Raw genomic sequence first — 72,089 nt, 5'->3', positions numbered from 1 at the left:
TGGAGATTCCGCCCATCTCTTACAGAGCTCTCGTTTCTAGCATTTTTTTGTCCCGAAAAACGCTTTTCTGGATGCTCCCTGTGCCGTTGCACCATGTCCTCGAATTCTGGATGAGTGCTAAACACCCTATTTGGTCGCCTGGCCTTTTTAAAAGATATTTTATGCCCTGCGGTTAGAGAGACATCTTCTTCAATACCTAGAGTCTGATTGACAGCCTCAATGAGACTGTCTACCGTCTCCCGACACCCGGGGGTATCCAGGTCCAAGGATTCCTGCATATCCTCATCCGAACTCTGCTCGCTCCCAGACAATGGTGACGGTGAGCGAGACGCCGCACTCATGGAGACGCCATATGGGATCTTTCCCTGTACGTCTGCCTGGAGAGAGTGCGGCCCCTGCAGGCCGGCGGCTCCTGTGAGGTGGATGAACCTTCCCCAACCGGTGAGCCGTTGTCTCTACCCCTATCTGGGGCCTGAAGGGTCTCTATCGCCTTCGTAAGTGAAGCCATAGACCGAGAAAGTGATAACGCCCATTCCGGGGGATCCGACCCTCTGGGCTCCGTTGGAGGGGAGGGCTCCTGGGCGCGTTCGGAACTGCAGGCTTCACATAACTTAATAGTCTGCGCTCGCGTGAACACAGCCCCACAGGAAATGCATATGGTATAAAGGAACGTGTGCTTTTTCCCTTTTCCAGACATACTGCAGAAACAGCCAATTTTCTCTCCCTCTCTTTTTTTTTTTAAAGCATACAGGGGTATGAGGAGGAGGACAACTGCCCTAGTGTGGCCGAGACGGGGTTGCACTTACCCAGCTCCTGCTGTCTCCCCGTGCTCGTGCTCCTGCTCTCTCTGGGTAGGCTGCGATGCTTTCCTGACTGCGGCCTACCCCGTTCTGAAGCCGGGGCCTCAATTTTATCCAGCGCCCACCCTGGACATGGGGGCGGGGCCGGATCTGACGTCACGCCGGGGGCGGGCCTTCTCCCCGTGGCCTAGGCCGAAGCCGCGGGCTAAATTTCCGCCGCAGCCGGGCGCGCTACCCTGGCGCTTCTCCCTACCCCCCTGAGGTGCGCTCCTTCCCGGTCTGGGTGGCCACAGGTATGGGCGCGCTGCCCGGAAGGAGGGAGGAAGAGAAAACTGAAGCTGCTGCTGATACCGCAGGCAGGAGAGGGGAAGCCGGGTCCAGCACCTGGAGCGTTCCCCTAGCCTGGATCCTCACGCCGCCTAGGGGCTCTCCCAGCCCAACCATACCTCCTTCTACTCTGCTGTCTTCTGCCCAGAGGCCATGAGGTAATCAGTCTTCGGACAGTGCAGGCACCCTAGCTCCAGCCGCCTCTTCTGGGCGAGGAGAGGGACCGTCCGCCGCCATGCAGCACCGCCGTCATACGTTGGTGGAGCAGTGGGGGCGCACAGACTAGTCTTGTGCCTCTGTGCAAGCCCATGGTTTCACTACCTAGGGGTGGACAGGGCTAAGTCTGGCATAATGTCCCACTTCGCGGGAGAGGAAACGTGGAGGGACACTCGCACGTGGTCGCCCGTTGATGGTTTGGGGAAATCAGATCCTTTCAATAGGATGCGTTGCCCCTGTCATATCTTCTCAAAATAAAAAAGAAAAAATAGATGTCTGGGGAAAAGTCCCAGAGATGTCCCTCGGCGCGGGAAAGGATACGCGGAGGCGATACTCGCGCGTGATCGCCCTTTGATGTTTGGGGAGATCAGACCCTTTCAATAGGGTCCATCGCCCCTGTCTCCTCTTCATAGCGAGAAATAAAAATAGTCTGGGGAGACCCAGACTGTGTGTGCCTCCATCAGACACTAAGCAAAAACTGGTTTCTGCCCGCTATCGGGGCGAGGGTGTATACGGCGGAGGAGGAGCTAACTTGTTTTTTGTATACTTAGTGTCGGCCTCCAGACGGCAGTAGCACACACCCACAGTCTCTGTGTCCCCCAATGAGACGAAGGAGAAATACCCAAGATGGTGCACATTACAGTCTCACCCTTCCGCTGGCTCGCCGGGCTAATAGCAGCTGTGACTTCAGATCTTCTAGGGTCGCTACCCCACCTGTGGCACACAGAGAGAAAGTAACGACAAGCATAGGAAGATGACAGTCCATTGAGTCCATACATGGTACAAGGCCAGTTGATCCAAGGATCACAACCTGGCTTCATCTTCCAGGGTTGACTACATCACCTGTGACACGCACACAGAGAGGAGGTGATAGCAAATGTAGGAAGACTACAGTTCATTGAGCCCATATAAGGTACAAGGCCAGTTGATCTGAGGATTACAACCTGGCATCTCCAAACGTATCCATGGTTCAGCAATAGTCAATGGAACAGATCTGTATTTTTCCAACTGAGGCTGAAAACCTCTAGGTTGTTTCCTGTAGAATGATAGATCCGTGTCCCTCGTGATGGAGCCATGATGGAAAATGGCTGCTGTCCTGTCTCTGGTCCTTTTGGGACGTATGGATGAATCTCTCTGGCTGTTTCTCCCTCAGTCTCATTATAGAGGCAGTATTTCAGCTGATGTTATTTGTGGATTTTTCTTTGCATCCCAATTTTCCTGGCATTTATTACAAATCACAGGTGAGGATCTTACCTTTAGTAGCCATTCAAACCCAGTTGTGTCAACTTCTGTGCATGTTATCAGGCCAAAATCACCAGGGTATGTAAACTTTTGATCAGGGTCATTTGAAAGTTTTTGGTTGTCTTTATGATTTAAAAAGAGAAAACACAGTAGTTTGACAATAAATGACTTCACCCAACCACTAACCATGAGTAGAGAAAAAGTTTTGGTGTTATCATTCATATTCTCTGAAAAAAAACAAGAAACCAAAAATTCTGCCAGGGTATGTAAACTTTTGAGCTTAACTGTTTATTCAAGCTAGACTAGACAAAGAAAACCCTAAAATCATGTATCATGTTATCCGAAACAGTCAGAAAACTAGCCACATATTGTCAGATCCCAGACCTCAGACTATTTACTGTGTAAGTTTATAAGCCCCTCCAGTGTCAGGAATAGATAGTATGTGAAAATACAGTATATACCGCTCAGGGAACACTTACCTTTCAGAGATAATTTCCATATTCATACTAAATAATGGCACAGATCTCCCAGACATTATGACTGCACATATCCCTAGTCTTTATAACGATATTGCACTCATTCCCTGACAGACCGCAGCATGGCCATTAGTTAGGAGCTGCTAATGATCTTTGGAGCAGGTAAGTTTTCCCTGAGTGGTACATATTGGGCCGTCTGAAGACTGAGTTTAGTCTAGGACAATTTGTCTGCACTACTAATTATCAGCAGTTACATTACCAAACTAGGGCAGTCCCTATAGGAGAAAATCACAAGAATTATACTGTATTGTCACATACTATCTATTCCTGACACATCAGTGGCTTATAAACTTACGAAGTATATAGTTTGAGGTCTGGGGTCTTCCAATATGCGGCTAGTTTCCTGACTGTTTTGGATAACATGATACAGGATTTTTGTTTTTTTTTGTCTAGTCTCGCTTGAATATAGGTCAATATTAAATAAAGTCTCCTTCTGAGTCGCCTTTGGTGAGGACGATGAAACCCATAGAAATATGAGGCTTGGAGAGTGAGTGTGTATACATCACCTCACCCTATATACTGAGATGTGGGGTACATGTTTTTTCTATTAGTCACCTATTGACTAACCTTCAGGGTGTGAATTATGGGTACAGTTTTACATTTGGAAGTAATAAAGTTTAATTTTATCTTTTTGTCAGCAAACAAGAGGAATGACAAGAGACAACCCCTTTAAGAAGATGCAATTTTGGTTAAAATGATTCCAACATTCTGAACAAAAAAAGGGTTCTTCCCTATGTGACGTCTCTAATGTTTATTAACAGTTGATTTCCGAGTAAAATATTTCCCACATTAAAATGAAAAAGGTTTCTCCTCTGTGTGACTGCTCTGATGTCTTACAAAATGCTCTTTCCAGTTAAAATATTTCCCACATTCTGAACAAGAAAAAGGCTTCTCCACTGTGTGTGTTCTCTGGTGGCCATCAAGATGCGCTTTCCGGATAAAACATTCCCCACATTCTGAACATGAAAAAGGCTTCTCCCCTGTGTTTGCTCTCTGGTGACCATCAAGATGCGTTTTCCGGATAAAACATTTCCCACATTCTGAACATGAAAAAGGCTTCTCCCCTGTGTGGGTTCTCTGGTGCTTAACTAAATCTTTTTTCTGGATAAAAAATTTCAAACATTCTGAACAGGAAAAAGGCTTCTCCCCTGTGTGAGTCATCTGGTGCTTAACTAAATCTGATTTCTGGATAAAACATTTCAAACATTCTGAACAGGAAAAAGGCTTCTCCCCTGTGTGGGTTCTCTGGTGATTAACTAAATCTGATTTCTGGATAAAACATTTCCCACATTCTGAACAGGAAAAGGCTTCTCCCCTGTGTGAGTCCTCTGGTGCTTAACCAATTTTGAGTTATGATTAAAACATTTCTCACATTCTGAACATGAAAAAGGCTTCTCCCCTGTGTGAATTCTCTGGTGAGCATCAAGGTCTGATTTCTGAATAAAATATTTCTCACATTCTGAACAAGAAAAAGGCTTCTCCCCTGTGTGAGTCCTCTGGTGCATAGCCAATTTTGAGTTAAGATTAAAACATTTCCCACATTCTGAACATGAAAAAGGCTTCTCTCCTGTGTGAGTTCTCTGGTGAACAACAAGGTCTGATTTCTGATTAAAACATTTCTTACATTCTGAGCAGAAAAAAGGCTTCTCCCCTGTGTGAATTCTCTGGTGAGTAACAAGCTGATTTCTGTTTAAAACATTTCCTACATTCTGAACATGAAAAAGGCTTCTCTCCTGTGTGAATTCTCTGGTGAACAACAAGGTCTGATTTCTGATTAAAACATTTCTCACATTCTGAACAAGAAAAAGGCTTCTCCCCTGTGTGAGCTCTCTGGTGCCTAACCAATTTTGAGTTAAGATTAAAACATTTCCCACATTCTGAACATGAAAAAGGTTTCTCCCCTGTGTGAGTTATTTGGTGTCTAACAAGATTCCATTTCTGGTTAAAACATTTCCCACATTCTGAACAGGAAAAAGGCTTCTCCCCTGTGTGAGTTCTCTGGTGAGTAACAAAACATGATTTCCGTTTAAAATATTTCCCACATTCTGAACATGAAAATGACTTCTTTGCTTTAGAAGCAGTTTGTTTTTTAATGCCTGTTTTGTGACTTTGATTTTCCTTTATAATCGGTAATGAGTCAGAGGATGGGACCTGTTTCATAGGATCAGATGACAGATCTTTGCTGTGAATGGATGATGATATATCTGGAGTAATAGCAATCACTTCAGTTGTATCTTGTAGGATCTCAAGATCATCAGATTTAAAAATTGAAGATGTCAGCTGTCCCTCTGATCTCCTGGTACACTCATCTGCTAAGATAAAAAAATATTACTTTTTAATAAAATATCCTTGAGTTTTATATTTTTGAACATGTCTGCTTAGCTTGCCATTTTTGTGGACAGTTTATGTAAAAAAACTTTAATTATTTACCAAGACAATGACAGTTCACAGTCTAATAGAAAACCTTGTTGGATGAACCAGTAGTGTGTGGTGTTCAACTGTTTGTTCATTCTGCCTCCCAAATATCAAATAAAAAGAAACCAATCAATGTTATAAAGGCGAAAACAATACCACTTCTCATCTCACAAAAAACAAGTCCCCACTCAGGTCCATCATCTGTCAATGGAAAAACAGAGGTTCCCACACTATTAGTGGCTCAAAGGCTGTTGAAAACCAACAAGGTTTCTATAAACCAATCCGGCAAAATCCGCTCTCACTTCGGAGTCTTGCAGTGTGTGCAAACAACATTTAGGATCCCTGTATTTAGCAATATTATAGTGAGGAGAACCCGCTTAATTTGCGGTGTCTCCTGGAGCACAATCTGGGCACTATGTGCTGGGTAAGAAAATGGCAAATGTGTAATTTTCACTCTCCAACATCCACTGCGTTTTAATTTCCAGAAAGTGGCTGTGGAGTCACAATCTTCACTCCTCCTAAGGATTATAACCCTCAGTGAATTAATTAATAACATGGAATCACTTTATGGGGATTTCTACTATTCTGGTTTTCTGTCATTTAGTTATATTAAGGCTTCTGCATATGGTGTGTCCAATCTCATCTGGGATCTGTTCCTGCTGTCCAGCTGGAGTAATCTGCTCCACACTTCAGCCAATTGGAAAGTACCACACCCTGCTAAAGCGCAAAGCACATGGCCGGAATCTGCCAGATACAGCGCTGTTCTCCTCTGGTTCAGTCCTCTGTGCTCAGCTTGTGGCTTGTGTATTTGTTTCCTGCTGTGACCGTGGCCCGTTTACTGACTACTCTTTTGTCTTCTGATTCTGTATTCTGTCCTTCTAGTTCTGACCCAGCTACCTGACTATTCTTCTTGCCATCTAACACCACAGAATTGCAGGTAACACCATGGTCCAAGCCTAGGGGTCCCAGTGTAAGTCCAGATTCCATGTGAGGATGTTAAAGGGCGATAAGCAAGGCAATCCTTGGGATATGGAAAGCAGAAAAGATAGAGCCAAGAATGTTCATGGCGGACATCTTTTGAGCTGCCAGGTGACCACGAACAGTGCTCCCAATACATTGTGTCTGCAAACTATTCCAGCTCGATCTGCATTCAAATAGCTAAATGGCGCTCCTTCCCTTCTGAACACTGCCATGTGCCCAGACAGTAGAGTACAACCGTATATAGAGTATAGTGCGAAGCTGGAAAATAATTTGTAAGATCCATTTGTTTCCTATTTGGCAACCAGCCTCGCTAAAGCTGAAAACTGGCGGTTGGTATTCTCAGACTTGTAAGGGGCCATAGATATTGACACCCCCAGGCTAAAAATAGCAGCCTGCAGCTTCCCAGAAAAGGCACATCTATTAGATGTGCCAATTCTGGTGCTTTGCCCGGCTCTTCCCACTTGCCCTATAGTGATGGCAAGTGTGGTTCATATTTGTGGGGTTGATATCACCCTTGTATTGACAGGTGACATCAAGCCCACGGCTTAGTAATGGAGAGGTGTCTAGAAGACACCTCTCCATTACTAATCCTATAGTTATATGGTAAATAAAGACACAGTCAGAATAAAGTCTTTTATTATAAATAAAACAAAACACAGTTTTTGTTTTTTACTAAAAAATAACAAACAGAGAATTCTCACGGTGATCTGCTGTGAAGTGACTTAGCTTGAACTGTGCTGACCTCATCACTAACTTTTTCCCACGGTCCTGAGGTCACTGCAGTTCAGCCTGGCTGGAAACCTCGATGATGTCACTGCTGGTCAATGATGCTGCGCTTGCAGCAGCTCATTCACCAGTGGTTCTCTGCCTGCACGGTCGCATCTTGGCACCGTCCAGGTTGAAAACTAATTATCCCCCAGACATGGATTACGGCGTGGGACAGAGCGACAGACAGGTATATTGTTGTTGTATTTTATTTTTATTGCAGAACGAGGTCTTCGGTGGAAATAGGCGTTAGGTGAGTGTAACTGTGTTTGTTATTTTTAAATAAAAAAGGAAAACTGTTTAGTTTTATTTCTAATAAAAGACTTTATTCTGGCTGTGTCTTTATTTTCCATGTAACCAGGGCCGGACTGGGAGTGAAATTCAGCCCTGGCATTTGTAAGACCACAGGCCCACGTCTTGTACCCTCTGTAATCTTGCTCTCTAGATCGTCTAATACAGGTCCGCGGCCTACAATCACAACGTTGAGTGTTGTGACCTGCAGAGCTGACAGCCACTGAATTATGGCCACTTTAGATGAGCCGATAATCATGAAATGTGGGATTGTAAGAGCGCGGCTTCCTGATTATCGGCTCATTTCAATAGGTCAGTAATCACCTGATGGAAGGAAAAATGATTATTAGTCACGGCTTAACAATCCAGGTTCTTGGTGGCACATTGCTCGGGGTAAACAGGACATGCGCTCCTGAGAACAGGACAGTCTACGTGCACAGAACATATTACCAGTCGCTGTGTGCACAGAGAAGTGCGTCCTCCTGTGTGAACAGGCCGTAGAGGACACTGACTGACGTGTATATGGCTGGTCGGTGGTCGTGGACATGCTGGAGCACAGGAATGACAGGAAAGTCTCAGTCAGACGGCCGTTTCTCACGTCCATGTTCTCTCTGTGGTTTTCATTAGTTCTCTTCTATTATAGTCTATGGTGCTGCTCACAGGCTCATGTTTTTGCAGACTGTGTCTCCGCAAATAAAAATCAGAGACATTTTCGTTTTTTATCGTTGTCACAGACACAATCCCCTCCACAAGTCTCTGAACCTGCGCCGATCACAGACCCCACATAGATCGCCCCAGTGCACATTCTGCGCGGATTAACACTGTAATGTATAGGAGAAGATTTTCATTCATTTAGTTTTTTCAAACGTGGAAATCACTAAAGTTCCCGTCTGGGGGCCGCACCCATCACCGGCCCATGTGTAGTGACTCATTAACCAGTTTATCGCTGCCTTGCCTTCCTTATAGAAGCAGCAGAGACTGGACAGATGGCTTTCATGCTGGGATGCCTGTATTTTGTGGCTGCAGAACCAAGGTAAGGGGATGTGCACACATCTTTGTCAGGCGGATTGAAGAAGCGCCACAAACCTGCCGCTAAACATGAACTTAGTGCACGGCAATGGAAAACCACATTGCTGTACCCGCTCCGTCTGATACGTCTTTTATCTGCTTCAGTGCTTGGAAACTGAGGCCATTAATACAAGTAGCACATTCTGTCACCTGCAACTATAATAGAAACTATCGAGAAAAGACGCCGGTGGCACAAAAGACATGGCGCCTTCAGGTAAAAGACCGGAGACACTTTCCTGAAGCAGCTCTGCCCCTGAAATAAAACTGTGTGCACATACCCTAGTTCTCCACAAGGAGAAATGATACTTCTTGGATATCGGTCAGACGCCTCTCACACAGACAAACCAGATCTCACACTTTGCACTGACGAGGGGCAGTACCCCGAAACACAGTGTCTGCAAATTGAGATTCTGGCTTGGCTTTTATCCTAAGTCATGTAACAAGGCTCATTAAAGAGTCAACATTGACTTCTAGGATTGCTACCTCCAATAGGTGGCACTAGAGTTCTAGTCATCTTCCTCTCTGAAGAGACAATTTGCATAATTAGCATACCCTAGTTACAAACACTAGGCTACAGCACCCGGCAAACGCTGAGTACAAGAATCATTCTAAGGCCGGGGTCACACTAGGGTGTGTAATGCGAGAAACAACACCCGGCACTGACACCGGCACTCGGAGCGGAGCGTGCGGCTACATGGATTTCTAAGGACCAATGCAGACGGCCATATATATCCTCTGATCTGAGACAATCGGCCAATTATACTGTACAGCTGACACTTGGATCAGGATCTGACCCGAGTGTCAGCACAGTGTGGTCCGATTGTCTAGGATGAGAAAATCAGAGAACACTGAGGAAAAGATGGAGAGCAAATGCTTCTCCATTGTGTCATCGGAGTGCAGTCCAGTGTTTTCCATGCACTCATTGTATTGCATTACTGAGCGTGATCGGAATATCATACGTTAACAATATATAATATATAACGTATGTACCAACCCCATGTATAGAGACAAACACCTCGGTCGCCTCAGAAAGTCCTTTTTGAGTCAGGGCTACCATCCAAGAACAATTGAAAACCAAATTACAAGAGCCACCAGAATATCAAGGAATCACCTGCTACACTACAAAGCTGAAGAAGAGAATAACCGGGAGCCTCTAGTGGTCACCTACAACCCAAATCTGGAGGAGCTAAGGGGAGCGGCACGGAAATTACAACCTTTACTTTAACTTCATTTTTCCAGACCCCCCACTGCTGTGTTTTAGGCAGCCCCCAAATCTAAGAAGCATCATTGTCAGAAGCTCCCTGTCCTCTCCAACAGCTAACAGGAACCTTTCCTTGCAACCAGAAAAAAATGTAAAACCTGTCCATTTATAATGACCACGGACAAGATAAAGATCCCCACCTCACATCAGGACTACAAGATCCCAGGTACTCTCAGCTGCATCACATCTAATGGGGTGTACTTAATTATCTGTACTAAATGTCCAGCTGGGGGTCTGTATGTGGGAGAGACCAGGCAAACACTGAGAACAAGGATGAATTCTCATCGCCACACAATAAGAGAAAAAAGAAGGGATCTACCTGTGGCAAAACATTTTTGTATCCCCGGTCATAGCATGATGGACATTAAATTACTTGTATTAAATGGTAACTTCAACTCTCAGAGAGACAGGAGGGTCTGGGAGTATAAATTTATGACAACTTTTGACACACTCAGTGCAGGAATGAATGTGTCACATGGATTTATGTCTTTTTACATCAATTAAGGAATTTGCTCTTCAGAACTTCTGGGGTCATCACACAACACAGAACTAGACCCCAATCAGAGGGCAATAAAACCTTCACACTCCTAATCTATATACTGTTCCAATATTTATGTTTATCCCTCTCCCATAATGACAATTCTGCTAAATGTCACTTGTCTTATCTATTGTTATTTTTGTGCTGTTTTGTGTATAAATATGTGATTTTTCAGATGTTGTATTAGTCTAGCCTGATGAGGAGACCTGAGGAGTCTCGAAAGCTTGCAATGTGCTACCACCTTTTCAGTTAGCCATTAAAAGGTATCAACCACTGAGGACTCTCAATTCTAAATATTCTTTTATATACTGGCTAACAAGGTACAAAGATATATATCTTTCCTGTATCAAAGTCATTTGAACAGTTTTGGGTGGAGGAGAATGTTGTGGTCTAGAGGCAATATGGTGATCATGATTATACGGCCGGACTACACCACCGATAAAGCAGCCACAGCCGGTGACTGAGAGGAATCTGTGACTTCTCTGCATTCAGATCTCAGCTCTGAGTCACACACAGAAGTTTGAGGCTTTTCTGGAAGAACAGGACAGGAGAGATCTGAGGCCGATGTCTCCATGTACAGGGTTTCCTCTCGGGATAAGAGGCTTTTCTATCCCTTTCCCCCAATTAGAGGGGACACCTGAGGATATCGGGGTCTTTACCGGCTGCAGTCCTGGGGGGATTTACTCGGTAACGTGGACGTTGGACAAACGTCACCATCAATTCCCATCAGAGTGAAGGAACATCGCTCCTCTATTCAGCTCTATGGATCCAGGATGAAATCCACTGCGGCCCCTGCAAGAAAAGAGCGAAGTCTGGTGAGACCCCCTGCAAGAAAAGAGCGAAGTCTGGTGAGACCCCCGAGGCCGGAGATTTCTACAGCTGCTCTGTGCGCACAGGACCTGTGATGAGGTCACAGGGGGGGAGGAGTCAGGGGTCACATGACCAGGGGCCTCAGTGTGTGCAGGACTCTGCTGTGCTGGTTGTCATGGTGCTGGATGAGGGGAAGTTTCTGTGTGGGGTCAGGAGGGGTTTACAGGGTGGATGTAGCAGAGCAGCGTGTGTACAAGGTGTACGGAGCGGAGCCGTGTGTGTACGAGGTGTACGGAGCGGAGCCGTGTGTGTACGAGGTGTACGGAGCGGAGCCGCGTGTGTACGAGGTGTACGGAGCGGAGCCGCGTGTGTACGAGGTGTACGGAGCGGAGCCGCGTGTGTACGAGGTGTACGGAGCGGAGCCCTGTGTGTACGAGGTGTACGGAGCGGAGCCGCGTGTGTACGAAGTGTACGGAGCGGAGCCGTGTGTGTAAAACATGACAGGTCGTGTGAAGGGGCCGTACAGTCACATAATAGAAAACATTAGCAGAATTGCCGTCTTTTTGTACATCCTACCTCACAAACAGCAGAATAAAAAGTGGTTAATAACAAGTCCTACATGTCCCCCAAACTACTCTGCTAAATCCCCTCTGGCTCCGTGGCCGATGGTTCGGGGGCCCTGATGGTTATTATTCACTTTGCATCTATAATATAAGGTGAAGCCACAAGACCCCTGCAGCCTAGTGCTAAGACTGTCAGAGACCCCCAGAGCCACAAGACCCCAGCAGCCCAGTGCTGAGATTGGCAGAGACCCCCAGAGCCACAAGACCACTGCAGCCCAGTGCTGAGACTGGCAGAGACCCCTGGAGCCACAAGATCACTGGAGCCCAGTGCTGAGACTAGCAGAGACCCCAGAGCCAAGACCCCTGCAGCCCAGTGCTGAGACTGATGGAGACTCCCGGAGCCACAAGACCACTGCAGCCCAGTGCAGAGACTGACGGAGACCCCCGGAGCCACAAGACCACTGCAGCTCAGTATAGATACTGACGGAGACCCCCGGAGCCACAAGACCCCTGCAGCCTAGTATAGATACTGACAGAGACCCCCGGAGCCACAAGACCCCTGCAGCCTAGTGCTAAGACTGGCAGAGACCACCAGAGCCACAAGACCCCTGCAGTCCAGTGCTGAGACTGGCAGAGACCCCCCCCCGAAGCCACAAGACCACTGCAGCCCAGTACAGAGACTGACGGAGACCCCCGGAGCCACAAGACCCCTGCAGCCTAGTGCTAAGACTGCCTGAGACCCCCAGAGCCACAAGACCCCTGCAGCCCTGTACTGAGACTGGCAGAGACCCCCAGAGCCACAAGACCACTGCAGCCCAGTGCTGAGACTGACGGAGACCCCCGGAGCCACAAGACCACTGCAGCCCAGTGTAGAGATTGAAGGAGACCCCTGGAGCCACAAGACCCCTGCAGCCTAGTCCTAAGACTGGCAGAGACCCCAGAGCCACAAGACCCCTGCAGCCCAGTGCTGAGACTGGCAGAGACCCCCAGAGCCACAAGACCACTGCAGCCCAGTGCTGAGACTGGCAGAGACCCCCCGGAGTCACTAGACCCCTGCAGCCTAGTGCTAAGACTGACGGAGACCCCCGGAGCCACAAGACCTCTGCAGCCCAGTGCTAAGACTGATGGAAATCCCCGGAGCCACAAGACCCCTGCAGCCCAGCGCTGAGACTCGCAGAGACCCCCAGAGCCACAAGACCACTGTACCCAGTGCTAAGACTGGCAGAGACCCCTGGAGCCACAAGATCACTGGAGCCCAGTGCTGAGACTCGCCGAGACCCCCAGAGCCACAAGACCACTGTACCCAGTGCTAAGACTGGCAGAGACCTCTGGAGCCACAAGATCACTGCAGCCCAGTGCTGAGACTGATGGAGACTCCCGGAGCCACAAGACCACTGCAGCCCAGTGCTACGACTGGCAGAGACCTCCAGAGCCACAAGACCCCTGCAGCCCAGTGCAGAGACTGAAGGAGACCCCCGGAGCCACAAGAACACTGCAGCCCAGTATAGATACTGACGGAGACCCCCAGAGCCACAAGACCCCTGCAGCCTAGTATAGATACTGACGGAGACCCCCGGAGCCACAAGACCCCTGCAGCCTAGTGCGAAGACTGGCAGAGACCACCAGAGCCACAAGACTCCTGCAGTCCAGTGCTGAGACTGTGTGTTCCTTGCACATACATGCAGGCTGGCCATGGATTCAGTGCTGAGACTGGCAGAGACCCCCCCCCCGAAGCCACAAGACCACTGCAGCCCTGTGCTGAGACTGACGGAGACCTCCGGAGCCACAAGACCACTGCAGCCCAGTATAGAGACTGACGTAGACCCCCGGAGCCACAAGACCCCTGCAGCCTAGTGCTAAGACTGCCAGAGACCTCCAGAGCCACAAGACCCCTGCAGCCCTGTACTGAGACTGGCAGAGACCCCCAGAGCCACAAGACCACTGCAGCCCAGTGCTGAGATTGGCAGAGACCCCCCCGAGCCACAAGACCACTGCAGCCCAGTGCTGAGACTGACAGAGACCCCCGGAGCCACAAGACCACTGCAGCCCAGTGCAGAGACTGAAGGAGACCCCTGGTGTCACAAGACCCCTGCAGCCTAGTGCTAAGACTGATGGAAATCCCCGGAGCCACAAGACCCCTGCAGCCCAGTGCTGAGACTCGCAGAGACCCCCAGATCCACAAGACCACTGCAGCCCAGCACTGAGACTGGCAGAGAAGCCCGGAGCCACATGACCACTGTACCCAGTGCCAAGACTGGCAGAGACCCCTGGAGCCACAAGATCACTGGAGCCCAGTGCTGAGACTAGCAGAGACCCCAGAGCCAAGACACCTGCAGCCCAGTGCTGAGACTGATGGAGATTCCCGGAGCCACAAGACCACTGTACCCAGTGCTAAGACTGGCAGAGACCCCTGGAGCCACAAGATCACTGGAGCCCAGTGCTGAGACTAGCAGAGACCCCAGAGCCAAGACACCTGCAGCCCAGTGCTGAGACTGATGGAGATCCCCGGAGCCACAAGACCCCTGCAGCCCAGTGCTGATACTCGCAGAGAACCCCGGAGCCACAAGACCACTGGAGCCAAGTGCTGAAACTGACAGAGACCCCCGGAGAAACAAGAACATTGCTGCCCAGTGCTAAGACTGACGGAGACCCACGGAACCACAAGACCCCTGCAGCCTAGTGCTAAGACTGGCAGAGACCCCAGAGCCACAAGACCCCTGCAGCCCAGTGCTGAGACTGGCAGAGACCCCCAGAGCCAGAAGACCACTGCAGCCCAGTGCTGAGATTGGCAGAGACCCCCGGAGCCACTAGACCCCTGCAGCCTAGTGCTAAGACTGACAGAGACCCCCGGAGCCACAAGACCTCTGCAGCCCAGTGCTAAGACTGATGGAAATCCCCGGAGCCACAAGACCCCTGTAGCCCAGTGCTGAAACTCGCAGAGACCCCCAGAGCCACAAGACCACTGCAGCCCAGCACTGAGACTGGCAGAGAAGCCTGGAGCCACAAGACCACTATACCCAGTTCTAAGACTGGCAGAGACTCCTGGAGCCACATGATCAGTGGAGCCCAGTGTTGAGACTAGCAGAGACCCGAGAGCCAAGACCCCTGCAGCCCAGTGCTGAGACTGATGGAGACTCCCGGAGCCACAAGACCACTGCAGCCCAGTGCTACGACTGGCAGAGACCTCTAGAGCCACAAGACCCCTGCAGCCTAGTATAGATACTGACAGAGACCCTCGGAGCCACACGACCCCTGCAGCCTAGTGCTAAGACGTGGCTCTGGGGTCTCTGCCAGTCTTAGCACTGGGCTGCAGGGGTCTTGTGGCTCTGGGGTCTCTGTCAGTATCTATACTAGGCTGCAGGGGTCTTGTGGCCCCCAGAGCCACAAGACCACTGCAGCCCAGTGCTGAGACTGGCAGAGACCCCCCGGAGCCACTAGACCCCTGCAGCCTAGTGCTAAGACTGACAGAGACCCCCGGAGCCACAAGACCTCTGCAGCCCAGTGCTAAGACTGATGGAAATCCCCGGAGCCACAAGACCCCTGCAGCCCAGCGCTGAGACTCGCAGAGACCCCCGGAGCCACTAGACCACTGCAGCCCAGTGCTAAGACTGGCAGAGACCCCTGGAGCCACAAGATCACTGGAGCCCAGTGCTGAGACTAGCAGAGACCCCAGAGCCAAGACCCCTGCAGCCCAGTGCTGAGACTGATGGAGACTCCCGGAGCCACAAGACCACTGCAGCACAGTGCTACGACTGGCAGAGACCTCCAGAGCCACAAGACCACTGCAGCCCAGTGCTGAGACTGATGGAGACCCCCGGAGCCACAAGACCACTGCAGCCCAGTGCTGAGACTGATGGAGACCCCCGGAGCCACAAGACCACTGCAGCCCAGTGCTGAGACTGATGGAGACCCCCGGAGCCACAAGACCACTGCAGCCCAGTGCTGAGACTGATGGAGACCCCCGGAGCCACAAGACCACTGCAGCCCAGTGCTGAGACTGATGGAGACCCCCGGAGCCACAAGACCACTGCAGCCCAGTGCTGAGACTGATGGAGACCCCCGGAGCCACAAGACCACTGCAGCCCAGTGCTGAGACTGATGGAGACCCCCGGAGCCACAAGACCACTGCAGCCCAGTGCTGAGACTGATGGAGACCCCCGGAGCCACAAGACCACTGCAGCCCAGTGCCAAGACTGTCGGAGACCCACGGAGCCACAAGAACACTGCAGCCCAGTGCTGAGACTGGCGGAGACCCCCGGAGCCACAAGACCACTGCAGCCCAGTGCAGAGACTGAAGGAGACCCCTGGAGCCACAAGACCCCTGCAGCCTAGTGCTAAGACTGGCAGAAACCCCAGAGCCACAAGACCCCTGCATCCCAGTGCTGAGATTGATGGAGACCCCCGGAGCCACAAGACCCCTGCAGCCCAGTGCTGAGACTCTCAGAGAACCCCGGCGCCACAAGACCTTTGGAGCCAAGTGCTGAAACTGACAGAGACCCCAGGAGACACAAGAACATTGCAGCCTAGTGCTAAGACTGACGGACACCCACGGAGCCACAAGAACATTGCAGCCCAGTGCTGAGACTGGCGGAGACCCCCGAAGCCAGTCAAAGTGCTCACCACACATCTAGATAAGTTGGTCAATTTTTAACCCTTATAACTTCCTAATAAAAAAAAATTTGGTTCCAAAATTGTGCTGATGTAAAGTAAACATGTGTGAAATGTTACTTATTAAGTTTTTTGTGTGCCGTATCTCTGTGATTTAAGGGCATAAAAATTCAAAGGTGGAAAATTGCAAAATTTTCGCCAAATTTCCATTTTTTTCACAAATAAACGCAAGTTATTTGAATGAAATTTTACCACTAACATGAAGTACAATATGTCACGAGAAAACAATGTCAGAATCACCGGGATCCTTGGAAGTGTTTCAGAGTTATTACCTCATAAAGGGACAGTGGTCAGAATTGCAAAAATTGGCCCGGTCATGAACGTGCAAACCACCCTTGGGGCTTAAGGGGTTAAATAGTCTCCTGATCAGTCGCCTTTGGTGAGGACGATGAAGCCCGTAGAAATAAGAGGCTTGGAGAGTGAGTGTGTAAACATCACCTCACCCTATATACTGAGATGTGGTGTAAATGTTTTTTCTATTAGTCACCTACTGACTAACCTTCAGGGGATGAATTATAGGTATAGTTTTACATTTGGAATTAATAAAGTTTAGTTTTATCCTTTTGTCAGCAAACATGAGGAATGACAAGAGACAACTCATTTAAGAAGATTCTATTTTGGTTAAAACTATTCCAACATTATGAATATAAAAAAGTCTTCTCCCCTATGTGACATCTCTGATGTTTATTAACACTTGATTTCCAAGTAAAATATTTCCCACATTAAGAAAATGAAAAAGGTTTCTCCTCTGTGTGACTGCTCTGATATCTAAGAAGAATCTGGTTAAAATATTTCCCACATTCTGAACAGGAAAAAGGTTTCTCCCCTGTGCATGTTCTCTGGTGAGGTGGCTCAGTGGTTCGCACTGCAGCCTTGCAGTGCTGAAGTCCTGGGTTCAACTCCCACCAAGGACAACATCTGCAAGGAGTTTGAATGTTCTCCCCGTGTTTGCGTGGGTTTCCTCCCACATTCCAAAGACATACTGATAGGGAATTTACATTGTGAGCCCCATTGGGGACAGCGATGATAATGTGTGCAAACTGTAAAGGGCTGCGAAATATGTCAGCGCTATATAAAAAAGAAAGATTATTATTATTAGTAAGATTCCATTTCTGGTTAAAACATTTCCCACATTATGAACAGGAAAAATGGCTTCTCTGATGTGATCAAGATTTATTTTCCATTTAACATGAAAAAAGTTTCTCCCCTGTGTGAGTTCTCTGGTGCCTAACACAATCTGATTTAGTGCAAAAACATTTCCCACATTCTGAACAGGAAAAAGGCTTGTCCCCTGTGTGAGTTCTCTGGTGTCTAGCAAAATATGATTTATGTGAAAAACATTTCCCACATTCTGAACAGGAAAAAGCCTTCTCCCCTGTGTGAGTTCTATGGTGATTAACCAAATCTGATTTCTGGTTAAAACATTTCCCACATTCTGAACAGGAAAAAGGCTTCTCCCCTGTGTGAGTTCTATGGTGAGTAACTGATTGTGATTTCCAGTTAAAACATTTCCCACATTCTGAACATGAATAAGGCTTCTCCCCTGTGTGAGTTCTACGGTGCTTAACCAAATATGATTTCAGTGTAAAACATTTCCCACATTCTGAACAGGAAAAAGGCTTCTCCCCTGTGTGAGTTCTATGGTGATTAACCAAATCTGATCTCTGGTTAAAACATTTCCCACATTCTGAACAGGAAAAAGGCTTCTCCCCTGTGTGAGTTCTATGGTGATTAACCAAATCTGATCTCTGATTAAAACATTTCCTACATTCTAAACAGGAGAAAAGCTTCTCCCCTGTGTGAGTTCTTTGGTGTGCAAGAAAACGTGATTTCCATATAAAACATTTCCCACATTCTGAACATGAAAATGACTTCTTTGCCTTAGGCGCAGTTTGTTTTTTATTGCCTCTTTTGTGACTTTGATTTTCCTTAGTAGTCGGTAATGAATCAGAAGATGGGACCTGTTCCATAGGATCAGATGACAGATCTTTGCTGTGAATGGATGATGATATATCTGGAGTAATAGTAATCACTTCAGTTGTATCTTGTAGGATCTCAAGATCATCAGATTTCAAAATTGAAGATGTCAGCTGTCCCTCTGATCTCCTGGTACAGTCATCTGCTAAGATACAAAAAACAATTATTATTTATTAATAAAATATCCTTGAGTTTTATATTTTTGAACATTTCTATTTAAACTGTCCATAAAAATGGCAAGCTACGTGAAAGCTTTAATTATTTACCAAGACAATGACAGTTCACAGTCTAATAGAAAACCTTGTTGGATGAACCAGTAGTGTGCGGTGTTCAACTGTTTGTTCATTCTGCCTCCCAAATATCGAATATAAAGAAGCCAATCAATGTTATGTAGGTGAAAATAATACCAATTCTCATCTCACAAAAAACAAGTCCCCACTCAGGTCCATCATCTGTCAATGGAAAACAGAGGTTCCCGCACTATTAGTGGCTCAAAGGTTCTTGAAAAGGAACAAGGTTTCTATAAACCAATCCAGCAAAATCCGCTCTCACTTCGGAGTCTTGCAGTGTGCGCAAACAACATGTAGGATCCCTGTATTTAGCAATATTATAGTGAGAAGAATCCACTTAAATTGCGGTGTCTCCTGGAGCACAATCTGGGCACTATGTGCTGGGTAAGAAAATGGCAAATGTGTAATTTTCACTCTACAACATCCACTGTGTGTTAATTTCCGGAAAGTGGCCGTGGAGTCAAAACATTCAGTCCTCCTACACACGTGGTCAAAGTTGTTGATACCCCTCGTTTAATGACAGAAAAACCCACAATGGTCACAGAAATAACTTGAATCTGACAAAAGTAATAAATAAAAAATCTATGAAAATTAACAAATGAAAGTCAGACATTGCTTTCCAACCAGGCGTCCACAGAATTTAAAAAAGTAAAACTCATGAAATCAGCGTGGACAGAAATGATGGTTCCCTTAACTAAAATATTTTGTTGCACAACCTTTTGAGGCAATCACTGCAATCAAATGATTCCTGTAACTGTCAAGGAGACTTCTGCTCCTCTCGACTGGTATTTTGGCCCACTCTTCAAGAGCAACTGCTCCAGTTGTCTCGTGTTTGAAGGTTGCCTTTTCCAGACTCCATGTTCCAGCTCTTTCCAAAGATGCTCATTAGGATTTAGGTCAGGGCTCATAGAAGGCCACTTCAGAATAGTCCAATATTTTCCTCTTAGCCATTCTTGCCTGTTTTTAGCTGTGTGTTGGGTCATTATCCTGTTGCAAGACCCATGACCTGCGACTGAGACCAAGCTTTCTGACATTGGGGAGCACATTTCTCTCTAGAGTCCCTTCATAGTCTTGAGATTTCATTGTACCCTGCACAGATTCTAGACACCCTGTGCCCAAAGCAGCATGGAAGCATGGCTGAGAAGCAATGTCTGACTTTCATTTGTTCATTTTCATAGATTTTTTATTTATTGCTACTTTTGTCAGATTAAAGTTATTTCTGTGACCATTGTGGGATTTTCTGTCATTAAACGAGGGGTACCAACAATTTTGACCACATGTGTATAGATTATAACCATCAGTGAATTAATTAATAACATGGAATCACTTTATGGGGATTTCTACTATTCTGGTTTTCTGTCATTTAGTTATATTAGGGCTTCTGCATATGGTGTGTCCAATCTCATCCGGGATCTGTTCCTGCTGTCCAGCTGGAGTAATCTGCTCCCTACTTCAGCCAATTGTAAAGTAAAGCCCCCGTTACACACTGCGATATCGCTAGCAATATCGCTGTAAAGTCACCGATTTTGTGACGTTACAGCGATATTGCTAGCGATATCGCTGTATGTGATACTTACCTCCGACCGGCTCCCCCGCTGGTTATCGCTGATCGCGCGAGAAGCTGCTGGACCATTTCTCGTCGGTCACTTCCTGCGGCGCTTCCTGCTGTGACGACGAGCGACGCGTGGAGCCGGGCGGGAGGACACAGGATCACCGCGTCTGACAGGTAAGTAGCGATCCCCGTCCCTAGCGATGTCGCTGGTGAGATCTGCCTGAGTGGCAGCTCACTAGCGACCACCCAGCGATTCACCAGCGATCCTGACCGCGTCATATCGCTGGTCGGGATCGCTGGTGAGTCGCTAGGTGTAACGGTACCCTAACACACCCTACTAAAGCGCAAAGCACATGGCCGGAATCTGCCAGATACAGCGCTGTTCTCCTCTGGTTCAGTCCTCAGTGCTCAGCTTGCGGCTTGTGTATTTGTTTCCTGCTGTGACCGTGGCCCGTTTACTGACTACTCTTGTGTCTTCTGATTCTGTATTCTGCCCTTCTGGTTCTGACCCAGGTACCTGACTATTCTTCTTGCCATCTAACTCCACAGAATAGCAGGTAACACCATGGTCCAAGCCTAGGGGTCCCAGTGTAAGTCCAGATTCCATGTAAGGGTGTTATAGGGCGATGAGCAAGGCAATCCTTGGGATATGGAAAGCAGAGAAGATAGCGCCAAGCATGTTCATGGTGGACATCTTTTGAGCTGCCAGGTGACCATGAACAGTGCTCCCAATACAATGTGTCTAGTGATGAGCGAGTATACTTGTTGCTCGGGTTTTCCCGAGCATGCTCAGGTATCCTCCAAGTATTTTGGCGTGCTTGGAGATTTAATTTTTGTCGTCTCAGCTGCATGATTTGCGACTTGCAGACAGGCTAATACATGTGGGAATTCCCTAACAAACAGGCATTCCACAAATGTATTCAAGCTGTCCAGCAGTCGCCAATCATGCAGCTGAGACGACGAAAACTAAATCTCCGAGCACATCCAAAATACTCGGAGAACCCCCGAGCAATGAGTTTACTCGCTCATCAATAATTGTCTCTGCGAATTATTCCAGCTCGATCTGCATTCAAATAGCTAAATGGCGTTCCTTCCCTTCTGAACACTGCCATGTGCCCAGGGAGTAGTGTACAACCGTATGTAGGGTAAAGTGAGAAGTTTAACAATCAGAGGATTTTGGACACTACTGTAATCAAACACTGTGACTATAGACAATAACATCTACTGAGATGATCAAACTCCACAGTCTCCATCAGTAATAAATGAGCAGCTAGTGGTGAAACCTCTCTGGGGAAATTAGAGTATGGGGCTCGGTGACCTCACAATCTAAACTATCGTAAGCTCCAATATTTTCTGTCAGATGAGTTTCATGGAGAAATATTACACATTTAAAGAGAACTGTGTATAATAGTGCAGAGCGGAGATGTCTGAAAGGGAACCTGTCAGCAGGATTGTGCTCAGTAACCTACAGACACTGTCACGTCAGCGCCGTTATACTGATTACAGTGATACCTGGTGATGAAATCCGTCTTGTGGTTATTGTGTAATCTGTATTTGTAGTTTTCAGTTAATGAGATTCTCGTGCTCTGGGGCGGGGCTGTGGGAGGAGCTGTGGGCGGGGCTTTATGTGGTGCTCTGATTACATATTCATCTGTATTAGCTTATGACAGGTCGCTGACCCCTCACTGACCTGCCCCCCATTATTACATAATGCATATAATAGCATTGATATTATTGGTGATAATGCCTATAATATTGTGGCTATTGTGAGGCTTAGAAAAAAAATTACATCCAGCAAAATGTCACCGGTGATAGCGGCGCCTGCACAGTAGCATCTATAAGTAAGAGATAGAGGCTACTGGACAGGGGCCGCTGGTGACATTTTGTTGGATGTAATTTTTTTCTAAGCCTCACAATAGCCACAATATTATAGGCATTATCACCAATAATATCAACACTATTATATGCATTATGTAATAATGGGGGCAGGTCAGTGAGGGGTCAGCGACCTGACATAAGCCAATACAGAGGAATATGTAATCAGAGCACCACATAAAGCCCCGCCCACAGCCCCGCCCACAGCCCCGCCCCAGAGCATCACATTCTACGTACGCTGTCATTTGGCTTTATAGTTTACAGATCTGAGCAGGTTACAGTCAGCGTCTCCTAATCCCAGGGGGTAGGTGGATCCTCCAGGTTGTAAGTTCTATAGAAAAGGGCTCTCAATGCCCAAAGTCATTTGAACAGTTTTGGGTGGAGGAGAATGTTGTGGTCTAGACGCAAAATGGTGATCATGGTAATACGGCCGGACTACACCACCGATAAAGCAGCCACAGCCGGTGACTGAGAGGAATCTGTGACTTCTCTGCATTCAGTGGTTACTACTCACCTGGGTAGTCATATGTGGGAATCTCCTCTTTACGCCGCTCATCATCCCTCACAAATGTCTCTGTAGTATTAATATGGGTCAGATCTTCACCCTGAAACAAATATTGTAAAAGTCACCGACAGATGGAGAAGTCCCATCTATGATCAGCTCTAATCCTGCCATCTCCACCGTTCTCATTACACAAGTATAAAACATATAATACAGGTGGATAAAACAAGACTGAGCACAAGACCTTCACAGCCGTCTACACATCATAGGGGAGATCTCCTGACACCTTCTCTCCATCTACCTGATGATCCTGAGGAGCACTGGGATCTTCTTGGTTACAGTCCTGTGGAAGAAGAGGACGGGGACATCTCTCTGGTGTTGTCCTCTTACTGGATAGATCTGGAGGAAACACATACAGGGACTGAATTCATTCTCTACATACAGATAATTATAGGCCGTGTGTATTTAGTCCTGTCTATTACCTGGAGATGTGAGGGGCTGGGGAACCTCCATTATGACGTTCTTGTACAGATCTCTGTGTCCTTCTAAATACTCCCACTCCTCCATGGAGAAATAGACAGCGACATCCTGACACCTTATAGGAACCTGACACATACAATGATACCGTCATCCCCCCCGATCCCTTCATAGTGTTACTGTATAATGTCCCAGCATTCCCAGCAGTGTCACCTCTCCAGTCAGCAGCTTAATCATCTTGTAGATGAGTTCTAGGATCTTCTGGTCATTGATGTCCTCATGGATCAGGGGGTGAGGTGGAGGCCCCGTGATTGGGCTCAGGGGTCTTCCCCATCCCTCACACACAGGGTCCTGACAGCGATCACTAGAGGTCTTCTTCACCACTGTGTAATCCTGGTTATGGAGAGACACATTAATAAATCTCACTACAGACATTTCCAGAGTCCTCACCTCTCCAGTTCTGTCCATCTGTTATTCCCATAGATAAGAATGATGTAATGTGACGTCATCAGAATCTCTCACCTCTCCAGTGAGACGGAAGAGGATCTCTAGGGTGAGGTGTAACATCCTCTCCGCCATCTTGTCTCTGTCCATATCCATCCTTGATGGGTAAATCAGGAAAATTATGTAGAAGATCTTCACTGAGAGGATCCGATATTGTAGAGACCTGAATGAGAAGAAGATGAGCCGGTGTAACATCATAAGAATCCACTTGCTGCTGTGAAAAGCAAACATGGCATCTAAGAAGGTGTGACAGAGTTTGGCTGAATGCCCCCCCGCCTCCAAGTACTCGATAGTATGGGGCGGCCGAGTTAATACGATACTTACATGCCTAATAATGGTGTCTGGGCCGCAATGTATGAAGGTCTATTAGGCCGGGCCAAAGGTAGCGTCCAATAAGTTACCTTATAACGCCCCCATACACATTAGACTAAAGTTCCATGAAAGCACTGATTTCGGGGGGTTTGGCCGACCATATAATGTATTTGGGGGCCTCCCGACAGATGATGTCAGGGCAGAGAAGGATCTGGCATCCTGAATTTCAGAGGATAATCCGTCTGTTCTTCCTGTAGATAATCCTCCTCTAGAGGAGTCTGGAGGCGACTCTCTCATACAGACCACAGGAAAGCTGGAATATTTGTGTGTATGGGGGAGTCGGGAGAGATAGCCGTCTGCCAAATGACCGCTCAGCCAACTCTGATCTCATGTGTATGGGGCCGTTAGTATTACACTGACAGGCAGTGATGATACACGGCACTACAGTAGTACAGGGCATCACCGGAGCCATCAGAGGCTTGTATGTTGTGTGATCGCACTGATCAGAGGGGTTTAAAAAAAGTTTAAAGTGGTAAAAAATATCACAGTTTCAGCAACAAGAAACATCCATCACTATATGGAAAGCAGAGTCACTGAACAATGTTAGTTACGTCACGTCCATAACTACTTTATTATACTCTATTATCCTGTACACAGTGGAGTAGATAGAAATCACAGATCACACAGCAATAGCTGGAATTGGACCCTCCAACGTAAAGAAAAAAAAAATCTCTCTCTCTATCTTTATATCTATATATATATTTGGCAGAGTCACATCTCCCGACTCTGCAGATTGCCAGGGAGTATAAATTGATGGTGTGGATTTTATTCTTCCCATTGAGCTGGCTCTTCAGGACCTGTCTTATCCTTTGATGGTATTTGGATGTTGCTGCTTTCCTTGCCTCTTTATCATGGTTACCGTATCCCTGTGGGATGCCAAGGTACTTGTAGCATGTCTGTACATCTGCTATATGACCTGCTGGTAATTTCACTCTATCAGTCTTGACAACCTTACCTCTCTTTCTTACCATCGGCCACACTTCTCCAGTCTGAAGGACATCCCGATGTCTTCACTGCAGATCCTTGTCAGGTGGATTAATGAATTGATGTCTCATTCATTTTTCGCATAGAGCTTGATGTCATCCATGTAGAGGAGGTGGCTGGTGGTGCTTCCACTCTTGAACTTGTATTCATAGACAAACTTTGTAATTAACTAACTGAGGGGCTTCAAGCCTATGCAGAACAGCAATGGGGACAGTGCATCACCTTGGCATGTGCCATATTGGAAGGTCACTTGTGCTAGTTGTCTTGAATTGACTTCTAATGTTGTTCGCCATAGCCCCATTGAGTGTCTAAGGAAGGTTCTTAATTTGCTGTTGACATTGTAGAGAGCCAAGCATTCACAGATCCATGTGTGTGGCATTGAGTCATAGGCTTTCCTGTAGTCAATCCAGGCTGTGCTGAGATTGGTCTGTCTGGATCTTGAGCGACTGCTCTATCTACAAGGAGCTGGTGCTTAGAGCCTCTGGTGTCAGTCACAATGCCTTTCTGAGCTGGATTTATGTACTGGTTCATATGGTTCTGTAGCTTGGTGGCTATGATCTCTGAGAGTTTACTTGTTGTTGTAAGGCAGATTATTGCGCAGTAGTTGGATGGAACTGTTCCTTTGTTAGGATCCTTCATGATCACCACTGTTCTTCCTTGTGTTAGCCAAGCTAGGTGGTGGCCTGCTTCTAGCTGTTGGTTCATCTGCTTTGCCATGCGTTCATGTACCGCTGTGAATTTCTTTAGCCAGTAGGTGTGAATCATATCTTGGTCAGGTGATGTCCAGCTCTTCATGTTCTTGACCCGCTGTTGGATGTCTGCTTCTGTAATGGTGACTGGTTCTTGCTCTAGGTGGTTGCTGTGTTTCATTCTCAGATCTTGCAGACACATTGCACTGGTGTTGTGCATTTTTTCCTTTTCCCATATGTTTCTCCAGTATTGTTCAGTCTCCGCTATTGGTGGAGTTGCTGCCTTTGTGCCGTTCCTCTGTAGTTGGAAGTACACTTTGGATGGTTCTTTGGAGAATAGGGCATTTATCTTCTTGGCCTCAGCTTCTCTAGTGTATCTCTATCAGGATCCTGTCAGCGCTGGCGGACCGCCGCGGCTGAGCAGGGTAGCTCACCCAGACTACGGGGGCCCTGGGGTCCGAAAGTACAGGGAAAGTTCAGACAACAGGACCTGCGATACTGAAGATAGAAAGAGGTACAAGGACCTACGATCATGTGACCACAGGGGGCGTGGCTTAGCGTCCTGTTGCAGGAGATGGCTGTAGGATTCTATTACAGGAATCCTGAAGTACCGGCTAGGGAAACTCAGGTCAGACAAACGAGGGGTCAAACACTGAGAGGGCAGCGCGGTACCAGACGAACAGACAGAGAATAGTCAGAACGTAAGCAAAGAATCATATGGGTCGCCCTCCCAGGGCCGTGGGGTACTCGGTGCCGGGCCGGTGTCAGTGGGATGTGTCACAGCAGCGGTGACCCGGACCGTGGCCCTGGGCGCCCACGTCAATGGTGAGGAATGTTGTAATGGTGGAATGTAGTCAAATGAAAAGTTCGTGACGCCACCTGTGGTGTTCGACAAGGGAGGTGTTAAGCCGACGCTGCAGACAGGTCCTCTGGGACAGATGGTGTGGTGCAGCAATGATGGTATAGCCCTCCACAGGCAGGGCTGTTGTCCCAGGGCAGTGTAGATGTGGAGACACTTAGATGGTGTAGTTTCCGGCGCAGGGGATGTAGCAGTGCTAGGCGGATGCAAGAAGGAATGGAGGACACCAGGGCATGTAGTTCCAATGCTTTACTCTCAGTTTGTTGTGCCCGCTTCTGTACCGTGTCCTCCAGGTCAGAGACTCAGTCAACCTCCATGCAAGATGGAAAGCTCCCTCCAACACTGCGCCGACTTATGTGCCTTTCCTGAACGTCTCCTCTATAGCGCCTTTTAGTGTGACGATCTCCAGTACCGTGGTACTCTGGAGTTCCTCCTGACAGAAGTTCCTAAGAATTCTACTTGTACGGCAGACAGCTGTAGCCTGCTTCGGGGACTCCCTTCTCCTGAGTCCCGGCTCTCTATCCAATTGCTGTTGTGCCCCAAGTCTTAGATGGGAGTAGTGCATTTACAGCCAACTACTCCACCGGTGTCTGCTGCAGAACCATAAGTGTCCATACAACCTCGGGGACCGGGCCCCGGCCTTGCGCTGAGAACCTATAGGCTGGGTTCTCTCTCTCTATCCCACGTCCTCTCTGTTCTCTCTACTCCTTCGTTCCGTACTTGTCTTTCTTATGGAAGCTTAGGTTTCAGTTCTACGTCTTTCTCCTTCTTTTCTTTTCCCGTGCCAGCTGGCTCAGATCACTAAGGCAGCTGCAGCACTCCTTCCTCCATCCCTTCTTCCAGGGAGCCTCACTCCTGTCTCAGTGACTTCCTACCCGACTGACCTTCTGTCAGACTCACCCTGACTGACCTGAACTCTCATCCTACACTTTCCCACTCTTTAATGTATCTTAACTCCACCCACCTACCAGCACATCCAGTGTTCCAAGCAGGGAACCACCAAAGGTGCTATGCTACCCTCTGAGCAAGGAGCCACAATGTGGTTGTGCAGAACTACCCTGTTGTGTGGGGTGCGAGTGTTGGAGCGTGGAAAGGAGTTCCCACCTTAACCGGATGGTGCGGTACGACACCTTTAAAGAGAGAGGAAGGTGCAGTACCTCTGTGGCGACTGAGCCTCAGGGGCACCACACATACACCGAGATAGCAATGCAGTACAAGAGGGGAAATCAGAGCATAATCAGGTCCAAGGCAACAGAGTCATACACAGAGATAGCAAAGCAGTACGAAGGGGACAGGCAGAACTCGTAACAGGGACAGAACCGGATCAAAACCAAACAAGCATAAAGTATCACAGTCACAAAGCACACCAGGGTCACACACTTGGCCAAGGTCTGAGTATAAGCGACAAAGAGTGAGCCCACAATGAGGCTATAAAAAGCCTCCCAGAATCTCAGAGTGAGGCTGTCCAGATTAACCTCTAAACCACCTGATCCCATGAACTCAGCAGATCATGACAATCTTCCTAGTCTTGCAGCGAGTGCTGTGAGCCTTTGTTTAGCAGTCTCTTCAGTTGGGGTCAGGCCTTTGTACTTGTCCAGCTTGGTCTTAACCTTGATCTTTACACTCTTCTGTATATCTGATAGTTGGCTGACTTCCCTTTATGGCACCTTGAGCTTTGTCTACAGTCTTCTTTTCCAAGGGGGGTACGTACCTCTGTTGTTCTTGCTGGTTGTATAGCCAAGCATTTCCATAATTGTTGAGGCAGAAGCATAGATCAGGTTATTAGTTTGAGTTATGGTAGTGGTAGGTATTTATGCAAGTGCTGCTCTATTGCCATCCTCTAGCACAGGGTTCCCCAACTCCAGTCCTCAAGGCCCACCAAGAGATCATGTTTTCAGGATTTACCTTGTATTGTACTGTCTGGTGGTCTTCCTTTTCTGAGCCTTGGCAGTCGATCTCTGGTATTGATGGTATTTAGTTTATCTAAGATCTTCTGTTTCAGACCAGCTGCAGTGCTCTCTAGTTGCAGGGTTGGATCAGGATCTTCAGGGAGTTGCACATATTGTTCTTCCAGGTCTTCATGCGGGGTGGATCAGCAGTGCAGTTGATCCATCTCAAGTTGTCATAATAGCTTTCGCTTTATGACATTTAAACATTGGGTGACTAGTTGTTTCTCAGTTAGTGGACATGCAGATCTTGTATCCATCCAGAGTTTCCTCATACGCTTCATATATCCACTCTCATTTGGTCTGCTGTTATAGTAGTATTTCATCAGATCCAAGATCTGTTGCCTTGTCTATGTATGGTTTGGTCCAGTAGCCCATTTATTATCAGATTGTCCTGGTTCCTCGGCAACTGATGCGAACCTTGTTAATCTGGGCAACGTCCCAGCTGGCATGATTCTCTTTGTTCGTGACACTCTCATTTTTATTGAGGTAGGGACCATAGTGTTATGGACCACTACTGGTATATTATGTCCAACAGGGCAGAGCCAAGATTTGAACCCCAGTTTCCCACATTGGTGGCAGTGATTTTACTAAACGCGGCACATGTAACATACTAACATAGTAACATAGTTAGTAAGGTTGAAGGGAGACTTTAAGTCCATCTAGTTCAACCCACATCCTATCCTAACTTGCCCTAACATGCTGATCCAGAGGAAGGCAAAAAAAACCCATGTGGCAAACAGTAAGCTTCACATTGGGGAAAAAAATTCCTTCCCGACTCCACATACGGCAATCAGACTAGCTCCCTGGATCAATGCAATATTAAGGAAACTAGTGATTATACCCTGTAATATTATACTTTTCAAGAAAGGCATCCAGTCCCTTCTTAAATTTTAGTAGGGAATCACTCATTACAACATCATATGGCAGAGAGTTCCATAGTCTCCCTGCTCTTACAGTAAAGAATCCGCTTCTGTGAGTATGCTTAAATCTTCTTTCCTCCAGACATAGAGGAAGCCCCTTGTCCCCGTCACAGGTCTAAGAGTAAAAAGATCATTAGAAAGGTCTTTGTACTGTCCCCGCATATATTTATACATTGTAATAAGATCACCCCTAAGCCTTCGATTCTCCAAACTAAATAACCCCAAGTGTAATAACCTGTCTTGGTATTGCAGACCCCCTAGTTCCCTAATAACCTTGGTCGCTCTTCTCTGCACCTGCTCCAGTTCAGCTATGTCTGTCTTATACACCAGAGACCAGAACTGTACACAGTATTCTAAGTGTGGTCGCACTAGTGACTTATATAGAGGTAAAATTATGTTCTCCTCATGAGCATCTATGCCTCTTTTAATGCATCCCATTATTTTATTTGCCTTTGCAGCAGCTGCCTGACACTGGCCACTAAATGTGAGTTTGTCGTCCACCCATACACCCAGGTCCTTTTCAGTGACAGTTTTGCCTAGTGTTTTACAATTAAGCACATAATTATACATCTTGTTCGTTCTACCCAAGTGCATGACCCCATTAAAGCTCATTTGCCATTTATCAGCCCAAGCTTCTAGTTTACATAAATCCTCCTGCAATATAAAATTGTCCTCCTCTGTATTGATTACCCTGCAGAGTTTAGTGTCATCTGCAAATATTGAAATTCTACTCTCTATGCCCCCTACAAGGTCATTAATAAATATGTTAAAAAGAAGCGGGCCCAAAACTGACCACTGTGGTACCCCACTACTAACCGCGACCCAGTCCGCGTGTGCTCCATTAATAACCACTCTTTGTTGCCTATCCCTGTATTACCGGCTTCTATTATATCTTTTAACGAATGTTACCGACTTTTTCCGATCTTAAGGAAAATCCTCATGTCACCAATAATGAATCAGAATGTACCATATTCGTGCCAAATTTATGTTTGGCAATCGTTTTCCAAACATATTCGCTCATCTATAATTTTGGCCACCACAACCTGCTACACAAAATAGAAAAACCCACTCAGTCTGGAGGCATTTACAGTCCACCACAACCCTAGTATAATGACCCCTACCAGCCACACATTCCATATGAGAGTCCCAACAGCTCTTCTTTTAATAGGTGTGAGGTAGCGCTATCATGTAAGTAGGGGATCACTCGCTTGCAGCCACAAAACCAGATCTGGCACAGGGTTTTTCATAAAACATCGTAGTTCATGCGGTTTATTCCTCCATCATAAACCTACAGAAGCAAAATAAAGTTCCTTTATGCAGCATAGCGTCCATTATACAGGCTCTTCAGCCTCAGTGTTATCTCACCCACGTCAGGGTCACTCATGGTTCCTTCACGTTCATGCGGCAGACGTCTATTCCCTCCAGGGAATTACCAGGCACATGCAGCCATTAACACAGCATTCACTTGCTGTCAGAAGGCAGCCCCCATCTCTCAGACAGGTCCCAGCATTCACCCCATGTGACCTACCCTGGCCACATTATATGGTCCATAGCCACGCCCACCGGGTCACATGACTATGACCTCATCACAGGTCCTTCACACACTCACATAGTCTTTTACAATAGGGTTCTTAAACACACCACCTGGGTGGGTTTGTAGGTAACCAGGCCCCCCCATCTCTCTAGTTACCTGGAGACTTCTCCCTGTGGCCTTGAAGCAACACCTCAGCAATGTCCTTGCTGATCAACAAGCATACATAAGTCTCCATCTCAGTTCCACCCACCTTGAGATACATAACCGTCCTTCAGGATTCAGCCACTCATGCTCGCTCTTGGGACATCCACAGAGCACCCCCTAGCGGACACAGTGGTTACTACACCACATAGGATACCTCCAAAATTCCTGATATTTGACCAATCCCACACCCCACGAGCCCTCTCAATTCATAGGCATCATATCAACCGAGTGGGCTACCTTTATGGATGATACACTCCTGCCTATCCAACTATCGTATGGTATATATCTCATAGATCCTGGGTTCATTAGTATCTGCATCAAGAATGAGGATAAGTGAGTATTTATTAATTAACTGTCGGTGGTCGGAGGTAGTCAGTGAGGTGGATGGTACCATATTGGGCATGTACTGGGCAGTACTGTGGGAACATTAGAAAGTGGGGGGATGGCAGTACTGTGGGAACAATATACTGTGTGTGGGAGGATGCCAGTCCTGTGGAAGCATTATCCTGTGTATGGCAAGCTGCTAATGTGGAATCAAAATACTGTGTGTGGTGGGATGGTGATACTGAGAGAAGATTATACTGTGTGTGGTGGGATGGTGATACTGTGAGATTATACTGTGTGTGGTGGGATGGTGGTACTATGAGAAGATTATAATGTGTGTGGTGGGATGGTGATACTGTGAGAAGATTATACTGTGTGTGGGAGGATGGTGATACTGTGAGGTTATACTGTGTGTGGTGGGATGGTGATACTGTGAGAAGATTATAATGTGTGTGGGGGGATGGTGATACTGTGAGAAGATTATACTGTGTGTGGGGGGGATGGTGATACTGTGAGAAGATTATACTGTGTGTGGTGGGATGGTGATACTGTGAGAAGATTATACTGTGTGTGGTGGGATGGTGATACTGTGAGAAGATTAAACTGTGTGTGGTGGGATGGTGATACTGTGAGAAGATTATACTGTGTGTGGTGGGATGGTGATACTGTGAGAAGATTATACTGTGTCTGGTGGGATGGTGATACTGTGAGATTATACTGTGTGTGGTGGGATTGTGGTACTGTGAGAAGATTATACTGTGTGTGGTGGGATGGTGGTACTATGAGAAGATTATAATGTGTGTGGTGGGATGGTGATACTGTGAGAAGATTATACTGTGTGTGGTGGGATGGTGATACTTGTTAAATATTAATAATCCGTTAATTTCTTATAAGACCCAGTTCTGTACATTGCTTTAGCTTACACGACATAGGCTATTTTTAAGCTTGGCTCATGGTAGAAAGACAGCTCCATATATGTAGAGACCATGTGCTTTAGGAGACGTATATAATTCATGGCTAACTGTAGAGGTCGCTCTCTTCTTCCCTCACCATCATGAGAGACAGACGCAAGATGACATGACATGACATAACAGCTGGCGATGTGAGAAGCCGAACTGAGACACAGCAGCCATTTGCTATTCAGGATCTCGGAGAGAAGAAGAATACATGTTGCTTTTGCCATGAGGGATCTCAGAACATGATCTAATGGACAATTTCTCTTTCACCTATTTTTATTCACCTGTTTTTCTGTAATAACCTTTCTTTGATGGAAGAATCCAAATAAATCACTATATTTTTATCTGGTAACTAGTCCTGAGTATTTTACAGGATATGCATTATTTTACATTGGAGAGCCAGCCAGATCTGAATTTTTGTACTTTTTTGCGGATTTCCCTCAACTTGCACACGGGGGATTGGACTTTGCTAACGTCAAATCATATGTGCAAGTTATCGGGAATTCCACTACTTACAAGAATCACATGGAACCTAGAAGTAAGAAGTACCAGATAGATTGAGAAGTACTACAAGTGCCAAAAGTACCAGACCTAAGCCAGACGTGTGAAGACAGGAACCCAGCGTTGTCCATCAAAGGAGCTGAGACATTTCAAGGTAAGATAAAATGGATGTCATTAATTGTCTTGCTAAGCAGAGTAAATTGAAATTTAAGTCTGTAGACAATTCTAATTCAGAAGTTTTATGGTTAAGTTTATATGCCGAGTGTGAACTCGAGAATCAGAGGTTAGATTCTAAGTTTTTCAATAGAGAAAGAGAGAGATTAAAAAATATTCTACAGATGGTAGATATATTTCATAGATCTGTGTCAGAGAAATCTAAAAATGATTGTGTAGAGGATAGTGATATTCCCGAGATTCACTGTAATGTGGAGAAACAGTTACAAGTAGCAGTCATTGAAGGTGACCTTGCAGACGTGGAACAAGATGGAGACGTAGGAGGAGACTTCAGAACTGACGTAGAGGACGTACAAGGGAAAGACGTACCACTAAAAATAGAAGACTCACAGGCCCAAACCCGAAATAGCGTGAGGAAGAATTTGATAAAAATATGCCAAATAATTCCTGCTTATGACAACAAAATAGATGTTTATAGAAACTCTGAGATCTTTGAAAGTTGTTCTGATAACTTTGATTTATCTAACGAGGAGAAGAATCAGTTGTTCAAAATGTGGATCCCTGTAAATTTTGCTAGGAGATTGTCTTTAAAGTTATCTGGTGAAACACATGAGAATTTAACTGATAAGGACAGATTAAAAATTCTCATTTTTTGTTCATCAAATGAAAATCATCCAGATATTGATATTCTTCAAAAATTAAGGATTGGTCGGAAGGAATGTATTTTTACGTTCATGTCCATATATGAACGTTTGTACAAAATGCTGAGTGAGAATGTCAAAACACCGTCCCTCATAAGGAGTTTTGTAAGCAAATTTTGGTTTCTAAATCCTGCATCTCGTGTTATTGCGTCACAAAAAGATTCTTTGTTTGAATGTGCGCAATTCCTTGATTTCGCCAGAAAACACGAGAATCGTGAGAGGAAAGTAAATTGTGCTAATTTTGGGAAGACAGGCAGAGTAAAATCTTATCAGAAGCCTGTATTAGCAAAACCTTCTAAAATGAGTTTTCCCCAAAATCAAATCTACGAAGAAAGAAAAAGAAAATCACATGTTTGTTATAAACCATATGGAATGATGCAAAAGAACACCGAAAAGACACAAATTGAATTAAGAAAAATGATGAGTTCTGATTTTCTTTCTGTAACAAAGATGGCCGAATTTAACAGACAGAAGCAGGTGGTGAGTGACATCATGGCCTGTAAACTGAATACTCTGCTCCAAGAATCTATCAGCTTTAAAATGGCAAGAACCTTTCAGGATATTTTTTGCAGAGAAATAAGTATGGGTGTAGGAATTGGTTAGAAAAAGTAATATATATTGTGTAACAGTGTTATACAATTAGTGAGTTATAGAGTATAATCCTGTAGTTTTATGGTTTGTGGATATATACATAGTCATACAGTATATATAGAGTGTTTGTAGAAGTAGAAATAGTAGAACTGTATTTTTTTAATGAAAATTAAAATCTACATCAGTAATAATATTTAGAATATGAATATGATATTAACCTTATTTTTTATGTTTCCTTAGAATTTTCATTTCAAAGCAGGACTTAATCGAGAAAAATTCTCTTCCAAGGATTTATGCCTTTATTTACACAGGATGTTGCAATAATTGCATGATTTTATATATCTAACCCTTAAAAGGAAATAACTAATTGCTTTTTAAAATGTTCTGGGTGTGTGTTTTTTTTTTTTTACTGCATGGTTTGAATGACAACCACAGCAGGGGAATTTGAACCTTGTTCTAATAATACAAGTATACCAGTATACTATGTCCCTGTTCCTTAGGAAAAGAATTTTAAAGCTTTTCTCAACTTTTGCAAAGCAATGGAATTTTTTCCAGGCCTAAATGTCAAGTATAGCTATACATATATATTTATGTCATGTGTATTTGGGGAATATTCAAAGAAATATTAAGAGACTAAATTGAAATAGTTTACAATGCATTGATAATTAGGATAATTTGGGTTAAAATACGTGTATTAAAGTTAATATGTGACACAGTCTGAGTGACAGTGACTGAGTGTATGAGCAGCTGCTGAGCGAGTAATGTGATATGTTTGTGAGACCTCAGGATCCTGAATGCATGAGAGAAAAAAAAAAAAACCCCAAAGCTTTTATCTTTAGGAAATTAGAATATTAAGATACATAATGAAATATTATCTACACAACATATATTTCTATATTTCTATAGTAATTATTATTTCTTGATTTAGTTAATTGTGGATAAGTGCAATCGCACAACAAAATAGAAAATAGTTTAGGAAGAAAATCTATTCTTTCCTTATCAGCTTTAGCTCTTTTAAACAGGCACCAGCACAGAGCCTGGTATTCACCAGCTGCATCTGGGAATAGTGGACCTTCCTTCTCTGTCCAAGTGTGTTACATTTAAATTAATTTTTCCAAAGGATAATTTTATGATATTCAAATTAATTTTGATGGTTACACATCTTCAGACAAATAATGGTATAAGCAAGTATAAATTCACATAATTTCTACATTAATTATTTTTAATTTTGGTTTTGATAAATGAATTATTTCATGAAACAATATTTTTTGGTATTAAGGGAGAAATATGTTTTTTATCCTGACTACATAATCACATTTGATTAATACCTCTTCTTCACACATTTTAATGGGAAAAAAAAAAAAAAAATATTAATAAGGTACAATGGTATAAGTATTGGGTATAATAACAAGTATTATAAAGAGTCATTTCTTTACACTAAGAGGAATTATATGCAAAGTTGCATGATTTGAATATTTTGATAACACAAGTTTATGACAATTATGAAATAATCCAGATCATGGAAATATTAAGGGTGTATGTTACTGAAGACATAACTACTCTGCATCAACATAAAGGCCTTATTCTTATTTTTATTTTTATTCTTATTTTTCATTATTTTTAATTCTTTCACCAATATTTAGTAAAGTAATATCTACTGAGAATATTGCTTCATTAAATATAGCAATTATATGGTTCTATTACTAAGGAAAATGTTTCACTTCTGAGTTATATGCAACAATTCTTTTATTCATTCATTCGCTCACTCATATATTCTTATTTTGGTTCATGGCTATACATTCCTACATATTATTAGTATAATAAATATATTCCTTATTAATAAAGATGAAAACACTGGTTACATAAAACACAGTGACACCTATGGGTTGAAAAAGGTAATTACACCTATGACATAAAAATGTTCTATCACATGAAAAAAATGGATAATAATGTATTATCACTTATTATTGGTTTATTATTTCAAATATTGAAATCCATATACAGTACAAATTCTGATAATAATTATATGGATATTACTGATTGCTATGGTACGCTGTGATATTATGGGATAGGAAATTACCAGATTTGGTATAGAATAGGGAATGAAGACTTCAAGCAAGATACTGAAATTATGTTAATAAAGACTTTTCACATTTCTAAACTTCATTGATTTTTATCAGTTGCAAGAAGAAGAATGCCGCGATCCAGAAGTCCCAGAAGGTAACAAAGCTATGATTACTGAGTAATAGACTGTGTTAATTACAAATGCAGTATCCACCACTGACAGTCACAAGTGCAGTATCCACCACCGACAGTCACAATTAAAGTGTCTAACCTGACAACCAGAGGACGATGATCCTATGATGCTGAGATGAACGGTGTTATCACGTTCTTATCAAGTTCCAGAGGTTTTCAATCACCTGAAAAGCTTCGATGAAAGCTGGTGAACAATGAAGGTAATTATCAGGAAGCTACAACCCTGACATATGTCCTGTGCATTAGGACAAGGACTGGTTATGGTGCTATGTTTAGCAAGGAAGAGTCATTTTAACCCTTGCTTTGCTGACCAAAGACGTCACACCTGTTCAAAGACCAGTACCGATGGAGGATTCCAGAATATCCAAGGCGAGCCAATGTAAGCCCAGGTTTTTAAAGATAACACTGCACAGATATTAAAGCTGCATAGACTTTGTTTTCGTATTAACATTTGAAATTATGGACTTTGATTTGATACACAACACATCTATATGCTATAAGAAAACTGTATTTTTAAAAGAACCAAGAAGAAGACAGAAGACATCAAAATGAAGACCAGATGACATCAGATGATGATGACTGGACCTGAGATGCTTCAATTTAGACTTAGGGAAGTATAATTATACATATTTTATATGAATATTGTTCACGACTTACCATAACATGAATTCACATCAATTATGTCATTGAGTACTTATAACGGTAATCTGATATTATTATTATTATTATTATTATTATTATTGATATTAAATTATTTTGTCAAAGAAGAAGAAAAGAAGAAAGAAGATCTTGTTATATTTGAGGGTTCCAATTAATGTCTGTCTCCCTCAAAAGGGGGAATTGTTAAATATTAATAATCCGTTAATTTCTTATAAGACCCAGTTCTGTACATTGCTTTAGCTTACACGACATAGGCTATTTTTAAGCTTGGCTCATGGTAGAAAGACAGCTCCATATATGTAGAGACCATGTGCTTTAGGAGACGTATATAATTCATGGCTAACTGTAGAGGTCGCTCTCTTCTTCCCTCACCATCATGAGAGACAGACGCAAGATGACATGACATGACATAACAGCTGGCGATGTGAGAAGCCGAACTGAGACACAGCAGCCATTTGCTATTCAGGATCTCGGAGAGAAGAAGAATACATGTTGCTTTTGCCATGAGGGATCTCAGAACATGATCTAATGGACAATTTCTCTTTCACCTATTTTTATTCACCTGTTTTTCTGTAATAACCTTTCTTTGATGGAAGAATCCAAATAAATCACTATATTTTTATCTGGTAACTAGTCCTGAGTATTTTACAGGATATGCATTATTTTACAATACTGTGAGAAGATTATACTGTGTGTGGTGGGATGGTGATACTGTGAGAAGATTATACTGTGTGTGGTGGGATGGTGATACTGTGAGAAGATTATACTGTGTCTGGTGGGATGGTGATACTGTGAGATTATACTGTGTGTGGTGGGATGGTGGTACTGTGAGAAGATTATACTGTGTGTGGTGGGATGGTGATACTGTGAGAAGATTATACTGTGTGTGGTGGGATGGTGATACTGTGAGAAGATTATACTGTGTGTGGTGGGATGGTGATAATGTGAGAAGATTATACTGTGTGTGGGGGGGATGGTGAAACTGTGAGAAGATTATACTGTGTGTGGTGGGATGGTGGTACTATGAGAAGATTATACTGTGTGTGGTGGGATGGTGATACTGTGAGAAGATTATACAGTGTCTGGTGGGATGGTGATACTGTGAGATTATACTGTGTGTGGTGGGATGGTGGTACTGTGAGAAGATTATACTGTGTGTGGTGGGATGGTGATACTGTGAGAAGATTATACTGTGTGTGGTGGGATGGTGATACTGTGAGAAGATTATACTGTGTGTGGTGGGATGGTGATACTGTGAGAAGATTATACTGTGTGTGGTGGGATGGTGATACTGTGAGAAGATTATACTGTCTGGTGGGATGGTGATACTGTGAGATTATACTGTGTGTGGTGGGATGGTGATACTGTGAGAAGATTATACTGTGTGTGGGGGGGATGGTGAAACTGTGAGAAGATTATACTGTGTGTGGTGGGATGGTGGTACTGTGAGAAGATTATACTGAGTGTGGTGGGATGGTGATACTGTGAGATGATTATTATACTGTGTGTGGTGGGATGGTGATACTGTGAGAAGATTATTATACTGTGTGTGGTGGGATGGTGATACTGTGAGAAGATTATACTGTGTGTGGTGGGATGGTGATACTGTGAGAAGATTATACTGTGTGTGGTGGGATGGTGACACTGTGAGAAGATTATACTGTTTGTGGTGGGATGGTGATACTGTGAGAAGATTATACTGTGTGTGGTGCGATGGTGGTACTGTGAGAAGATTATACTGTGTGTGGTGGGATGGTGGTACTGTGAGAAGATTATACTGTGTGTGGTGGGATGGTGATACTGTGAGAAGATTATACTGTGTGTGGTGGGATGGTGATACTGTGAGAAGATTATACTGTGTGTGGTGGGATGGTGACACTGTGAGAAGATTATACTGTGTGTGGTGGGATGGTGATACTGTGAGAAGATTATACTGTGTGTGGTGCGATGGTGGTACTGTGAGAAGATTATACTGTGTGTGGTGGGATGGTGATACTGTGAGAAGATTATACTGTGTGTGGGGGGGATGGTGATACTGTGAGAAGATTATACTGTGTGTGGTGGGATGGTGATAGTGTGAGAAGATTATACTGTGTGGTGGGATGGTGATACTGTGAGAAGATTATAATGTGTGTGGGGGGGTGGTGATACTGTGAGAAGATTATACTGTGTGTGGTGCGATGGTGGTACTGTGAGAAGATTATACTGTGTGTGGTGGGATGGTGGTACTGTGAGAAGATTATACTGTGTGTGGTGGGATGGTGATACTGTGAGAAGATTATACTGTGTGTGGTGGGATGGTGATACTGTGAGAAGATTATACTGTGTGTGGTGGGATGGTGACACTGTGAGAAGATTATACTGTGTGTGGTGGGATGGTGATACTGTGAGAAGATTATACTGTGTGTGGTGCGATGGTGGTACTGTGAGAAGATTATACTGTGTGTGGTGGGATGGTGATACTGTGAGAAGATTATACTGTGTGTGGGGGGGATGGTGATACTGTGAGAAGATTATACTGTGTGTGGTGGGATGGTGATAGTGTGAGATTATACTGTGTGGTGGGATGGTGATACTGTGAGAAGATTATAATGTGTGTGGGGGGGTGGTGATACTGTGAGAAGATTATACTGTGTGTGGTGGGATGGTGGTACTGTGAGAAGATTATACTGAGTGTGGTGGGATGGTGATACTGTGAGAAGATTATACTGTGTGTGGTGGGATGGTGATACTGTGAGATGATTATACTGTGTGTGCTGGGATGGTGATACCGTGAGAAGATTATACTGTGTGTGGTGGGATGGTGATACTGTGAGAAGATTATACTGTGTGTGGTGGGATGGTGATACTGTGAGATTATACTGTGTGTGGTGGGATGGTGGTACTGTGAGAAGATTATACTGTGTGTGGTGGGATGGTGATACTGTGAGAAGATTATACTGTGTGTGGTGGGATGGTGATACTGTGAGAAGATTATACTGTGTGTGGTGGGATGGTGATACTGTGAGAAGATTATACTGTGTGTGGTGGGATGGTGATACTGTGAGAAGATTATACTGTGTGTGGTGGATGGTGATACTGTAAGAAGATTATACTGTGTGTGGTGGGATGGTGATACTGTGAGAAGATTATACTGTGTGTGGGGGGATGGTAATACTGTGAGAAGATTATACTGTGTGTGGTGGGATGGCGGTACTGTGAGAAGATTATACTATGTGTGGGGGGATGGTGATATTGTGAGAAGATTATACTGTGTGTGGTGGGAATGATGATACTGTGAGATTATACTGTGTGTGGTGGGATGGTGATACTGTGAGAAGATTATACTGTGTGTGATGGGATGGTGATACTGTGAGAAGATTATACTGTGTGTGGGGGGATGGTGATATTGTGAGAAGATTATACTGTGTGTGATGGGATTGTGATACTGTGAGAAGATTATACTGTGTGTGGTGGGATGGTGGTACTGTGAGATGATACTGTGTGTGGTGGGATGGTGATACTGTGAGAAGATTATACTGTGTGTGGTGGGATGGTGGTACTGTGAGAAGATTATACTGTGTGTGGTGGGATGCTGATACTGTGAGTAGATTATACTGTGTGTGATGGGATGGTGATACTGTGAGAAGATTATACTGTGTGTGGTGGGATGGTGGTACTGTGAGATGATACTGTGTGTGGTGGGATGGTGATACTGTGAGAAGATTATACTGTGTGTGGTGGGATGGTGGTACTGTGAGAAGATTATACTGTGTGTGGTGGGATGCTGATACTGTGAGTAGATTATACTGTGTGTGGGGGGATGGTGATACTGTGAGAAGGTTATACTGTGTGTGATGGGATGGTGATACTGTGAGAAGATTATACTGTGTGTGAGGGGATGGTGGTACTGTGAGATTATACTGTGTGTGGTGGGATGGTGATACTGTGAGAAGATTATACTGTGTGTGGTGGGATGGTGATACTGTGAGAAGATTATACTGTGTGTGAGGGGATGGTGATACTGTGAGAAGATTATACTGTGTGTGGTGGGATGGTGATACTGTGAGAAGATTATACTGTGTGTGGTGGGATGGTGATACTGTGAGAAGATTATACTGTGTGGTGGGATGATTATACTGTGTGTGGTGGGATGGTGATACTGTGAGATTATACTGTGTGTGGGGGGGATGGTGATACTATGAGAAGATTATACTGTGTGTGGTGGGATGATGATACTGTGAGAAGATTATACTGTGTGTGGTGGGATGGTGATACTGTGAGAAGATTATACTGTGTGTGGTGGGATGATGATACTGTGAGAAGATTATACTGTGTGTGGGGGATGGTGGTACTGTGAGAAGATTATACTGTGTGTGGTGGGATGGTGATACTGTGAGAAGATTATACTGTGTGTGGTGGGATGGTGATACTGTGAGAAGATTATACTGTGTGTGGTGGGATGATGATACTGTGAGAAGATTATACTGTGTGTGGTGGGATGGTGATACTGTGAGAAGATTATACTGTGTGTGGTGGGATGGTGATACTGTGAGAAGATTATACTGTGTGTGAGGGGATGGTGATACTGTGAGAAGATTATACTGTGTGTGGTGGGATGGTGATACTGTGAGAAGATTATACTGTGTGTGGTGGGATGGTGGCACTGTGAGAAGATTATACTGTGTGTGGGGGATGGTGATACTGTGAGAAGATTATACTGTGTGTGGTGGGATGATGATACTGTGAGAAGATTATACTGTGTGTGTGGGGATGGTGATACTGTGAGAAGATTATACTGTGTGGTGGGATGGTGATACTGTGAGAAGATTATACTGTGTGTGGTGGGATGGTGATACTGTGAGAAGATTATACTGTGTGTGGTGGGATGGTGATACTGTGAGAAGATTATACTGTGTGTGGGGGGATGGTGATACTGTGAGAAGATTATACTGTGTGGTGGGATGGTGATACTGTGAGAAGATTATACTGTGTGTGGTGGGATGGTGATACTGTGAGAAGATTATACTGTGTGTGGTGGGATGGTGGTACTGTGAGAAGATTATACTGTGTGTGGGGGGATGGTGATACTGTGAGAAGATTATACTGTGTGTGGGGGGGATGGTGATACTGTGAGAAGATTATACTGTGTGTGGGAGGATGGTGATACTGTGAGAAGATTATACTGTGTGTGGGAGGATGGTAATACTGTGAGAAGATTATTCTGTGTGTGGTGGGATGGTGATACTGTGAGAAGATTATACTGTGTGTGGTGGGATGGTGATACTGTGAGATTATACTGTGTGTGGTGGGATGGTGGTACTGTGAGAAGATTATACTGTGTGTGGTGGGATGGTGATACTGTGAGAAGATTATACTGTGTGTGGTGGGATGGTAATACTGTGAGAAGATTATACTGTGTGTGGTGGGATGGTGGTACTGTGAGAAGATTATACTGTGTGTGGTGGGATGGTGATACTGTGAGAAGATTATTCTGTGTGTGGTGGGATGGTGATACTGTGAGAAGATTATACTGTGTGTGGTGGGATGGTGATACTGTGAGAAGATTATACTGTGTGTGGTGGGATGGTAATACTGTGAGAAGATTATACTGTGTGTGGTGGGATGGTGGTAATGTGAGAAGATTATACTGTGTGTGGTGGGATGGTGGTACGGTGAGAAGATTATACTGTGTGTGGTGGGATGGTGATACTGTGAGAAGATTATACTGTGTGTGGAGGGATGGTGATACTGTGAGAAGATTATACTGTGTGTGATGGGATGGTGATACTGTGAGAAGATTATACTGTGCGTGGGGGATGGTGATACTGTGAGAAGATTATACTGTGCGTGGGGGATGGTGATACTGTGAGATTATACTGTGCGTGGGGGGATGGTGATACTGTGAGAAGATTATACTGTGTGTGGTGGGATGGTGATACTGTGAGAAGATTATACTGTGTGTGGTGGGATGGTGATACTGTGAGAAGATTATACTGTGTGTGGTGGGATGGTGATACTGTGAGATTATACTGTGTGTGGTGGGATGGTCATACTGTGAGAAGATTATACTGTGTGTGGTGGGATGATGATACTGTGAGAAGATTATACTGTGTGTGATGGGATGGTGATACTGTGAGAAGATTATACAGTGTGTGAGGGGATGGTGGTACTGTGAGAAGATTATACTGTGCGTGGTGGGATGGTGATACTGTGAGAAGATTATACTGTGTGTGGGGGATGGTGATATTGTGAGAAGATTATACTGTGTGTGGTGGGAATGATGATACTGTGAGTAGATTATACTGTGTGTGGTGGGATGGTGATACTGTGAGAAGATTATACTGTGTGTGATGGGATGGTGATACTGTGAGAAGATTATACTGTGTGTGAGGGGATGGTGGTACTGTGAGAAGATTATACTGTGTGTGGTGGGATGGTGATACTGTGAGAAGATTATACTGTGTGTGGTGGGATGGTGATACTGTGAGAAGATTATACTGTGTGTGAGGGGATGGTGATACTGTGAGAAGATTATACTGTGTGTGGTGGGATATTGATACTGTGAGAAGATTATACTGTGTGTGGTGGGATGGTGATACTGTGAGAAGATTATACTGTGTGTGGTGGGATGATTATACTGTGTGTGGTGGGATGGTGATACTGTGAGAAGATTATACTGTATGTGGTGGGATGGTAATACTGTGAGAAGATTATACTGTGTGTGGTGGGATGGTGGTACTGTGAGAAGATTATACTGTGTGTGGTGGGATGGTGGTACGGTGAGAAGATTATACTGTGTGTGGTGGGATGGTGATACTGTGAGAAGATTATACTGTGTGTGGAGGGATGGTGATACTGTGAGAAGATTATACTGTGTGTGGGGGATGGTGATACTGTGAGAAGATTATACTGTGCGTGGGGGGATGGTGATACTGTGAGAAGATTATACTGTGTGTGGTGGGATGGTGATACTGTGAGATTATACTGTGTGTGGTGGGATGGTGATACTGTGAGAAGATTATACTGTGTGTGGTGGGATGGTGATACTGTGAGAAGATTATACTGTGTGTGGTGGGATGGTGATACTGTGAGAAGATTATACTGTGTGTGGTGGATGGTGATACTGTAAGAAGATTATACTGTGTGTGGTGGGATGGTGATACTGTGAGAAGATTATACTGTGTGTGGAGGGATGGTAATACTGTGAGAAGATTATACTGTGTGTGGTGGGATGGCGGTACTGTGAGAAGATTATACTGTGTGTGGGGGATGGTGATATTGTGAGAAGATTATACTGTGTGTGGTGGGAATGATGATACTGTGAGAAGATTATACTGTGTGTGGTGGGATGGTGATACTGTGAGAAGATTATACTGTGTGTGATGGGATGGTGATACTGTGAGAAGATTATACTGTGTGTGGGGGGATGGTGATATTGTGAGAAGATTATACTGTGTGTGATGGGATGGTGATACTGTGAGAAGATTATACTGTGTGTGGTGGGATGGTGGTACTGTGAGATGATACTGTGTGTGGTGGGATGGTGATACTGTGAGAAGATTATACTGTGTGTGGTGGGATGGTGGTACTGTGAGAAGATTATACTGTGTGTGGTGGGATGCTGATACTGTGAGTAGATTATACTGTGTGTGATGGGATGGTGATACTGTGAGAAGATTATACTGTGTGTGGTGGGATGGTGGTACTGTGAGATGATACTGTGTGTGGTGGGATGGTGATACTGTGAGAAGATTATACTGTGTGTGGTGGGATGGTGGTACTGTGAGAAGATTATACTGTGTGTGGTGGGATGCTGATACTGTGAGTAGATTATACTGTGTGTGGGGGGATGGTGATACTGTGAGAAGGTTATACTGTGTGTGATGGGATGGTGATACTGTGAGAAGATTATACTGTGTGTGAGGGGATGGTGGTACTGTGAGATTATACTGTGTGGTGGGATGGTGATACTGTGAGAAGATTATACTGTGTGTGGTGGGATGGTGATACTGTGAGAAGATTATACTGTGTGTGAGGGGATGGTGATACTGTGAGGAGATTATACTGTGTGTGGTGGGATGGTGATACTGTGAGAAGATTATACTGTGTGTGGTGGGATGGTGATACTGTGAGAAGATTATACTGTGTGTGGTGGGATGATTATACTGTGTGTGGTGGGATGGTGATACTGTGAGAAGATTATACTGTGTGTGGTGGGATGGTGATACTATGAGAAGATTATACTGTGTGTGGTGGGATGATGATACTGTGAGAAGATTATACTGTGTGTGGTGGGATGGTGATACTGTGAGAAGATTATACTGTGTGTGGTGGGATGATGATACTGTGAGAAGATTATACTGTGTGTGGGGGATGGTGGTACTGTGAGAAGATTATACTGTGTGTGGTGGGATGGTGATACTGTGAGAAGATTATACTGTGTGTGGTGCGATGGTGATACTGTGAGAAGATTATACTGTGTGTGGTGGGATGGTGGTACTGTGAGAAGATTATACTGTGTGTGGAGGGATGGTGATACTGTGAGAAGATTATACTGTGTGTGGTGGGATGATGATACTGTGAGAAGATTATACTGTGTGTGGTGGGATGGTGATACTGTGAGAAGATTATACTGTGTGTGGTGGGATGGTGATACTGTGAGAAGATTATACTGTGTGTGAGGGGATGGTGATACTGTGAGAAGATTATACTGTGTGTGGTGGGATGGTGATACTGTGAGAAGATTATACTGTGTGTGGTGGGATGGTGATACTGTGAGAAGATTATACTGTGTGTGGGGGGATGGTGGCACTGTGAGAAGATTATACTGTGTGTGGGGGATGGTGATACTGTGAGAAGATTATACTGTGTGTGGTGGGATGATGATACTGTGAGAAGATTATACTGTGTGTGGGGGGATGGTGATACTGTGAGAAGATTATACTGTGTGGTGGGATGGTGATACTGTGAGAAGATTATACTGTGTGTGGTGGGATGGTGATACTGTGAGAAGATTATACTGTGTGTGGTGGGATGGTGATACTGTGAGAAGATTATACTGTGTGTGGGGGGATGGTGATACTGTGAGAAGATTATACTGTGTGGTGGGATGGTGATACTGTGAGAAGATTATACTGTGTGTGGTGGGATGGTGATACTGTGAGAAGATTATACTGTGTGTGGTGGGATGGTGGTACTGTGAGAAGATTATACTGTGTGTGGGGGGATGGTGATACTGTGAGAAGATTATACTGTGTGTGGGGGGATGGTGATACTGTGAGAAGATTATACTGTGTGTGGGAGGATGGTGATACTGTGAGAAGATTATACTGTGTGTGGGAGGATGGTAATACTGTGAGAAGATTATTCTGTGTGTGGTGGGATGGTGATACTGTGAGAAGATTATACTGTGTGTGGTGGGATGGTGATACTGTGAGATTATACTGTGTGTGGTGGGATGGTGGTACTGTGAGAAGATTATACTGTGTGTGGTGGGATGGTGATACTGTGAGAAGATTATACTGTGTGTGGTGGGATGGTAATACTGTGAGAAGATTATACTGTGTGTGGTGGGATGGTGGTACTGTGAGAAGATTATACTGTGTGTGGTGGGATGGTGATACTGTGAGAAGATTATACTGTGTGTGGTGGGATGGTGATACTGTGAGAAGATTATACTGTGTGTGGTGGGATGGTAATACTGTGAGAAGATTATACTGTGTGTGGTGGGATGGTGGTACTGTGAGAAGATTATACTGTGTGTGGTGGGATGGTGGTACGGTGAGAAGATTATACTGTGTGTGGTGGGATGGTGATACTGTGAGAAGATTATACTGTGTGTGGAGGGATGGTGATACTGTGAGAAGATTATACTGTGTGTGATGGGATGGTGATACTGTGAGATTATACTGTGCGTGGGGGATGGTGATACTGTGAGAAGATTATACTGTGCGTGGGGGATGGTGATACTGTGAGATTATACTGTGCGTGGGGGGATGGTGATACTGTGAGAAGATTATACTGTGTGTGGTGGGATGGTGATACTGTGAGAAGATTATACTGTGTGTGGTGGGATGGTGATACTGTGAGAAGATTATACTGTGTGTGGTGGGATGGTGATACTGTGAGAAGATTATACTGTGTGTGGTGGGATGGTCATACTGTGAGAAGATTATACTGTGTGTGGTGGAATGATGATACTGTGAGAAGATTATACTGTGTGTGATGGGATGGTGATACTGTGAGAAGATTATACAGTGTGTGAGGGGATGGTGGTACTGTGAGAAGATTATACTGTGTGTGGTGGGATGGTGATACTGTGAGAAGATTATACTGTGTGTGGGGGATGGTGATATTGTGAGAAGATTATACTGTGTGTGGTGGGAATGATGATACTGTGAGAAGATTATACTGTGTGTGGTGGGATGGTGATACTGTGAGAAGATTATACTGTGTGTGATGGGATGGTGATACTGTGAGAAAATTATACTGTGTGTGGGGGGATGGTGATATTGTGAGAAGATTATACTGTGTGTGATGGGATGGTGATACTGTGAGAAGATTATACTGTGTGTGGTGGGATGGTGATACTGTGAGATGATACTGTATGTGGTGGGATGGTGATACTGTGAGAAGATTATACTGTGTGTGGTGGGATGGTGGTACTGTGAGAAGATTATACTGTGTGTGGTGGGATGCTGATACTGTGAGTAGATTATACTGTGTGTGGTGGGATGGTGATACTGTGAGATTATACTGTGTGTGATGGGATGGTGATACTGTGAGAAGATTATACTGTGTGTGAGGGGATGGTGGTACTGTGAGAAGATTATACTGTGTGTGGTGGGATGGTGATACTGTGAGAAGATTATACTGTGTGTGGTGGGATGGTGATACTGTGAGAAGATTATACTGTGTGTGAGGGGATGGTGATACTGTGAGAAGATTATACTGTGTGTGGTGGGATATTGATACTGTGAGAAGATTATACTGTGTGTGGTGGGATGGTGATACTGTGAGAAGATTATACTGTGTGTGGTGGGATGATTATACTGTGTGTGGTGGGATGGTGATACTGTGAGAAGATTATACTGTGTGTGGTGGGATGGTGATACTGTGAGAAGATTATACTGTGTGTGGTGGGATGGTGATACTGTGAGAAGATTATACTGTGTGTGGTGGGATGATGATACTGTGAGAAGATTATACTGTGTGTGGTGGGATGGTGATACTGTGAGAAGATTATACTGTGTGTGGTGGGATGGTGATACTGTGAGATTACTCTGTGTGTGGTAGGATGGTGATACTGTGAGAAGATTATACTGTGTGTGGTGGGATGGTGATACTGTGAGAAGATTATACTGTGTGTGGTGGGATGGTAATACTGTGAGAAGATTATACTGTGTGTGGTGGGATGGTGGTACTGTGAGATTATACTGTGTGTGGTGGGATGGTGGTACGGTGAGAAGATTATACTGTGTGTGGTGGGATGGTGATACTGTGAGAAGATTATACTGTGTGTGGAGGGATGGTGATACTGTGAGAAGATTATACTGTGTGTGATGGGATGGTGATACTGTGAGAAAATTATACTGTGCGTGGGGGATGGTGATACTGTGAGAAGATTATACTGTGAGTGGGGGATGGTGATACTGTGAGATTATACTGTGCGTGGGGGGATGGTGATACTGTGAGAAGATTATACTGTGTGTGGTGGGATGGTGATACTGTGAGAACATTATACTGTGTGTGGTGGGATGGTGATACTGTGAGAAGATTATACTGTGTGTGGTGGGATGGTGATACTGTGAGAAGATTATACTGTGTGTGGTGGGATGGTCATACTGTGAGAAGATTATACTGTGTGTGGTGGGATGATGATACTGTGAGAAGATTATACTGTGTGTGATGGGATGGTAATACTGTGAGAAGATTATACAGTGTGTGAGGGGATGGTGGTACTGTGAGAAGATTATACTGTGCGTGGTGGGATGGTGATACTGTGAGAAGATTATACTGTGTGTGGGGGGATGGTGATATTGTGAGAAGATTATACTGTGTGTGGTGGGAATGATGATACTGTGAGAAGATTATACTGTGTGTGGTGGGATGGTGATACTGTGAGAAGATTATACTGTGTGTGATGGGATGGTGATACTGTGAGAAGATTATACTGTGTGTGGGGGGATGGTGATATTGTGAGAAGATTATACTGTGTGTGATGGGATGGTGATACTGTGAGAAGATTATACTGTGTGTGGTGGGATGGTGGTACTGTGAGATGATAATGTGTGTGGTGGGATGGTGATACTGTGAGAAGATTATACTGTGTGTGGTGGGATGGTGGTACTGTGAGAAGATTATACTGTGTGTGGTGGGATGCTGATACTGTGAGTAGATTATACTGTGTGTGGTGGGATGGTGATACTGTGAGAAGATTATACTGTGTGTGATGGGATGGTGATACTGTGAGAAGATTATACTGTGTGTGAGGGGATGGTGGTACTGTGAGATTATACTGTGTGTGGTGGGATGGTGATACTGTGAGAAGATTATACTGTGTGTGGTGGGATGGTGATACTGTGAGAAGATTATACTGTGTGTGAGGCGATGGTGATACTGTGAGAAGATTATACTGTGTGTGGTGGGATATTGATACTGTGAGAAGATTATACTGTGTGTGGTGGGATGGTGATACTGTGAGAAGATTATACTGTGTGTGGTGGGATGATTATACTGTGTGTGGTGGGATGGTGATACTGTGAGAAGATTATACTGTGTGTGGTGGGATGGTGATACTGTGAGAAGATTATACTGTGTGTGGTGGGATGGTGATACTGTGAGAAGATTATACTGTGTGTGGTGGGATGATGATACTGTGAGAAGATTATACTGTGTGTGGTGGGATGGTGATACTGTGAGAAGATTATACTGTGTGTGGTGGGATGATGATACTGTGAGAAGATTATACTGTGTGTGGGGGATGGTGGTACTGTGAGAAGATTATACTGTGTGTGGTGGGATGGTGATACTGTGAGAAGATAATACTGTGTGTGGGGGGATGGTGATACTGTGAGAAGATTATACTGTGTGGTGGGATGGTGATACTGTGAGAAGATTATACTGTGTGTGGTGGGATGGTGATACTGTGAGAAGATTATACTGTGTGTGGGGGAATGGTGGTACTGTGAGATTATACTGTGTGGTGGGATGATGATACTGTGAGAAGATTGTACTGTGTGTGGTGGGATGGTGATACTGTGAGAAGATTATACTGTGTGTGGTGGGATGGTGATACTGTGAGAAGATTATACTGTGTGTGGTGGGATGGTGATACTGTGAGAAGATTATACTGTGTGTGGGGGGATGGTGATACTGTGAGAAGATTATACTGTGTGTGGGAGGATGGTGATACTGTGAGAAGATTATTCTGTGTGTGGTGGGATGGTGATACTGTGAGAAGATTATACTGTGTGTGGTGGGATGGTGATACTGTGAGAAGATTATACTGTGTGTGGGAGGATGGTGATACTGTGAGAAGATTATTCTGTGTGTGGTGGGATGGTGATACTGTGAGAAGATTATACTGTGTGTGGTGGGATGGTGGTACTGTGAGAAGATTATACTGTGTGTGGTGGGATGGTGATACTGTGAGAAGATTATTCTGTGTGTGGTGGGATGGTGATACTGTGAGAAGATTATACTGTGTGTGGTGGGATGGTGGTACTGTGAGAAGATTATACTGTGTGTGGTGGGATGGTGATACTGTGAGATTATACTGTGTGTGGTGGGATGGTGATACTGTGAGATTATACTGTGTGTGGTGGGATGGTGATACTGTGAGAAGATTATACTGTGTGTGGGAGGATGGTGATACTGTGAGAAGATTATTCTGTGTGTGGTGGGATGGTGATACTGTGAGAAGATTATACTGTGTGTGGTGGGATGGTGGTACTGTGAGAAGATTATACTGTGTGTGGTGGGATGGTGATACTGTGAGAAGATTATTCTGTGTGTGGTGGGATGGTGACACTGTGAGAAGATTATACTGTGTGTGGTGGGATGGTGATACTGTGAGAAGATTATACTGTGTGTGGTGGGATGGTGATACTGTGAGAAGATTATACTGTGTGTGGTGGGATGGTGATACTGTGAGAAGATTATACTGTGTGTGGTGGGATGGTGATACTGTGAGATTATACTGTGTGTGGTGGGATGGTGGTACTGTGAGAAGATTATACTGTGTGTGGTGGGATGGTGATACTGTGAGAAGATTATACTGTGTGTGGTGGGAAGGTGATACTGTGTGTGGTGGGATGGTGATACTGTGAGAAGATTATACTGTGTGTGGTGGGATGGTCATACTGTGAGAAGATTATACTGTGTGTGGTGGGATGGTGATACTGTGAGAAGATCATACTGTGTGTGGTGGGATGGTGATACTGTGAGATTATACTGTGTGTGGTGGGATGGTGATACTGTGAGAAGATTATACTGTGTGAGGTGGGATGGGTATTCTGTGAGAAGATTATACTGTGTGTGGTGGGATGGTGATACTGTGAGAAGATTATACTGTGTGTGGTGGGATGGTGATACTTTGAGAAGATTATACTGTGTGAGGTGGGATGGGGATACTGTGAGAAGATGATACTGTGTGTGGTGGGATGGTGATACTGTGAGAAGATTATACTGTGTGTGGTGGGATGGTGATACTGTGAGAAGATTATACTGTGTGAGGTGGGATGGGGATACTGTGAGAAGATTATACTGTGTGTGGTGGGATGGTGATACTGTGAGAAGATTATACTGTGTGTGGTGGGATGGTCATACTGTGAGAAGATTATACTGTGTGTGGTGGGATGGTGATACTGTGAGAAGATTATACTGTGTGTGGTGGGATGGTGATACTGTGAGAAGATTATACTGTGTGTGGTGGGATGGTGGTAGTGTGAGAAGATTATACTGTGTGTGGGGGGATGGTGATACTGTGAGAAGATTATACTGTGTGTGGTGGGATGGTGGTACTGTGAGAAGATTATACTGTGTGTGGTGGGATGGTGATACTGTGAGATTATACTGTGTGTGGTGGGATGGTGATACTGTGAGATTATACTGTGTGTGATGGGATGGTGATACTGTGAGAAGATTATACTGTGTGTGGGAGGATGGTGATACTGTGAGAAGATTATTCTGTGTGTGGTGGGATGGTGATACTGTGAGAAGATTATACTGTGTGTGGTGGGATGGTGGTACTGTGAGAAGATTATACTGTGTGTGGTGGGATGGTGATACTGTGAGAAGATTATTCTGTGTGTGGTGGGATGGTGACACTGTGAGATTATACTGTGTGTGGTGGGATGGTGATACTGTGAGAAGATTATACTGTGTGTGGTGGGATGGTGATACTGTGAGAAGATTATACTGTGTGTGGTGGGATGGTGATACTGTGAGAAGATTATACTGTGTGTGGTGGGATGGTGATACTGTGAAAAGATTATACTGTGTGTGGTGGGATGGTGGTACTGTGAGAAGATTATACTGTGTGTGGTGGGATGGTGATACTGTGAGAAGATTATACTGTGTGTGGTGGGATGGTGATACTGTGAGAAGATTATACTGTGTGTGGTGGGATGGTGATACTGTGAGAAGATTATACTGTGTGTGGTGGGATGGTGATACTGTGAGAAGATCATACTGTGTGTGGTGGGATGGTGATACTGTGAGATTATACTGTGTGTGGTGGGATGGTGATACTGTGAGAAGATTATACTGTGTGAGGTGGGATGGGGATACTGTGAGAAGATTATACTGTGTGTGGTGGGATGGTGATACTGTGAGAAGATTATACTGTGTGTGGTGGGATGGTGATACTGTGAGAAGATTATACTGTGTGAGGTGGGTTGGGGATACTGTGACAAGATTATACTGTGTGTGGTGGGATGGTGATACTGTGAGAAGATTATACTGTGTGTGGTGGGATGGTGATACTGTGAGAAGATTATACTGTGTGTGGTGGGATGGTGATACTGTGAGAAGATTATACTGTGTGTGGTGGGATGGTCATACTGTGAGAAGATTATACTGTGTGTGGTGGGATGGTGATACTGTGAGAAGATTATACTGTGTGTGGTGGGATGGTGATACTGTGAGAAGATTATACTGTGTGTGGTGGGATGGTGGTAGTGTGAGAAGATTATACTGTGTGTGGGGGATGGTGATACTGTGAGAAGATTATACTGCGTGTGGTGGGATGGTGATACTGTGAGAAGATTATACTGTGTGGTGGGATGGTGATACTGTGAGAAGATTATACTGTGTGTGGTGGGATGGTGATACTGTGAGAAGATTATACTGTGTGTGGTGGGATGGTGATACTGTGAGATTATACTGTGTGTGGTGGGATGGTGATACTGTGAGAAGATTATACTGTGTGAGGTGGGATGGTGATACTGTGAGAAGATTATACTGTGTGTGGTGGGATGGTGATACTGTGAGATTATACTGTGTGTGGTGGGATGGTGGTACTGTGAGAAGATTATACTGTGTGGTGGGATGGTGATACTGTGAGAAGATTATACTGTGTGTGGTGGGATGGTGATACTGTGAGAAGATTATACTGTGTGTGGTGGGATGGTGATACTGTGAGATTATACTGTGTGTGGTGGGATGGTGATACTGTGAGAAGATTATACTGTGTGTGGTGGGATGGTGATACTATGAGAAGGTTATACTGTGTGTGGTGGGATGGTGATACTGTGAGAAGATTATACTGTGTGTGGGGGATGGTGATACTGTGAGAAGATTATACTGTGTGTGGGGGGATGGTGGTACTGTGAGAAGATTATACAGTGTGTGGTGGGATGGTGATACTGTGAGAAGATTATACTGTATGTGGTGGGATGGTGATACTGTGAGAAGATTATACTGTGTGTGGTGGGATGGTGATACTGTGAGAAGATTATACTGTGTGTGGTGGTATGGTGGTACTGTGAGAAGATTATACTGTATGTGGTGGGATGGTGATACTGTGAGAAGATTATACTGTGTGTGGTGGGATGGTGATACTGTGAGAAGATTATACTGTGTGTGGTGGTATGGTGGTACTGTGAGAAGATTATACTGTATGTGGTGGGATGGTGATACTGTGAGAAGATTACACTGTGTGTGGTGGGATGGTGATACTGTGAGAAGATTATACTGTGTGTGGTGGTATGGTGGTACTGTGAGAAGATTATACTGTATGGTGGGATGGTGATACTGTGAGAAGATTATACTGTGTGTGGTGGGATGGTGATACTGTGAGAAGATTATACTGTGTGTGGGAGGATGGTGATACTGTGAGAAGATTATACTGTGTGTGGTGGGATGGTGGTACTGTGAGAAGATTATACTGTGTGTGGTGGGATGGTGGTACTGTGAGAAGATTATACTGTGTGTGGGAGGATGGTGATACTGTGAGAAGATTATACTGTGTGTGGTGGGATGGTGATACTGTGAGAAGATTATACTGTGTGGTGGGATGGTGATGCTGTGAGAAGATTATACTGTGTGTGGTGGGATGGTGATACTGTGAGAAGGTTATACTGTGTGTGGTGGGATGGTGATACTGTGAGAAGATTATACTGTGTGTGGTGGAATGGTGATACTGTGAGAAGATTATACTGTGTGTGGTGGGATGGTGATACTGTGAGAAGATTATACTGTGTGTGGAGGGATGGTGATACTGTGAGAAGATTATACTGTGTGTGGTGGGATGGTGATACTGTGAGAAGATTATACTGTGTGTGGTGGGATGGTGATACTGTGAGAAGATTATACTGTGTGTGGGAGGATGGTGACACTGTGAGAAGATTATACTGTGTGTGGTGGGATGGTGATACTGTGAGAAGATTATACTGTGTGTGGTGGGATGGTGGTACTGTGAGAAGATTATACTGTATGTGGTGGGATGGTGATACTGTGAGAAGATTATACTGTGTGTGGTGGGATGGTGATACTGTGAGAAGATTATACTGTGTGTGGTGGTATGGTGGTACTGTGAGAAGATTATACTGTATGTGGTGGGATGGTGATACTGTGAGAAGATTATACTGTGTGTGGTGGGATGGTGATACTGTGAGAAGATTATACTGTGTGTGGTGGTATGGTGGTACTGTGAGAAGATTATACTGTATGTGGTGGGATGGTGATACTGTGAGAAGATTACACTGTGTGTGGTGGGATGGTGATACTGTGAGAAGATTATACTGTGTGTGGTGGTATGGTGGTACTGTGAGAAGATTATACTGTATGGTGGGATGGTGATACTGTGAGAAGATTATACTGTGTGTGGTGGGATGGTGATACTGTGAGAAGATTATACTGTGTGTGGGAGGATGGTGATACTGTGAGAAGATTATACTGTGTGTGGTGGGATGGTGGTACCGTGAGAAGATTATACTGTGTGTGGTGGGATGGTGGTACTGTGAGAAGATTATACTGTGTGTGGGAGGATGGTGATACTGTGAGAAGATTATACTGTGTGTGGTGGGATGGTGATACTGTGAGAAGATTATACTGTGTGGTGGGATGGTGATGCTGTGAGAAGATTATACTGTGTGTGGTGGGATGGTGATACTGTGAGAAGGTTATACTGTGTGTGGTGGGATGGTGATACTGTGAGAAGATTATACTGTGTGTGGTGGAATGGTGATACTGTGAGAAGATTATACTGTGTGTGGTGGGATGGTGATACTGTGAGAAGATTATACTGTGTGTGGAGGGATGGTGGTACTGTGAGAAGATTATACTGTGTGTGGTGGGATGGTGATACTGTGAGAAGATTATACTGTGTGTGGTGGGATGGTGATACTGTGAGAAGATTATACTGTGTGTGGTGGGATGGTGGTACTGTGAGAAGATTATACTGTGTGTGGGGGGATGGTGACACTGTGAGAAGATTATACTGTGTGTGGTGGGATGGTGATACTGTGAGAAGATTATACTGTGTGTGGTGGGATGGTGATACTGTGAGAAGATTATACTGTGTGTGGTGGGATGGTGATACTGTGAGAAGATTATACTGTGTGTGGTGGGATGGTGGTACTGTGAGAAGATTATACTGTGTGTGGGGGGATGGTGACACTGTGAGAAGATTATACTGTGTGTGGTGGGATGGTGATACTGTGAGAAGATTATACTGTGTGTGGTGGGATGGTGATACTGTGAGAAGATTATACTGTGTGTGGTGGGATGGTGATACTGTGAGAAGATTATACTGTGTGTGGTGGGATGGTGGTACTGTGAGAAGATTATACTGTGTGTGGTGGGATGGTGGTACTGTGAGAAGATTATACTGTGTGTGGTGGGATGGTGGTACTGTGAGAAGATTACACTGTGTGTGGTGGGATGGTGATACTGTGAGAAGATTATACTGTGTGTGGTGGGATGGTGATACTGTGAGAAGATTATACTGTGTGTGGTGGGATGGTGGTACTGTGAGAAGATTATACTGTGTGTGGTGGGATGGTGATACTGTGAGAAGATTATACTGTGTGTGGTGGGATGATGATACTGTGAGAAGATTATACTGTGTGTGGTGGGATGGTGGTACTGTGAGAACATTATACTGTGTGTGGTGGGATGGTGGTACTGTGAGAAGATTATACTGTGTGTGGTGGGATGGTGGTACTGTGAGAAGATTATACTGTGTGTGGTGGGATGATGATACTGTGAGAAGATTATACTGTGTGTGAGGGGATGGTGATACTGTGAGAAGATTATACTGTGTGTGGTGGGATGGTGATACTGTGAGAAGATTATACTGTGTGTGGTGGGATGGTGGCACTGTGAGAAGATTATACTGTGTGTGGGGGATGGTGATACTGTGAGAAGATTATACTGTGTGTGGTGGGATGATGATACTGTGAGAAGATTATACTGTGTGTGTGGGGATGGTGATACTGTGAGAAGATTATACTGTGTGGTGGGATGGTGATACTGTGAGAAGATTATACTGTGTGTGGTGGGATGGTGATACTGTGAGAAGATTATACTGTGTGTGGTGGGATGGTGATACTGTGAGAAGATTATACTGTGTGTGGGGGGATGGTGATACTGTGAGAAGATTATACTGTGTGGTGGGATGGTGATACTGTGAGAAGATTATACTGTGTGTGGTGGGATGGTGATACTGTGAGAAGATTATACTGTGTGTGGTGGGATGGTGGTACTGTGAGAAGATTATACTGTGTGTGGGGGGATGGTGATACTGTGAGAAGATTATACTGTGTGTGGGGGGGATGGTGATACTGTGAGAAGATTATACTGTGTGTGGGAGGATGGTGATACTGTGAGAAGATTATACTGTGTGTGGGAGGATGGTAATACTGTGAGAAGATTATTCTGTGTGTGGTGGGATGGTGATACTGTGAGAAGATTATACTGTGTGTGGTGGGATGGTGATACTGTGAGATTATACTGTGTGTGGTGGGATGGTGGTACTGTGAGAAGATTATACTGTGTGTGGTGGGATGGTGATACTGTGAGAAGATTATACTGTGTGTGGTGGGATGGTAATACTGTGAGAAGATTATACTGTGTGTGGTGGGATGGTGGTACTGTGAGAAGATTATACTGTGTGTGGTGGGATGGTGATACTGTGAGAAGATTATTCTGTGTGTGGTGGGATGGTGATACTGTGAGAAGATTATACTGTGTGTGGTGGGATGGTGATACTGTGAGAAGATTATACTGTGTGTGGTGGGATGGTAATACTGTGAGAAGATTATACTGTGTGTGGTGGGATGGTGGTAATGTGAGAAGATTATACTGTGTGTGGTGGGATGGTGGTACGGTGAGAAGATTATACTGTGTGTGGTGGGATGGTGATACTGTGAGAAGATTATACTGTGTGTGGAGGGATGGTGATACTGTGAGAAGATTATACTGTGTGTGATGGGATGGTGATACTGTGAGAAGATTATACTGTGCGTGGGGGATGGTGATACTGTGAGAAGATTATACTGTGCGTGGGGGATGGTGATACTGTGAGATTATACTGTGCGTGGGGGGATGGTGATACTGTGAGAAGATTATACTGTGTGTGGTGGGATGGTGATACTGTGAGAAGATTATACTGTGTGTGGTGGGATGGTGATACTGTGAGAAGATTATACTGTGTGTGGTGGGATGGTGATACTGTGAGATTATACTGTGTGTGGTGGGATGGTCATACTGTGAGAAGATTATACTGTGTGTGGTGGGATGATGATACTGTGAGAAGATTATACTGTGTGTGATGGGATGGTGATACTGTGAGAAGATTATACAGTGTGTGAGGGGATGGTGGTACTGTGAGAAGATTATACTGTGCGTGGTGGGATGGTGATACTGTGAGAAGATTATACTGTGTGTGGGGGATGGTGATATTGTGAGAAGATTATACTGTGTGTGGTGGGAATGATGATACTGTGAGTAGATTATACTGTGTGTGGTGGGATGGTGATACTGTGAGAAGATTATACTGTGTGTGATGGGATGGTGATACTGTGAGAAGATTATACTGTGTGTGAGGGGATGGTGGTACTGTGAGAAGATTATACTGTGTGTGGTGGGATGGTGATACTGTGAGAAGATTATACTGTGTGTGGTGGGATGGTGATACTGTGAGAAGATTATACTGTGTGTGAGGGGATGGTGATACTGTGAGAAGATTATACTGTGTGTGGTGGGATATTGATACTGTGAGAAGATTATACTGTGTGTGGTGGGATGGTGATACTGTGAGAAGATTATACTGTGTGTGGTGGGATGATTATACTGTGTGTGGTGGGATGGTGATACTGTGAGAAGATTATACTGTATGTGGTGGGATGGTAATACTGTGAGAAGATTATACTGTGTGTGGTGGGATGGTGGTACTGTGAGAAGATTATACTGTGTGTGGTGGGATGGTGGTACGGTGAGAAGATTATACTGTGTGTGGTGGGATGGTGATACTGTGAGAAGATTATACTGTGTGTGGAGGGATGGTGATACTGTGAGAAGATTATACTGTGTGTGGGGGATGGTGATACTGTGAGAAGATTATACTGTGCGTGGGGGGATGGTGATACTGTGAGAAGATTATACTGTGTGTGGTGGGATGGTGATACTGTGAGATTATACTGTGTGTGGTGGGATGGTGATACTGTGAGAAGATTATACTGTGTGTGGTGGGATGGTGATACTGTGAGAAGATTATACTGTGTGTGGTGGGATGGTGATACTGTGAGAAGATTATACTGTGTGTGGTGGATGGTGATACTGTAAGAAGATTATACTGTGTGTGGTGGGATGGTGATACTGTGAGAAGATTATACTGTGTGTGGAGGGATGGTAATACTGTGAGAAGATTATACTGTGTGTGGTGGGATGGCGGTACTGTGAGAAGATTATACTGTGTGTGGGGGATGGTGATATTGTGAGAAGATTATACTGTGTGTGGTGGGAATGATGATACTGTGAGAAGATTATACTGTGTGTGGTGGGATGGTGATACTGTGAGAAGATTATACTGTGTGTGATGGGATGGTGATACTGTGAGAAGATTATACTGTGTGTGGGGGGATGGTGATATTGTGAGAAGATTATACTGTGTGTGATGGGATGGTGATACTGTGAGAAGATTATACTGTGTGTGGTGGGATGGTGGTACTGTGAGATGATACTGTGTGTGGTGGGATGGTGATACTGTGAGAAGATTATACTGTGTGTGGTGGGATGGTGGTACTGTGAGAAGATTATACTGTGTGTGGTGGGATGCTGATACTGTGAGTAGATTATACTGTGTGTGATGGGATGGTGATACTGTGAGAAGATTATACTGTGTGTGGTGGGATGGTGGTACTGTGAGATGATACTGTGTGTGGTGGGATGGTGATACTGTGAGAAGATTATACTGTGTGTGGTGGGATGGTGGTACTGTGAGAAGATTATACTGTGTGTGGTGGGATGCTGATACTGTGAGTAGATTATACTGTGTGTGGGGGGATGGTGATACTGTGAGAAGGTTATACTGTGTGTGGTGGGATGGTGATACTGTGAGAAGATTATACTGTGTGTGGTGGGATGGTGATACTGTGAGAAGATTATACTGTGTGAGGTGGGATGGGGATACTGTGAGAAGATTATACTGTGTGTGGTGGGATGGTGATACTGTGAGAAGATTATACTGTGTGTGGTGGGATGGTGATACTGTGAGAAGATTATACTGTGTGAGGTGGGTTGGGGATACTGTGACAAGATTATACTGTGTGTGGTGGGATGGTGATACTGTGAGAAGATTATACTGTGTGTGGTGGGATGGTGATACTGTGAGAAGATTATACTGTGTGTGGTGGGATGGTGATACTGTGAGAAGATTATACTGTGTGTGGTGGGATGGTCATACTGTGAGAAGATTATACTGTGTGTGGTGGGATGGTGATACTGTGAGAAGATTATACTGTGTGTGGTGGGATGGTGATACTGTGAGAAGATTATACTGTGTGTGGTGGGATGGTGGTAGTGTGAGAAGATTATACTGTGTGTGGGGGATGGTGATACTGTGAGAAGATTATACTGCGTGTGGTGGGATGGTGATACTGTGAGAAGATTATACTGTGTGGTGGGATGGTGATACTGTGAGAAGATTATACTGTGTGTGGTGGGATGGTGATACTGTGAGAAGATTATACTGTGTGTGGTGGGATGGTGATACTGTGAGATTATACTGTGTGTGGTGGGATGGTGATACTGTGAGAAGATTATACTGTGTGAGGTGGGATGGTGATACTGTGAGAAGATTATACTGTGTGTGGTGGGATGGTGATACTGTGAGATTATACTGTGTGTGGTGGGATGGTGGTACTGTGAGAAGATTATACTGTGTGGTGGGATGGTGATACTGTGAGAAGATTATACTGTGTGTGGTGGGATGGTGATACTGTGAGAAGATTATACTGTGTGTGGTGGGATGGTGATACTGTGAGATTATACTGTGTGTGGTGGGATGGTGATACTGTGAGAAGATTATACTGTGTGTGGTGGGATGGTGATACTATGAGAAGGTTATACTGTGTGTGGTGGGATGGTGATACTGTGAGAAGATTATACTGTGTGTGGGGGATGGTGATACTGTGAGAAGATTATACTGTGTGTGGGGGGATGGTGGTACTGTGAGAAGATTATACAGTGTGTGGTGGGATGGTGATACTGTGAGAAGATTATACTGTATGTGGTGGGATGGTGATACTGTGAGAAGATTATACTGTGTGTGGTGGGATGGTGATACTGTGAGAAGATTATACTGTGTGTGGTGGTATGGTGGTACTGTGAGAAGATTATACTGTATGTGGTGGGATGGTGATACTGTGAGAAGATTATACTGTGTGTGGTGGGATGGTGATACTGTGAGAAGATTATACTGTGTGTGGTGGTATGGTGGTACTGTGAGAAGATTATACTGTATGTGGTGGGATGGTGATACTGTGAGAAGATTACACTGTGTGTGGTGGGATGGTGATACTGTGAGAAGATTATACTGTGTGTGGTGGTATGGTGGTACTGTGAGAAGATTATACTGTATGGTGGGATGGTGATACTGTGAGAAGATTATACTGTGTGTGGTGGGATGGTGATACTGTGAGAAGATTATACTGTGTGTGGGAGGATGGTGATACTGTGAGAAGATTATACTGTGTGTGGTGGGATGGTGGTACTGTGAGAAGATTATACTGTGTGTGGTGGGATGGTGGTACTGTGAGAAGATTATACTGTGTGTGGGAGGATGGTGATACTGTGAGAAGATTATACTGTGTGTGGTGGGATGGTGATACTGTGAGAAGATTATACTGTGTGGTGGGATGGTGATGCTGTGAGAAGATTATACTGTGTGTGGTGGGATGGTGATACTGTGAGAAGGTTATACTGTGTGTGGTGGGATGGTGATACTGTGAGAAGATTATACTGTGTGTGGTGGAATGGTGATACTGTGAGAAGATTATACTGTGTGTGGTGGGATGGTGATACTGTGAGAAGATTATACTGTGTGTGGAGGGATGGTGATACTGTGAGAAGATTATACTGTGTGTGGTGGGATGGTGATACTGTGAGAAGATTATACTGTGTGTGGTGGGATGGTGATACTGTGAGAAGATTATACTGTGTGTGGGAGGATGGTGACACTGTGAGAAGATTATACTGTGTGTGGTGGGATGGTGATACTGTGAGAAGATTATACTGTGTGTGGTGGGATGGTGGTACTGTGAGAAGATTATACTGTATGTGGTGGGATGGTGATACTGTGAGAAGATTATACTGTGTGTGGTGGGATGGTGATACTGTGAGAAGATTATACTGTGTGTGGTGGTATGGTGGTACTGTGAGAAGATTATACTGTATGTGGTGGGATGGTGATACTGTGAGAAGATTATACTGTGTGTGGTGGGATGGTGATACTGTGAGAAGATTATACTGTGTGTGGTGGTATGGTGGTACTGTGAGAAGATTATACTGTATGTGGTGGGATGGTGATACTGTGAGAAGATTACACTGTGTGTGGTGGGATGGTGATACTGTGAGAAGATTATACTGTGTGTGGTGGTATGGTGGTACTGTGAGAAGATTATACTGTATGGTGGGATGGTGATACTGTGAGAAGATTATACTGTGTGTGGTGGGATGGTGATACTGTGAGAAGATTATACTGTGTGTGGGAGGATGGTGATACTGTGAGAAGATTATACTGTGTGTGGTGGGATGGTGGTACCGTGAGAAGATTATACTGTGTGTGGTGGGATGGTGGTACTGTGAGAAGATTATACTGTGTGTGGGAGGATGGTGATACTGTGAGAAGATTATACTGTGTGTGGTGGGATGGTGATACTGTGAGAAGATTATACTGTGTGGTGGGATGGTGATGCTGTGAGAAGATTATACTGTGTGTGGTGGGATGGTGATACTGTGAGAAGGTTATACTGTGTGTGGTGGGATGGTGATACTGTGAGAAGATTATACTGTGTGTGGTGGAATGGTGATACTGTGAGAAGATTATACTGTGTGTGGTGGGATGGTGATACTGTGAGAAGATTATACTGTGTGTGGAGGGATGGTGGTACTGTGAGAAGATTATACTGTGTGTGGTGGGATGGTGATACTGTGAGAAGATTATACTGTGTGTGGTGGGATGGTGATACTGTGAGAAGATTATACTGTGTGTGGTGGGATGGTGGTACTGTGAGAAGATTATACTGTGTGTGGGGGGATGGTGACACTGTGAGAAGATTATACTGTGTGTGGTGGGATGGTGATACTGTGAGAAGATTATACTGTGTGTGGTGGGATGGTGATACTGTGAGAAGATTATACTGTGTGTGGTGGGATGGTGATACTGTGAGAAGATTATACTGTGTGTGGTGGGATGGTGGTACTGTGAGAAGATTATACTGTGTGTGGGGGGATGGTGACACTGTGAGAAGATTATACTGTGTGTGGTGGGATGGTGATACTGTGAGAAGATTATACTGTGTGTGGTGGGATGGTGATACTGTGAGAAGATTATACTGTGTGTGGTGGGATGGTGATACTGTGAGAAGATTATACTGTGTGTGGTGGGATGGTGGTACTGTGAGAAGATTATACTGTGTGTGGTGGGATGGTGGTACTGTGAGAAGATTATACTGTGTGTGGTGGGATGGTGGTACTGTGAGAAGATTACACTGTGTGTGGTGGGATGGTGATACTGTGAGAAGATTATACTGTGTGTGGTGGGATGGTGATACTGTGAGAAGATTATACTGTGTGTGGTGGGATGGTGGTACTGTGAGAAGATTATACTGTGTGTGGTGGGATGGTGATACTGTGAGAAGATTATACTGTGTGTGGTGGGATGATGATACTGTGAGAAGATTATACTGTGTGTGGTGGGATGGTGGTACTGTGAGAACATTATACTGTGTGTGGTGGGATGGTGGTACTGTGAGAAGATTATACTGTGTGTGGTGGGATGGTGGTACTGTGAGAAGATTATACTGTGTGTGGTGGGATGATGATACTGTGAGAAGATTATACTGTGTGTGGTGGGATGGTGATACTGTGAGAAGATTATACTGTGTGTGGTGGGATGGTGATACTGTGAGAAGATTATACTGTGTGTGGTGGGATGGTGATACTGTGAGAAGATTATACTGTGTGTGGGGGGATGGTGATACTGTGAGAAGATTATACTGTGTGTGGTGGGATGATGATACTGTGAGAAGATTATACTGTGTGTGGTGGGATGGTGATACTGTGAGAAGATTATACTGTGTGTGGGGGGATGGTGATACTGTGAGAAGATTATACTGTGTGTGGGGGGATGGTGATACTGTGAGAAGATTATACTGTGTGTGGTGGGATGGTGGTACTGTGAGAAGATTATACTGTGTGTGGTGGGATGGTGATACTGTGAGAAGATTATACTGTGTGTGGTGGGATGGTGGTACTGTGAGAAGATTATACTGTGTGTGGTGGGATGGTGGTACTGTGAGAAGATTATACTGTGTGTGGTGGGATGGTGGTACTGTGAGAAGATTATACTGTGTGTGGTGGGATGGTGATACTGTGAGAAGATTATACTGTGTGTGGGGGGATGGTGATACTGTGAGAAGATTATACTGTGTGTGGGGGGATGGTGATACTGTGGAGACATTATACTGTGTGAGCGGCATCACATATATTGCATAAGGAGAGTCATAAGAACAAATCCTCAGGGCTGTGCGGCATTTGTACATAGACTGCCATCTGCCGTCCAGACGGGACTTTGTGGAATCAATAGGAAGAGGGAGAGTTTCAGGAAGGAAGAGTCTAGATGGTGCACCAGGTCAGCTGACCTTGATGACGCAGTTTCCTGTTATTATAAGGGCCATAGCCCCAAAGGAAAGGGGTGCGAGGAGGAATCTGAGGTACCGGCCATGGTAAAGTGCCCGAGGCAGCTGGGTGTGGGGCAGAACCCTGCTTACAGGGGCATAATGGGGGCATTACACTGTGTGGGGCCAAGAAACGGGCCCTGTACTATGGGAACACTCCGTCTCCTCACTGCCTGTCCTCCATAGTGGGGTTGTATGTATCTATGACAGGAAACAGAACAGAAACGTGATGATTCTTATAGAGAGCCTCAGGGCATAAGGGGTTAATGTCCCCCCCCCCCCACTCTCAGTAATGGGGGGGAATCTTCACATACCTCCACCTGCAGAGCCGCACTCCACATATATGGCTGCTCTGTGCACAGGACCTGTGATGAGGTCACAGGAGGGGAGGAGTCAGGGGTCACATGATCTCCGGAGTGAAGACTAGTGATGGGAAGTTCGACTCCTTTTGGTGATCCGGCTCATTTGGCTCCGCTCACCATAAAGAGCCGGCTCTTTTTTTAAATAGAAATCTGTTTTCCTCAGTCCTCCTTCGAGGTCTTTGCCTGTACAGTGAGTCCTCATTATACCCCTGTATAAGGATCTAGTGACGCAGTGTAGACTGTTATTCAGCATTGCTGTCCCCTCAGATTGTCAGCTCTTGTGATCAGTCTCCTCGCTCCAGTCTCTCCTGTACAGTGAGGCCTCATTATACCCCTGTATAAGGATCTAGTGACGCAGTGTAGACTGTTATTCAGCATTGCTGTCTCCTCAGATTGTCAGCTCTTGTGATCAGTCTCCTCGCTCCGGTCTCTCCTGTACAGTGAGGCCTCATTATACCCCTGTATAAGGATCTAGTGACGCAGTGTAGACTGTTATTCAGCATTGCTGTCTCCTCAGATTGTCAGCTCTTGTGATCAGTCCCCTGCTCCTCGCTCCGGTCTCTCCTGTACAGTGAGGCCTCATTATACCCCTGTATAAGGATCTAGTGACGCAGTGTAGACTGTTATTCAGCATTGCTGTCTCCTCAGATTGTCAGCTCTTGTGATCAGGCCCCTGCTCCTCGCTCCGGTCTCTCCTGTACAGTGAGGCCTCATTATACCCCTGTATAAGGATCTAGTGACGCAGTGTAGACTGTTATTCAGCATTGCTGTCTCCTCAGATTGTCAGCTCTTGTGATCAGTCCCCTGCTCCTCGCTCCGGTCTCTCCTGTACAGTGAGACCTCATTATACCCCTGTATAAGGATCTAGTGACGCAGTGTAGACTGTTATTCAGCATTGCTGTCTCCTCAGATTGTCAGCTCTTGTGATCAGGCCCCTGCTCCTCGCTCCGCTCTCTCCTGTACAGTGAGGCCTCATTATACCCCTGTATAAGGATCTAGTGACGCAGTGTAGACTGTTATTCAGCATTGCTGTCTCCTCAGATTGTCAGCTCTTGTGATCAGTCCCCTGCTCCTCGCTCCGGTCTCTCCTGTACAGTGAGGCCTCATTATACCCCTGTATAAGGATCTAGTGACGCAGTGTAGACTGTTATTCAGCATTGCTGTCTCCTCAGATTGTCAGCTCTTGTGATCAGGCCCCTGCTCCTCGCTCCTGTCTCTCCTGTACAGTGAGACCTCATTATACCCCTGTATAAGGATCTAGTGACGCAGTGTAGACTGTTATTCAGCATTGCTGTCTCCTCAGATTGTCAGCTCTTGTGATCAGTCCCCTGCTCCTCGCTCCGGTCTCTCCTGTACAGTGAGGCCTCATTATACCCCTGTATAAGGATCTAGTGACGCAGTGTAGACTGTTATTCAGCATTGCTGTCTCCTCAGATTGTCAGCTCTTGTGATCAGGCCCCTGCTCCTCGCTCCGGTCTCTCCTGTACAGTGAGGCCTCATTATACCCCTGTATAAGGATCTAGTGACGCAGTGTAGACTGTTATTCAGCATTGCTGTCTCCTCAGATTGTCAGCTCTTGTGATCAGTCCCCTGCTCCTCGCTCCGGTCTCTCCTGTACAGTGAGACCTCATTATACCCCTGTATAAGGATCTAGTGACGCAGTGTAGACTGTTATTCAGCATTGCTGTCCCCTCAGATTGTCAGCTCTTGTGATCAGTCTCCTCGCTCCAGTCTCTCCTGTACAGTGAGGCCTCATTATACCCCTGTATAAGGATCTAGTGACGCAGTGTAGACTGTTATTCAGCATTGCTGTCTCCTCAGATTGTCAGCTCTTGTGATCAGTCTCCTCGCTCCGGTCTCTCCTGTACAGTGAGGCCTCATTATACCCCTGTATAAGGATCTAGTGACGCAGTGTAGACTGTTATTCAGCATTGCTGTCTCCTCAGATTGTCAGCTCTTGTGATCAGTCCCCTGCTCCTCGCTCCGGTCTCTCCTGTACAGTGAGGCCTCATTATACCCCTGTATAAGGATCTAGTGACGCAGTGTAGACTGTTATTCAGCATTGCTGTCTCCTCAGATTGTCAGCTCTTGTGATCAGGCCCCTGCTCCTCGCTCCGGTCTCTCCTGTACAGTGAGGCCTCATTATACCCCTGTATAAGGATCTAGTGACGCAGTGTAGACTGTTATTCAGCATTGCTGTCTCCTCAGATTGTCAGCTCTTGTGATCAGTCCCCTGCTCCTCGCTCCGGTCTCTCCTGTACAGTGAGACCTCATTATACCCCTGTATAAGGATCTAGTGACGCAGTGTAGACTGTTATTCAGCATTGCTGTCTCCTCAGATTGTCAGCTCTTGTGATCAGGCCCCTGCTCCTCGCTCCGCTCTCTCCTGTACAGTGAGGCCTCATTATACCCCTGTATAAGGATCTAGTGACGCAGTGTAGACTGTTATTCAGCATTGCTGTCTCCTCAGATTGTCAGCTCTTGTGATCAGTCCCCTGCTCCTCGCTCCGGTCTCTCCTGTACAGTGAGGCCTCATTATACCCCTGTATAAGGATCTAGTGACGCAGTGTAGACTGTTATTCAGCATTGCTGTCTCCTCAGATTGTCAGCTCTTGTGATCAGGCCCCTGCTCCTCGCTCCTGTCTCTCCTGTACAGTGAGACCTCATTATACCCCTGTATAAGGATCTAGTGACGCAGTGTAGACTGTTATTCAGCATTGCTGTCTCCTCAGATTGTCAGCTCTTGTGATCAGTCCCCTGCTCCTCGCTCCGGTCTCTCCTGTACAGTGAGGCCTCATTATACCCCTGTATAAGGATCTAGTGACGCAGTGTAGACTGTTATTCAGCATTGCTGTCTCCTCAGATTGTCAGCTCTTGTGATCAGGCCCCTGCTCCTCGCTCCGGTCTCTCCTGTACAGTGAGGCCTCATTATACCCCTGTATAAGGATCTAGTGACGCAGTGTAGACTGTTATTCAGCATTGCTGTCTCCTCAGATTGTCAGCTCTTGTGATCAGTCCCCTGCTCCTCGCTCCGGTCTCTCCTGTACAGTGAGACCTCATTATACCCCTGTATAAGGATCTAGTGACGCAGTGTAGACTGTTATTCAGCATTGCTGTCTCCTCAGATTGTCAGCTCTTGTGATCAGGCCCCTGCTCCTCGCTCCGCTCTCTCCTGTACAGTGAGGCCTCATTATACCCCTGTATAAGGATCTAGTGACGCAGTGTAGACTGTTATTCAGCATTGCTGTCTCCTCAGATTGTCAGCTCTTGTGATCAGTCCCCTGCTCCTCGCTCCGGTCTCTCCTGTACAGTGAGGTCTCATTATACCCCTGTATAAGGATCTAGTGACACAGTGTAGACTGTTATTCAGCATTGCTGTCTCCTCAGATTGTCAGCTCTTGTGATCAGTCTCCTCGCTCCGGTCTCTCCTGTACAGTGAGTCCTCATTATACCCCTGTATAAGGATCTAGTGACGCAGTGTAGACTGTTATTCAGCATTGCTGTCTCCTCAGATTGTCAGCTCTTGTGATCAGGCCCCTGCTCCTCGCTCCGGTCTCTCCTGTACAGTGAGGTCTCATTATACCCCTGTATAAGGATCTAGTGACACAGTGTAGACTGTTATTCAGCATTGCTGTCTCCTCAGATTGTCAGCTCTTGTGATCAGTCTCCTCGCTCCGGTCTCTCCTGTACAGTGAGTCCTCATTATACCCCTGTATAAGGATCTAGTGACGCAGTGTAGACTGTTATTCAGCATTGCTGTCTCCTCAGATTGTCAGCTCTTGTGATCAGGCCCCTGCTCCTCGCTCCGGTCTCTCCTGTACAGTGAGGCCTCATTATACCCCTGTTTAAGGATCTAGTGACGCAGTGTAGACTGTTATTCAGCATTGCTGTCTCCTCAGATTGTCAGCTCTTGTGATCAGGCCCCCGCTCCTCGCTCCGGTCTCTCCTGTACAGTGAGGCCTCATTATACCCCTGTATAAGGATCTAGTGACACAGTGTAGACTGTTATTCAGCATTGCTGTCTCCTCAGATTGTCAGCTCTTGTGATCAGGCCCCTGCTCCTCGCTCCGCTCTCTCCTGTACAGTGAGGCCTCATTATACTCCTGTATAAGGCTCTAGTGACGCAGTGTAGACTGTTATTCAGCATTGCTGTCTCCTCAGATTGTCAGCTCTTGTGATCAGTCCCCTGCTCCTCGCTCCGGTCTCTCCTGTACAGTGAGGCCTCATTATACCCTTGTTTAAGGATCTAGTGACGCAGTGTAGACTGTTATTCAGCATTGCTGTCTCCTCAGATTGTCTGCTCTTGTGATCAGGCCCCCGCTCCTCGCTCTGGTCTCTATTGTACAGTGAGGCCTCATTATACCCCTGTATAAGGATCTAGTGACGCAGTGTAGACTGTTATTCAGCATTGCTGTCTCCTCAGATTGTCAGCTCTTGTGATCAGGCCCCTGCTCCTCGCTCCGCTCTCTCCTGTACAGTGAGGCCTCATTATACCCCTGTATAAGGATCTAGTGACGCAGTGTAGACTGTTATTCAGCATTGCTGTCTCCTCAGATTGTCTGCTCTTGTGATCAGGCCCCCGCTCCTCGCTCCGCTCTCTCCTGTACAGTGAGGCCTCATTATACCCCTGTATAAGGATCTAGTGACGCAGTGTAGACTGTTATTCAGCATTGCTGTCTCCTCAGATTGTCAGCTCTTGTGATCAGGCCCCTGCTCCTCGCTCCGCTCTCTCCTGTACAGTGAGGCCTCATTATACCCCTGTATAAGGATCTAGTGACGCAGTGTAGACTGTTATTCAGCATTGCTGTGTCCTCAGATTGTCAGCTCTTGTGATCAGGCCCTTGCTCCTCGCTCCGCTCTCTCCTGTACAGTGAGGCCTCATTATACTCCTGTATAAGGCTCTAGTGACGCAGTGTAGACTGTTATTCAGCATTGCTGTTTCCTCAGATTGTCAGCTCTTGTGATCAGGCCCCTGCTCCTCGCTCCGCTCTCTCCTGTACAGTGAGGCCTCATTATACTCCTGTATAAGGCTCTAGTGACGCAGTGTAGACTGTTATTCAGCATTGCTGTGTCCTCAGATTGTCAGCTCTTGTGATCAGGCTCCTGCTCCTCGCTCCGGTCTCTCCTGTTCAGTGAGGCCTCATTATACCCCTGTATAAGAATCTATTGACGCAGTGTAGACTCTTATTCAGCATTGCTGTGTCCTCAGATTGTCAGCTCTTGTGATCAGGCCCCTGCTCCTCGCTCCGGTCTCTCCTGTACAGTGAGGCCTCATTATACCCCTGTATAAGGAGCTAGTGACGCAGTGTAGACTGTTATTCAGCATTGCTGTGTCCTCAGATTGTCACCTCTTGTGACCAGGCCTCTGCTCCTCGCTCCGGTCGCTCCTGTACAGTGAGGCCTCATTATACCCCTGTATAAGGAGCTAGTGACGCAGTGTAGACTGTTATTCAGCATTGCTGTCTCCTCAGATTGTCTGCTCTTGTGATCAGGCCCCCGCTCCTCGCTCCGGTCTCTCCTGTACAGTGAGGCCTCATTATACCCCTGTATAAGGAGCTAGTGACGCAGTGTAGACTGTTATTCAGCATTGCTGTGTCCTCAGATTGTCACCTCTTGTGACCAGGCCTCTGCTCCTCGCTCCGGTCTCTCCTGTACAGTGAGGCCTCATTATACCCCTGTATAAGGAGCTAGTGACGCAGTGTAGACTGTTATTCAGCATTGCTGTCTCCTCAGATTGTCAGCTCTTGTGATCAGGCCCCTGCTCCTCGCTCCGCTCTCTCCTGTACAGTGAGGCCTCATTATACACCTGTATAAGGATCTAGTGACGCAGTGTAGACTGTTATTCAGCATTGATGTCTCCTCAGATTGTCAGCTCTTGTGATCAGGCCTCTGCTCCTCGCTCCGCTCTCTCCTGTACAGTGAGGCCTCATTATACCCCTGTATAAGGCTCTAGTGACGCAGTGTAGACTGTTATTCAGCATTGCTGTTTCCTCAGATTGTCAGCTCTTGTGATCAGGCTCCTGCTCTTCGCTCCGGTCTCTCCTGTTCAGTGAGGCCTCATTATACCCCTGTATAAGAATCTATTGACGCAGTGTAGACTCTTATTCAGCATTGCTGTGTCCTCAGATTGTCAGCTCTTGTGATCAGGCCCCTGCTCCTCGCTCCGGTCTCTCCTGTTCAGTGAGGCCTCATTTTACCCCTGTATAAGGATCTAGTGACGCAGTGTAGACTGTTATTCAGCATTGCTGTGTCCTCAGATTGTCAGCTCTTGTGATCAGGCCCCTGCTCCTCGCTCCGGTCTCTCCTGTACAGTGAGGCCTCATTATACCCCTGTATAAGGATCTAGTGACGCAGTGTAGACTGTTATTCAGCATTGCTGTGTCCTCAGATTGTCAGCTCTTGTGATCAGGCCCCGCCTCCTCGCTCCGGTCTCTCCTGTACAGTGAGGCCTCATTATACCCCTGTATAAGGATCTAGTGACGCAGTGTAGACTCTTTTTCAGAATTGC

General features: G+C 45.2%; 1 protein-coding gene across 3 annotated transcripts; it reads right to left on the bottom strand.

The window, feature by feature from the left end:
* Positions 1–17,310: 17,310 nt before the first annotated feature.
* On the bottom strand, positions 17,311–65,667 carry LOC141074039 (gastrula zinc finger protein XlCGF66.1-like). Of its 3 annotated transcripts, none has more exons than XM_073561554.1 (8): positions 65,534–65,667; positions 36,752–36,856; positions 23,677–23,821; positions 23,368–23,547; positions 23,160–23,283; positions 22,979–23,076; positions 22,690–22,780; positions 17,311–18,603 (listed from the first exon to the last, which is right to left on the bottom strand). In XM_073561554.1, the coding sequence occupies exons 3-8, from the start codon at positions 23,752–23,754 to the stop codon at positions 17,666–17,668; spliced, it is 1,509 nt and encodes a 502-aa protein (XP_073417655.1). In that variant the 5' UTR covers positions 23,755–23,821; positions 36,752–36,856; positions 65,534–65,667; the 3' UTR covers positions 17,311–17,665. The 3 variants fall into 3 exon arrangements, with proteins under 3 accessions (XP_073417655.1, XP_073417658.1, XP_073417657.1); XM_073561557.1 differs by having other exon boundaries at positions 17,311–18,600; positions 65,534–65,665; XM_073561556.1 differs by lacking the exon at positions 36,752–36,856.
* Positions 65,668–72,089: the final 6,422 nt, after the last annotated feature.

Source organism: Dendrobates tinctorius, unplaced genomic scaffold (assembly GCF_039654945.1).
Source record: "Dendrobates tinctorius isolate UK_male_01 unplaced genomic scaffold, ASM3965494v1 ptg000322l, whole genome shotgun sequence".
Taxonomy (NCBI): Eukaryota; Metazoa; Chordata; class Amphibia; order Anura; family Dendrobatidae; genus Dendrobates; species Dendrobates tinctorius.
The sequence above is the reverse complement of the archived record's forward strand: the minus strand, read 5'-3'. Positions and strand labels throughout refer to the sequence as shown.

What these genes read in the sequence shown, in the direction of transcription:
- LOC141074039 (XM_073561554.1), bottom strand. Translation starts at nt 23,754, where the DNA reads ATGGATATGGACAGAGACAAGATGGCGGAGAGGATGTTACACCTCACC. An exon ending in TCTTCCGTCTCACTGGAGAG is followed by an intron (nt 23,548 to 23,676) that starts GTGAGAGATTCT and finishes CTCCATAACCAG; the next exon opens with GATTACACAGTGGTGAAGAA. An exon ending in TCCCACATATGACTACCCAG is followed by an intron (nt 18,604 to 22,689) that starts GTGAGTAGTAAC and finishes TTTGTATCTTAG; the next exon opens with CAGATGACTGTACCAGGAGA.